General features: G+C 40.6%; 1 protein-coding gene across 1 annotated transcript; it reads right to left on the bottom strand.

The window, feature by feature from the left end:
- Nucleotides 1-17,586: 17,586 nt before the first annotated feature.
- Nucleotides 17,587-64,556, bottom strand: phgdh (phosphoglycerate dehydrogenase). The gene is made up of 12 exons (XM_020516949.2): nucleotides 64,304-64,556; nucleotides 58,538-58,689; nucleotides 57,651-57,716; nucleotides 53,310-53,364; nucleotides 49,103-49,201; nucleotides 45,452-45,584; nucleotides 35,740-35,888; nucleotides 28,622-28,774; nucleotides 28,157-28,295; nucleotides 27,356-27,483; nucleotides 24,214-24,439; nucleotides 17,587-18,070 (listed from the first exon to the last, which is right to left on the bottom strand). The coding sequence occupies exons 1-12, from the start codon at nucleotides 64,436-64,438 to the stop codon at nucleotides 17,916-17,918; spliced, it is 1,590 nt and encodes a 529-aa protein (XP_020372538.1). The 5' UTR covers nucleotides 64,439-64,556; the 3' UTR covers nucleotides 17,587-17,915.
- Between the last annotated feature and the right edge of the window lie 7,533 nt (nucleotides 64,557-72,089).

Here is a 72,089-nt window from a genome sequence, read left to right as displayed (position 1 = left end):
CTGGATGAACACAGCAGGCCAAGCAGCATCAGAGGAGCAGGAAGGCTGACGTTTCGGGCCTAGACCCTTCTTCTGATGCTGCTTGGCTTGCTGTGTTCATCCAGCTCTACACCTTGTTATCTCAGATTCTCCAGCATCTGCAGTTCCTGCTATCTTAGCAAGTGTTTATAGCAAAACAAGCAGTTACCACTAGTCATTTATTTACAGAGCCTTGTCTAAAAAATGATCTTCAATGCCTACAGTGGCCTTTCAATTTTCTGGCAGTTCATTCCACATATGAGCCACCCTCTATGTGAAAAAATTGCCCCTTTTAAATCTTTCTCCCCTCACCTTAAAAATATGAACACCCCTACCCTCAGGAAAAGACGTTTGCTATTCATCTTATGTATGCCCCTCATGATTTTATAAACCTCTATAAGGTTACCCCTCAACCTCCAACATTCCAGTGAAAAAAGTCTCAGCCTATCCAGCCTCTCCTTATAACTCAAAACCTCCAGTCCTGGCAACATTCTTCTAAATCTTTTCCAAACCCTAATATCTTTCCTAAAGCAGGGTACACAGTTCTCCAAAAGTGGCCTCACCAATATCCTGTACAACTGCAACATGACTTCCCAACTCCTATACTCAATGGTCTGAGCAATGCAGGCAAGTGTGCTAAATACCTTCTTAACCAGCTGTCTACCTATGATGCAACTTTCAAGAACTATGTACCTGAATCCCTACTTCGCTGTGTTTGATGGCACTACCCAGAGACCTACCATTAACTGTATAAGTCCTGCCATTGTTCACTTTACCAAAATGCAATACCTCTGCCACTCCTCAACCCATTGGTCTAATTGATCAAAATCCCTTTGTAATCTTACATAACCTTCTTCACTGTCCACTATACCACCAATTTTGGTGTCATCTGCAAAAGTTACTAACTATGCCTCCTAAATTTTCATCCAAATCGCTTATATAAATGACAGACAACAGTGGACCCAGCACCGATCCCTGAGCAACATGACTGGTCACAGGCCTATACTCTGAAAAACAACCCCCGGTTGTTACTGTTCGATGTTCTATGTTCTATGTAACCCTCCACCACCGTCCTCTGTCTCCTACCATCAAGCCAATTTGGTATTCAACTGGCGAGCTCACCCTGAGTCCCATGTGATCTAACTTTACTAACCAGTCTACCATGTGGAACCTTGTCAAAGGCTTTAGTAAAGTCCACTGCTTTTTGTCATTTAAATAAATGAATTGGATGTGAATATAGGAGGTATGGTTAGAAAGTTTGCAGATGATACCAAAATTGGTGGTGTAGTGGACAGCAAAGAAGGTTACCTCAGAGTACAATGGGATCTTAATCAGATGGGTCAACGGGCTAAGGATAAACATGAGGTGTCACAGGTAGAGGCAGGGTAGAGAAAGCATTTGGTATGCTTGCCTTTCCTGGTCAGTACATTGAGTTTCAGACTTGGAGGGGTGCCATATCGTGGCTGTACAAGACATTGGTTAGGCCACTTTTGAAATACTGCATTAAATTCTGGTCTCCCTACTATAGGAAAGATGTTGTGAAACTTGAAAAGGTTCAGAAAGATTTACAAGGATGTTGCCAGGATTGCAGGGCTTGATCTATAGGGAGAGACTGAATAGGCCGAGGATATTTTCCCTGGAGCGTCAGAGGCTGAGGAGTGACCTTATAGAAGTTTATAAAATCATGAGGGGCATGGTTAGGGTGAATAGTCAAGGTCTTTTTCCTGGGGTAGGGGTGTCCAAAACTAGAGGGCATAGGTTTAAGGTGAGAGGAGAACGATTTAAAAGGGACTTAAGGAGCAACATTTTCACGCAGGGCGTGATGCGTGCATGGAATAAACTGCCAGAGGAAGTGATGGAGGCTGTTACAATTACAACATTTAAAAGGCATCTGGATGCATGAACAGGAAGGGTTTAGAGGGCTATGGGTCAAATGCTGGCAAATGGGACTAGTTTAATTTAGGATATCTGGTCAGCATGGACAAGTTGGACTGAAGGGTCTGTTTCCATGCTGTACAGCTCTATGACATGAACACAGGAGAAAAAAGGAAATCTTTAAGATATAGTTGGTTACAAGTAATCAACTGATTTTTGAGCACAGAATTTAAAATGTATGTACGAAGAAATTTGGGGGTCCTAGAAAAAGGGTATCTCATAATGGAATGCTCTGTGCAGAATATGCACACTTTAATTTTAATTTGTCTTGAAATTTTGATTTTTACACATAATTTCTTACTTAGAGAGTGAGAAAGGGATCTACCAATTATATAAGAACTGTTTAATTGTACTCAGAAGATATGTATTAATTAAGGAGTCATTTGAGTTCTATACATAGACATATAATAAAAAAAATATACTATTAGACTAGAAGATGTACGTTTGAATATAAACATAAGTGTGTGCAAAGATTGGCTCCAGTTCTATCCTTCATTAACTGGTGTCCTAGAACAAAACCTTAAGTTCAAAAGTGAAAATGTTCACTATTGATTGCAGTTATATTCAGAATTCCTCAGATAATGAAGCATTGTATTGTGGTCAGGTGGCCAGCAGCAGAAATAGCGTTGAGAGTTTTTAAGACTTACGATCAAACATATTGGGAACTTCAATTAAGCTAGTCAGACTCTGACCTAGGTTAAAACTGCAGCCAGTACATGTCCTGTAAGCTGAGACCTGCAGTTTCTTGTGTTAATCAAATAAGGGAGGTGTTCATAGTGGTCCACTCGACATGCTGGCATCACTATTACTTTATATGGAGCATGATATGTGACTGTAGCTTGTATGAACATTTGAGAATTGTCTACCAGTAAACTCCATTGGCTGAACATTGCGATCAGGTTTTGGTCAATTCATTGGTTGAGAGTGCCAGAGAAGTCCTGGAAGAGTGAGCATGCTCTTTTTCTGGATTTTTCCTGAGTGAGCACTCGAGATCTACACTCGCAAAGTACATGCCCTGAAGTTATCTTCAGGGGGACCATGAGGCAAGATTTACACCAAGAGCGAAAGTTGGCTGCTTCACTCAAATTGGAGTGGTATTTGTTTCAAGCCAAACTTATAGAGTTAAAGTTAGAGTTAAATGTGAATCAGGTGAAAATAAGGTTAAACGAAATGAATTAAGTTGAAGTTAGATGAAGTAAGTAGTAAATGTTGCCACGAATATGTGTTTTATATTGATACATAAAGAGTTAAATAAAGAAGTGTTTGTTTAATCAAATTCTGAATTGACTCTCTGTCTTTTGTCTGTTACACAAAGGAAGAATACCAAGGAAAAGGTTGAAGTACCCTTTAAGGGTAACAGTGTGTAGCAAGACCTGGATGACATTCAGGCTTTGTTTGATAAATGGCAAGTAACAGTCACTCCACATATGTGCTAGACAATAACCAACTGTAACAAGATCGGAGTCTGACCACGTCCCATTGACATTCAATAACGTTGTCATTGCCCACACCATGAATAAGCTGTGCTCAACCCTGACCTGATACTTCACTAAACTGGCTTTATAAATACTGTGGCTACAAGCAAGAACAGGGATGGAAATCACAGACATGAGGTCTGTCCTCGATCTGAGTACAGTGGCCTCCTGCACCCAACCTCACCCAAGTGCAGCTGCCCTTTCCTGACCAGATTACAGTGGTTCCACCATTCCCCAACTTTTTTTTCTATTCATCTGTGGGACGTGGACATCGCTGGCTGGCCAGCATTTCTTGCCCATCCCTAGTTGCCATTGAGAAGATGGTTGTGAGCTGCCTTCTTGAACCGCTGCAGTCCTCCTGCTCTGGGTTGACACACAATGCTTTCGGGAGGGAATTCCAGGATTTCGACCCAGCCACGGTGAAGGAACAGCGATATATTTCCAAGTCAGGGTGGTGAGTGGCTTGGAGGAGAACTTGGAGGTGGTGGTGTTCCCATATGTCTGATGCCCTTGTCCTTCTACATGGAAGTGGTCGTGGGTTTGGAAAGTACTGTCTGAGGATCGCTGGTGAATTTCTGCAGTGCATCTTGTAGATAGTACACACTGCTGCTACTGAGCATCGGTGGTGGAGGGAGTGGATGCTTGTGGATGTAGTGCCAATCGAGCAGGCTGCTTTGTCCTGGATGGTGTCAAGCTTCTTGAGTGTTGTTGGGGCTGCACTCATCCAGGTAAATGGGAGATATTCCATCACACTCTTAACTTGTGCCTTGTAGATGGCGGACAGGCTTTGGGAAGTCAGGAGGTGAGTTACTCACCACAGTATTCCTAGCATTTGGCCTGCTCTTGTAGCGACTGTGTTTATGTGGTGAGTCCAGTTGAGTTTTTGGTCAATGATACCACCCAGGATATTGATAGTGCGGGATTCAGTGATGGTGACGCCATTGAATGTGAAGGGATGGTGGTTAGTTTGTTTCTTATTGGTGATGGTCATAGTTTGGCATTTGTGTGGTGCAAATGTCACTTGCCATTTGTTAGCCCAAGCCTGGATATTGTCCAGATCTTGTTGCATTTGAACATGGACTGCTTCAGTATCTGAGGAGTCATGAATGGTGCTGAGCATTGTGCAATCATCGGCAAACATCCCCACTTCTGACCTTATGATGGAGGGAAGGTCATTGATGAAGCAGCTGAAGATGGTTGGGCCTAGAACACTAACGTGAGGAACTCCTGCAGAGATGTCCTGGAGCTGAGATGATTGACCTCCAACAACCACGGCCATCTTCCTATGTGTCAGGTATGACTCCAACCACCAGAGTGTTTGCCCCCGATACCCATTGATTCCAGTTTTGCTAGGGCTCCTTGATGCCACACTCGGTCGAATGCAGCTTTGATGGTAAGGGCTGTCACTCTCACCTCACCTCCGGAATTCAGCTCTTTTGTCCATGTTTGAACCAAGGCTGTAATGAGGTCAGGAGCTGAGGGGCCCTGGCGGAACCCAAACTGGGCGTCACTGAGCAGGTTATTGCTGAGCAGGTGCTGCTTGATAGCACTGTTGATGACACCTTCCATCACCTGAACACAACAGGCCCCTTAGAGCCCTGGGCTCCAGTTATTGAGCTCTGATGATCACATGCCAAAGGATTGTGAGTAATTTGCCTGCCTAAAGTCTGTCCACCATTCACAAGGCACAAGTCAGGAGTATGATGGAATTGATCAGAACAAGTATTTGTATATTTTTAAAAATGAGTTGGATAAATTATTGAAAAGCAAAGGAGTGAAAGGTTAGGTAGGAATGCATATTTGAGGTTACAATTAGATCAACCATAATCTTATAAAATGGGAGAACAGCTGTGAGGGTCCGTATGACCTGCTCCTTAATGGTATGACCTTGGCACCACTGGTAAAGAATTACAGGGAAGTATATGTATACTAATATAATACTATATGCTTACTAATCTGTCACAGGGACCATAGCGGGAAGGCAATGCAGAATAGTAGTGATATTAACCCAACTGGAATGGAAGTTAACTCCTGCCTATCAGGTATTCCACCTTCTTCATCCGATGTCTGAAATGGTCACTATTGTCGGAAGTAACATCGTCTGGAACAGGTCAATATGTCCTTGTCCGCTTCTGAGGTTAAAAGCACCAGCGTCATCCCATATTAAAGGGAAAACCCATATTAGAAAACACACTGACGTTTCGAAGATATGGGAAGGACCAAACCCATATTCACCAGCGGAAAATATACCTTTGAGCGTTCAAAACGACAACTGTTCCGTTCTCCGATGATACCTCCCTTAACTCAGACCACACGAAAACGCAATCGTCAACTAAATGGATGTTGTGTAGTTGTATCTTGGAGTTATACTGTTCTTCATTTTCAATACAATAGTCAGTCTGAATTAGCAACCATGTATTAAACCTGACTTCAAACAACAGTTTTACATGCACAGCACGCGTGTTTCTTTTGGATGTTGTTTGAAACAATTTTGTTCAATTCTTATATATTTGGGTAATAAGATATTCTAAATAACAAGCACAAATGAAAGGTCCCAGTTACGCGAAATTTTCAGTTATCCGCTTTAAATAATGCTTTCTTCAGTAAGGAGCTTCGTTTCTGCCAACAACTAGTGAAGATACTTTGGTCCCTTGCATAACTGTCGGTGTTTGTTACTGAACATGCTCCTTAAATATCTAATTACACTGGTCATTTCTGGTTCAATCAATATTATAGTTACGGCTTGCTTCCTGAATGTCCTGATTAGAAAACTGACCATTATTTCATATTTTTAAAAATAATCATTTCAGTTCAGAGGCATGCTGTTGCCGTTGTTCGGTCAAAGAAGAAAACAAAATCAATTGTTTATAAATAACCACGAAGCTGGAAATGCAAATTATCCAAGACGTACAGAAATGGGTTGATCTTCAAAACAGCAACCACGCTCTAGAAATAATAAGAAAATATACCTTTCAAAGGATTATGGTCACCAGCACAGAGATAACAATTTCCAAAAGTTGTAGACACTGCACAGGCCGAATGGAATACATTAAATAGTTGTGGAGACGCTGGGTAACAGTTGGGGCCTGTTTAATCCAGTGAACTCGAGGGTTCCAATCCTATTTTGGAATAGGAGACAGTGACTTGATCAGCTGCTACAGTTCAGCGAGGACAAGCACCAGCTCCACTCAAGCTAAGAATATATATATATAAAATCTCTAGGAACAAATCTGCTTTTTTTTGGGAGATCTTGATGACATATAAGGCATATTTCACGAGAAAACAATGCACAACAACATGGGCTGGGAAGGTCCTATTTGTTACATAACGTTTTCTGCAAACTCTACGCTGATGAAATGGAGCTGGAGTTGGTTTCCTCAGAGTTTTGTGGAGTATCGTTTTCGCACATTCTTTAAGACTCATTCCTATCTATTCTTACATGCCTGGTTCTTCGACCCCCAAATTCAAAAAAGGCATGCCATTTTGTAACTATGCATCAATCCGGCTTGATAAATTCAAAATAATTTTATTTTAGTAAAGGCTGGATAATCTTCAAAAATTAATTCCGTTGAAGTAAACATTTTTGTATATATGTATGAAAGTTTGGGGCAAAATTAATGGCAGCAACGTTCACTACTATGGCAATTCCACAGCAAGGTTAAATGGATTTAATCGGGAAGCAACATCTGCTTATTTTTATTTGTTTCTTGTTCCTTGTTCATTTTGACAATGTGATTCAAACGTGAGTTCTTCAAGCTGTAGAGTTTATAATGTGAACAGGTTCGTTGCCTTTCATGGTTGGTGTGTTCAAGACTCCCAGATATAAAGTCCGCTATGTGCTCTGAGGTAAACATCACAGAATAATTATTAAACACGCCCTTAATTTGTGATGTGTTTGGGGGGTAGCGGTGGCGGAGTAGGTGGGGTGGGGGGACCGGAGCTGTAAGTGGAGATTACTGCAGGAAAAATGAATACCAAATTTCCTTTGAATTAGTTGTTGTGCTCGATAATTTGCATGTTTACGTTCAAAACTTGTGCGGTACTGTTACTTATTCTACAGAAATCGCCCCTTTGATTCAATTCGTCTATGAATGTCTTCCTTCCTATCAAGGTGTCCTTTAATTCCTTTCTCCCTCAACGTTTCTGCCTTCCTGTAATGAAGCAATATTAGTTGCCTGAACAATTCCTTACAACTGGCGCCTGTTTCTATTAATGACCTAGACTTGGTTGTATAGGGCACAGTTTCAAAATTTGTAGAAGACATAATAAAACATGGAAATGTTGTAAACTGTGATGAGGATGGAGATAGACTGCAAGTGGACAGAGGCTGGTGGAATGAGCAGACATGAGGCAGATGAAATGTAATGCAAACAAGTATAACATGATATGTTTTGGCCAGAAAAATGTGGAAAGGTAATATACTGGATAAAATTCTAAAGGGGTGCAGAAATAGAGAGAATGTAATGGCATAATTGCATACTGTAGAAAGTCTGATCAGTAAATTTGCAAATGGCACGAAAATTGGTAGTTGCTAAATAGCAAGGAGGAAAGCCTTCACTACAGGATGATATAGATGGGCTTGTCAAATGAGCAGTGGCAAATGGAACTTCATCCTGAAAAGTGAGAGATGATGCATTTTGGGGAAACTAAGGCAAAGGAAATACACATTGAATGGAAGGACTCCAGGAACTACAGAGAATCAGATGGACTTAGGTGTACATACTCATAGATGGTTGAAGACAGGAGAACAGGTAAGGTAGTTAAGAAAGCATTTTGGATACTTGCCTTTACTAGTCACTGAAGACAAGAACAGAAAGGTTAAGATAGAGCTATATAAAATACTTGTTAGGCAACAGATGCAGTTTATATGTAGTTCTGGTTCACACAACATAAAATGATTGCAGTCGAGATGGAGAGAAGGTTAACCAGGATTTACTTAGGCGGGAGGATATCAATTATGAGGAGAAACTAGATAGGCTGGCATTGTTTTCCAGAGAGCAGAGAAGGCTGAGGGGGTGTTCAAATTATGGAGTGCTCAGGAAGTAGAAAGGAAGAAGCTTTTCCCTTAGTAGAAAGGTCAATAACCAAAGGCATATATTTGAGATTAAGGGATAGGAGGTTTAGAGGAGATTTGAGGGAAAATGTTTTCACCCAGAGCCTGGAGGATATCTGGAACTCTGTGTCTGAAAGTATTATAGAGGCAGGAACCCTAAGCATTTAATGCAAATATATGGGCCGAATGCTGTAAAGTAGGGTTAGAGTATTTAGGTTCTTGATGACCAGGGAGGATATGATGAACCAAAGGGCCTTCTTCCATTTTCTGGCTGTCACAATTGACGCATCCAGCTGCAATACCAGTAAATGTAACTACAGTTCCTCATTCAGCAGCAGTCTGATCATTTCTAGCCATTTGGATACAGACTGGCTCGAACAAAGAAGATATAGGGTAGTGGTGAAGGGTTGCTTTTCAGAATGGTGGAGGCCTGTGACCAGTGGTGTGTCACAAGGATTGGTGCTGGGTCCACTGCTTTTTGTCATTTCTATAAATGATTTGGATGTGAATATGGAGGTATGATTATTAAGTTTGCAGATGACACTAAAATTGGAGGTGTGATGGACGGCAAAGGAGGTTACCTCTTGATCAGATGGGCCAATGGGCCGAGGAGTGGCAGATGGAGTTTAATTTAGATAAATGTGACATGCTGCACTTTGGAAAGGCAAATCAAGGCAGGACTTATACACTTAATGGTAAGGTCCTGGAAGCATTGCTGAACAAAGAGACCTTGGAGTGCAGGTTCATAGTTCCTTGAAAGTGGATTCATAGGTAGACAGGGTATTGAAGAAGGCATTTGGTATGCTTGTCTTTATTGGTCAGTGCATTGAGTATAGGAGTTGGGAGGTCATGTTGTAGCTGTACAGGACATTGGTTAGGCTGCTGTTGGAATACTACATGCAATTTTGGTCTCCCTGCTGAAGGAAGGATATTGTGAAACTTGAAAGGATTCAGTAAAGATCTACAAGGATGTTGCCAGGATTGGAGGATTTGAGCTATAGGGAGAAGCTGAATAGGCTGGGGCTATTTTCTCTGGAGCATCAGAGGCTGAGGGACCTTATAGAGATTTATAAAATCTTGACAGGCATAGATAAGGTAAATAGACAAGGTCTTTTCCCAGGGGTGTGGGAATCATAAACTAGAGGGCATGGGTTTAAGGTAAGAGGGGCAACTTTTTCACGCAGAGGGTGGTGCACGTATAGAATGCGCTGCCGGAAGAAGTGGTTGATGCTGGTACAATTATAACATTTAAAAGGCATTTGGATGGGTATTAGGATAAGGAAAGTTTAGATGGATATGGGTGAAATGCTGGCAAATGGAACTAGATTATCTAGGAGTACTGGTCAGCATGAACAAGTTGGTCCAAAGAGTCTGTTTCCACGCTGTACATCTCTATGACTCTATTTAGAGCTGAATGGTTTGATGGTGGAAGTGGACCAGAATATTTAATTTACATGTTTCAATTCAGTTGAATCTTATCATTATTGGGGCATCTCACAAGCTGGCAATGAGTTCCACAACATATTGCTCTTGCCATTCTTCTTCATCCACGTCTTTGTTTTTATTATTCTTTAGCAGGTTTGAATGTCACTGAATACAGCACCATTTAGTGTATATTCTAATTGCCCTTCAGAAGTAGAAGATAAGGCACATTCCTCCTAAGATAAACAATGAGCTCTTTGACTTTCTTTCTTCTGCAGTTCTCTCTTCCACCTAATGTTGTGCATGATGTGTGAAGTGGGACCTCCACAGCAATAGCCTGAATATCTGATGCTTAGCTTAAATTTTCCCAGGGCTGCTTGGCTTTGACCTCTTTACACCCTTGGTCCAGCCAGAGAACACAAGAAATGTGAGTGACTGCTCTTGTACCATAGGTACCATTTGACTGAGCATGGCATCGTGGAATCCAAACAAATTTGAAGTCAATGGGAATCAGAGGGAAAACTTTTCCTTAGGTGGAGCCATACCTAGCACCAAGGAAAATGGTTGTGGTTATTGGAAGTCAATCATCTCAGCCCCATGTCATACTGCAGGGTAATGTCCCAGGATTAATCATCTTCAATACCTTTATCAAAAACATACCCTCCATCATAAGGTCATAAGTGGGGGAAGTTTGCTGATGATCTACTGTGGGACTATCCACAACTCCACAGATATGGAAATAATCCACGTTCAAACACATCAAAACCTGGTACAAAATTGAGACATGGGTAGTTAAGTGGCAAGTAAAATAAGTGCCAGGCAATGACCATCTCCAGCAAGACACAATTTAACCATTTAACCTTGATGCTCAATAGCATTGCCATTGCCGTTATCAACCCTGAACACACAAAACATTTGATCAATCACCTGGGAGGTTACAATTGACCAGAAACTAAACAGGATTAACCATATAAATATTGTGGCTATTAGAACAAGACAGAGGCCTCCCCAAACCATTTACAAGGCACAAATCATAAGTGTGAAGGAATTTTCTTTTCTTTCCTGGATGAGTGCAGCTCCAATAACACTCAAGAAAATTTTCACCATCCAGGTCAAAGCACCCTGCTCCTGGTTGCTCATCAGCTGTGCATTGACGTAAGAACAGCCCTTATGATTTATAAAACTCCTGGTTGATCTGGTGTTTAGATTGGCATATGTGAAGTCATGGCACTTCCTCAGTTATCTCCAAACACACCTGCTTGGTGACAGCAGGAACTTTCCTCTTCCCATTGCAAGGAAAAAAAGTATATTGCTCCTCCCCACTCTGCACCCAGAAGTAATTCCAGTTAGAAGCATCATTAATATATGTGCTGCTGTTATTTCACATTCACTATTCATCTGGAACTTTTCCAATTTCCATTTTTGGGCTGTCCTTATAAATTTAACTAAAATCTCATTGCATAAGGCATGCATAGCCACTGTGCAGCTTGAAGATAAAGCTTTGAAGTGGAAATCAATTGATACAAGAGAATTTCAATCACAGAGTCTGCTCATGTAAGAATCCACAGAATGTGGAAACAGGTCATTCAGCCAAACAAGTCCATATCAGCCCCCTGACCCTATTCCTGTATTTCCCATGGCTAATGCACCTAATCTACACATCCCTAAACACTGGGCAATTTAGCATGGCCAATCCACCTAATTTGTACATCTTCTGGACTGTGGGAGGAAACCAGAGACCTAGCAGAAACCCACACAGACACAAGGAGAATGTGCAAACTCCACACAGACAATTGCCCAATGGTAGAATTGAGCCTGGGTCCCTAGCACTATCAGGCAGCAGTGCTAACCACTTGGCCACCCTCCACCTCATTCACTGCTGTCCTTTAGGGAATGAAACTTGCCACCCTTACCTGGGGCTTGAACCAACAACCTTCAGCCTCTTGACCTGAGGGTGTTACACACTGAACCACAGCTAGGTGGTGCAACTAAGGACGTCTTTTGTCCCTGGGTGGTTTCTAACCACCAACTTTCCAGCTAACAGCCAAACATGCTAATCAATTGAGCCACAGAGACAGAAAGCAAAGAACTGCCGTTGTTGAAGATCTGAAACAATAACAAATTGCTGGAGAAACTCAGCAGGTCCATCAGCATCTGTGGAAAGTAAAGTCAGCATTTCAAGTTCAGTGATCATTCATCTTCAGAACTGATAGCAACTAGGAATAAGTGGTATTTATGCTGATGACAGCGTGGAGGAAAAGAATAAGCAGATAGGTGGAGATGGAGCCGAACAAAGTAAGTTAGGCAGACAAACGGATTGTTGATAGGAAGCCAGGGAAGGAAAATAAGGGATAATGGGGATTATTAGTAGGTGAAATTGGGTTGGCTGTGCAGAAAGCAGCCTGTGTCATGACAAGGTCTGGGATTGGATAAAGGACATGGAAGGTATTGTTCTGGCTCTAATATTAATTAACTCAAAATTGACTCCTGACAGCTGCAGGGTTCCCAAGTGGAAGGTGAAATGCTGTTCCTCTGGCTTGCACTGAACCTCGTTGGAGTGCTGCAGCAGGCTGAGATAAATATTGACCAGGGAACACAGTGTGTTGACATGGCAAGCAACTGGAAGTTTGGGGTCATTTTTATGAACAGAACGTTGGTATTCTGCTATACAGCTACTACCAGTTCTGAAGAAGGGTCATTGGATTCAATACATTAACTCTACTTTCTCTCCACAGATGCTGCCAGAGCTGCTGATTTTTACCAGCAATGTCTGTTTTTGTTTCTGACCTGCTCAGTTGGCTTCTGGGTTTCCAAATGCAATTCAACCAGGAATTCCACTGTACCCCCCATTCTCTAACACAAAAGCCACCTTCAGATTAACGTTGGAATCAACAACCCCAGTACATTGACCCAGCATTTGTGTTCTCCTTTTCTGGCCATGCCATACCATCTCCAGTGCAAACCTGGTCAATATGGACTCATTTTCAACTTGCACCTCAGATCAGGAGATCTTGGGTTTTCATTAATTTCTTCTAATAACTTCTCCCTGTCTTCCTTAGAAACACCAATGTCATCATCAGCACGAATTGCCTTGCATAAGCAATCACCTTCCTTTTATTACGCAGCATTAACCTGTTGGAGGCAGAAGACCCCTTTCTCCTACTCCAACATGAGTGCAATGGCCAGTTGCTACTGATGCTGTCTTAGGCTCCACAAACCACAGACTCCATCTGACAGAATAATTTTCAGGGCCATAAAGAGCTTAATACATGTCTTGTCTAAGTTCTCTGTGCCAAAGGCATTTAAGTAGCATATTTATCGGAAAGAAGACCAAAAGACATAGGAGCAGAAATTAGGTAATTTAGCCCATCAAGTCTGCTCCACCATTCAATCATAGCTGATAGGTTTCTCAACCCCATTCTCCTGCTTTCTCCACGTAACGTTTGATCCCCTTGACAATCAAGAAACTACGTCTGTCTTAAATATACTCCATGACCTGGCCTCCACAATCTTCTGTGGCAATGAATTCCATTGATTCACCACTCTCTGGCTGAAGAGGTTTCTTCTCATCTCTATTCTAAAGGGTCTTCCCTCTACTCTAAAGCCCTTGGGTCCTGGTGTCTCCTGCTAATGGAAACATCTTCCCAACGTCCACTCTATCCAGGCCGTTCAGTATTCTGTAAGTTTCCATTAGATGCCCCCTCATCCTTCTAAATTCCATCGAGTAAAAACCTAGAGTCCTCAAACATTCCTCAAATGTTAAGCCATTCATTCCTGGGATCATTCTTGTGAACCTCCTCTAGACCCACTCCAGGACCAGTACATCTTTCCTGAGGTATGAGGCCCAAAATTGCTCACAATACTCTAAATGTGGTCCGACTAGAACCTTATAAAGCCTCAGAAGTATGTCCCTGCTTTTATATTCTAGTCCTCTCAAAATAAATGCCAACATTGTATTTGACTACCTAACTACCGACTCAACCTGCAAGTTTACCTTAAGAGAATCCTGGACTAGGTCACTTCAGATTTCTTAATTTTCTCCACATTTTGAAAATAGTCTACACCTCCATTCTTCCTACCAAAGTGTATGACTTCACACTTTCCTACGTTGTATTCCATCTGTCACTTTTTTGCCCAATCTCCTAACCAAAACCTTCTGCAGCCCTCCCGCCTCCTCAAAACTACCTGTCCCTCTACCTATCTTTGTATCACATGCAAACTTAGCCAGAATGCCCTCCATTCCTTCATCTTGATCATTAATGTAGAAAATGAAAAGTTGTGGTCCCAACACCAACCCTTGCGGAACACTACTTGTCACAGGCTGCCATCCTGAGAAGGACCCTTTTATCTCCAGGTTCTGCTTTCTGCCAGACAGCCAATATTCTATTGATGCTAGTACCTTGCCTCTAACACCATGGGCCCTTATCTTACTCAGCAGGCTCCTGTGCTGCACCTTGTCAAAGACCACCTGGAAGTTCAAGTAGATAACATCCATTGGCTCTCCTTGGTCTACCCTGCTCATTACCTCCTCAAAGACTTTGAACAGATTTGTCAGGCATGGCCTCACTTTGATGACACCATGCGGACTTTGCCCTATTTTACCATGCACTTTCAAGTATTCAGAAATCTCATCCATCACAATGGACTCCATAACCTTACCAACGATTAAGGTTAGGCTAATCAGTCTGTAATTTCTTGACTTTTGCCTTACTCCTTTTTTAAATTGGGGGGGTGGGGGAAGGTTACATTAGCCATTTTCCAATCCTTTGGGACTGTCCCTGACTGCAGTGATTCCTGGAAGATCACCACTACCGCCTCCACTATCTCTTCAGCCATTTCGTTCAGATCTCTGGGGTGTAGTCCATCTGGTCCAAGTAATTTATCCACCTTCAGACCTTTCAGTTTTTCTAGCACCTTTTCCCTTGGTGATGGCCAGCATACTCACCCCTTTCCCCCTCCCAGCTCTCTTGAATTTTTGGGATGTCACTTGTGTCTTCCACAGTGAAGACTGACACAAAGTACTTGTTCAGTTCCTCTGCCATTTCTTTTATCCTCATTATTACTTCTCCAGTGTCATTTTTCAGTGGCCCAAGGTTCACTTTTGCCTCTCTTTTGCCCTTTATATAGCTAAAGAAACTCTTGCAATCTTCTTTTGCATTACTGGCTAGCTTATGCTCATATTTAATTTTCTCCCTTTTTTGTTGTCCTCTGTTGGTACTCATAGGTCTCCCACTGCCCTTCAACCACATTATATACTTTCTCTTTTGTTTTCATGCTATCCCTGACTTCCCTGGTCAGCCATGGTTGCCTCATCCTCCGTTTAGTATGCTTCTTTCTCCTAGGGATGAATTTTTGCTGTTTGTTTTGCCTCCCCAATTACTCCCAGAAACTCCTGCCATTGCTGTTACACTGTCTTTCCTGCTCAGCTCCCCTCCCAGTCAATTCTGGTCCGCTCCTCCCTCATGCCTCTGTAGTTGCCTTTATTCAACTGCAAAACTGTTACATCTGATTCCACCTTCTCCCTCTCAAACTGCAGAGTAAATTCTATCATGCTATGGTCACTGCCTCCTAAGGTTTCCTTCACCTTAAGCTTCCTTGTCAGGTCTGCCTCATTGCACAATCACTAAATCCAAAATTGCCTGTTCCCTAGTGGGCTCCAGCTCAAGCTGCTCCAAAAAGCCATCTTGTAGGCATTCCACAAATTCCTTTTCTTGCGGTCCACTACCAACCTGATTTTCCCAGTTCACTTGCATATTGAAATCCCCCATGATTACTGTAACCATGCCTTCCGTACACACCTTTTCTATCTCCTGGTGTATCTTGTGTCCCACATGCTGACTACTGTTTGGAAGCCTATGTATAACTTCCATTACGGTTTATTTTTAACCTCTGTGGTTCCTCAATTCTACTCCCACAAATTCTAAATCATCTGACCCTATATTGTTTCTTGCTATTGATTTAATTTTATTTCTTACTAATAAAGCAACCCCACCTTCTCTGCCCATCTTTTCAATAGGATGCATATCCTTGGATATTTAGCTCCTAGTCTTGATCCCCTTGCAGCCACATCTGAGATACCCACCACATCAACCTTACAATTTTGAACTGCGCCACAAAGCTCATTTACCTTAATTTCGTATACTGCATGCATTCAAATACACCTTCAGTCCTGTATTTACCATCCCTCTTCTCATGGTCATCCCTTTATCCAGTGTGCTTGAAGTTTGATTCCTAATCCTTACCAAACACTGTCCTATTGTGTGTTCTGGAGACTTTAACTGCTCCCAAAGCCTCCTTTCTTTTCATTTTATTTTCCATACTTCTCCATGCAGTTGAATCCATCCCCACAAATGTTAACCCACTGCTATGTTTCCCATTGGCCGTTATACTTCTTGGAGTTTTATCCTTCCCTCCTCCACCTCCCACCTTCCCCCAATCCCCACTTTCCAGTTTAAAGTCTTGTTGACCACCCAATTTACCCTATTTGCTAGAATATTGGTCCCGCTCAGTTCAGGTGGCGATCGCCCCAATGGTACAGAGCCTTCCTGTTCCAATATTGCTGTCAGTGCCCCATGAAAAGGAACCCCTCTTTCCTGCACCACTCTTTTAACCATGTGTTTAACTTCCCGTTTTCTTGCGATAGGGTTAGGTGGCTCAGGTCGTAATCCAGAGACGACAACCCTTGAGGACCCATTCTTTAATTTAATTCCTAGTTCCTGATAATCCCTAAACAGGTCCTCTTTCCTAGTCTTGCCCATATTGTTTGTTCTGACATGAACCACAACAACTGGATCCTCTCCAATATCCTTTCAGGCCAGTCAGATGTCCCTCATCCTGGCACTGGGCACAGACAGACAGACAGACAGACAGACAGACAATCACTTCACAGCTTTAGGATTTTCCAGAATACTTAATTTATTAATAAAAGTCATTTAAGTGTAATCATTGTAGGGAAATGTAACAGCCAGCCAATTTGCACGTCACGCCCTCACAAATAGAAATTAAGAAAATGACCAAATAGGACATTTACTGGTAGACAAGTGTTGGCTTATACAGCAGAACCTCCCTCTTCTTGTACCCTGGGATATGATACAACACATCTAACAGATCGCAACTCTCATTCAGTACTAGAATGATAACCGAGAATTAGCGCTCAAATTCAGAGCAAGGCTTTAATCCATAACCTTCTGATTAGGATGTGGAAGTGCTATCGCTCAGCCAAAAACCTTAAAAAAAAAACGAAGCTTTTAGTATTTGATACTAAAAGCCTCCTTCACATTGTCTCCAACAATATTGAATGATACGAGTTGCCATAGTCATGATGTGTTGTGAAAAAGCATGAAATGTAACACCAAATTTACCAGCAATTCGTTACGTTAACCAAATTTATCTAAAAAGAATTCAGAAGATTAGAATTGATAAAATGCAAACTGATGGAATGCACTGCCTGCAGGTGTGATGGAGGCAGGCTTAATCGAGGCATTCAGGAAGGCATTAGATGCTTATTTGAATAAAAATAATGAACAAGGGTATGGGGAAGCATCAGGAGATTAGCACTCAGCAATGATGCTCATTTGAAGAGCCTGTACAGGGCATGTTAGGCCGAATGGCCACCTTTTGCACCACAAAACCTGTGATTGGATGTTGAAGCTATTCATTCCTAATAATACTACTACACAAACATGCTTAGAAGTAATATTTATTACTGCAATGACAGACTTTGCAACAAAAACTAAGTTTATGCTGTTGCTGACAATAGACAAAGTTGGTGAATAAACAGTGTACAGTCTATACAATGATTGTTAGTTTTTTGATATCATGAGTTGATAACTTTATTACTAATACTCAAATTATTACTATTTGATAACAAGGTAATTCTTTTAAAAGATTTGAAGAAAAGGCAACTTTGTTGAAGTGCAAGTTCAGTAATGTAAAATTATTGGCTACTTTTTGATCAAACCTGTTTCTAAACCGTGCTGCAGGTTTTTAGAATATAACATTAATTTGATCACTCATATTGCCAGCTGTATCACCTCTTTCATATATGGCTGAAGAGGATTCAGATCCACCAATAATGCAGCAATGTTCATAATATTCCACTGTTCTCCATCCAAAACAGCTGAAACACAGTATGACTCAATCTGAATTCCAGCTGAAGCAAGCACACCTGAAGAAAAAGAAAGAAACAGGCAGAAAATTTATTTTCACCTGAAGCCATTATCAACTCCATGACAAATGATAAAATTAGTCCAAGATGGTATTATGAAGTGGATCATTAAACTTTTAAAAAACTATTCGTGAATAAAAGTGAGATCATACAAAAGAGCAATTCAATGGAAATGCAGCAGGCACACGATATTTTTAAGAAAGGATTTTAAAAGAAGGAAAATATACAAAAAATTTTGAAAAAAGGAAACAGACTTTTCAGATAGCAATACTTTTTTTTTGAGACAGAATAGCATTTACAAATATACATCAGGAAAATGTTTCAGGACTATGATATGTGACAAGAGGAGGGTTCAAGAACAGTCAGATAGCAAGAACTGCAGATGCTGGAATTCAGAGATAACAAAGTGTGGAGCTGGAGGAACACAGCAGGCCAGGCAGCATCAGAGGAGCAGGAAAGCTGACGTTTCGGGTCGGGACCCTTCTTCAGATTCTCCAGCTTCACACTTTGTTATTATAGAGAACAGTTAGCTTGTTTATAAATACCAAATCATTCCCTACCAACTTAATGGAACTCTGAGAAGGCACCTTAGCAACTAAAATGAAGGTAATCCAGTTTATGTAGCTTTCTCTAACTTTTAAAGTGCTCAACAAAGTTTCTCATGTGAGACAATTAAAAAAAAAGGCTTGTGGGTACACAGAACAAAATTGTCTACATTGTCTGAACACATTAACAACAGAAAACAGTGTAATGGATAACTGGAAAGTATTCTGAAAATAACTAAAAAATTTCCATTCACATAACATCTTTCATTTCCTCAGGATGTTCCCAGGAACTTTACAGCCATGGTTACTACTGGCTGTCCTTTTATTCGAAGGATGTCTGAGGGTTGCATGTTTCTATAATGGCTCATGATGCATGGCATACCAGAGATAGTGGTATCCAGAATGCAGGACTGACTTCATTTGCCTTCTCTATGGTATTACTAAGGCATTTGGAGTCAAAGCATGCAGCTTGTGGACAAGTTTTAGCCATTTTGTTTTAGCAACATTCAAGGGTGGGCTGAATTTCAAGTATGCAAGATTGAAGACTGAAGACTGAGATTGTCATGCAAAATGCAGAGTGAGTAATGACATTGCAGTCAGCAGCAAACTGCTGCTTATACATCAATAAAGTGGTTAATTTAGGTATGGCATAGAGATGATGGAGGTTAAAGAGTTTCCTATCTGGTTAAAATTTAACACTCACACCACAAGGCAGTTGATAGTTCATGAGGTGAATAGCCACTGTCTGTTAGTTGCTAGTAGTATGGGGGTTAGCACACAACCTTACCTGAAACAAGTTTTAAAATCTCCTCTTCTCGGTAGTTGCAGTCATGAAGCAATTGCAGGATTCTGATTATTATAGTGCATTACCACTGTACTTTTAAAATGTGGTCTACTATTCTAATGTAGTGGAATGTAACTGCCAGTCTGTGCACAACAACGTCTCACAAACACCAATAAACAAAATGTTCAATTAAACTGTTTAATGATGTTGATTGATGGAAAAGGTAATAACCAGGAAATCAAGAACTTTTCTGCGTTTTTTACAAATAGTGTCATGCAATCTTTTATGTCTAACCTGCACTTTAACATCTCCTCCAGTAGAGCACTGACTACCAAGATGCTATAATCAGACTTGCACTAGATATCAGACAAGATACAGTAGATAAACTATTTCCATTGGTTGGGGATTCTAGAACTAGGGGGCATACCCTTCAGAGACAGGTTAGGAAGCACTTTTACAAACAAAGGGGGGTAGACGCTTGGAACTCTCTTCCACAAATAGCAGTGGATGCAGGCTCAGTTGTTAATTTTAAATATAAGATAGATACAAGTTAATTAAGCAGTGGTATTAAGGGATAAGGGCCAAATGCAGGTATATGGAATTAGGCCACAGATCAGCCATGATCTCTTTGAATGGTGGAACAGGATCAAGGGGCTGAACAACCTTTTCCTTTTCTTGTGTTCTCATAAAATTATAATTTTGAACTCATGACTTTTTGCCCTGTGGTATGTTAAAATTTAGCCAATGTGTTCATATGGATGTGGGCCAATTATACACTGGTGTTATGTATTGCATTACAGGTGGAGAAAACTGTAGCATGTACGGAAGTATCGTATTCACACAGTGCCTTACATATGCTCAAGATCTCCTGAAGTATTGTACAGCCAAATGATTTACTTTTATATTTAATTTTAAGTATAAGATAGATACAATTTAATTAAGCAGTGGTATTAAGGGATAAGGGCCAAGATTTCCTGAAGTATTGTACAGCCAAATGATATACTTTTTGATCTATGCTGTTGTCTGGAAATGCCACAGTCACATAGTGGACAAGTTCCAACAAAACAGTATGCGAAAGGAATGATCTGTTGATCTATTTTAGTGGGGTCAGTTGAAAGATCGTGTTGGCTAGGTCAGAGAACTCTGCTCATCAAAACTTGGCTATGGTATCTTTTAAATTCCCCTGAAGATAGCTACAGGCTCAAATTAACATCCCCCAAGATATGGCATTTCCAAAAATACAGTACTACATTGAACTTCTGGCTTCGATCATGTGCTCAAGGACTGGAGCAAACGTCAAGTCCACGACTTTTTTTTTTTTTTTTTTTTTTTTTTTTAAAAAAGAAGCACAGGTCCTATTTAACCATGCATAGATCAATTATAAATAAATGATTTTTTTTTAAGTGGGGAGTGGATAAAAAGAGGGGAAAAAATGACAGGCCATAATAGGCACCTCTCTTTTGGGGAAGTTTAGTCAAATATTTTGACCAAATTTGATTTTTACCAAAGTAAAATTATGAAATCCATGGAATAGGGAATAGTAATATAATATCAAATACATAATACTGAAACCCCAAGGAAGCTAAATGAGACTCACTACCTGAGAAAGCAGAAATTGAACCTCATCAAGTCTAAACAGTTCCAATTGGAACTGCTGGAAATGTGCAAGATGTGTATTTTTTGACTGGACTGGTTAAAAGACACCATGTCCAGTTCAGACAGTAAAATGACTTTCAAAGGGGATAACTGCCTAAATCTTCCCTAATTCTGTACAGATATCCCCAAACTGCTCCAGACCTGGCTTTACCGGATCTACACTCCAAAATGTCCTAGACCGGACACCTGCTACCTCCCCTCACTGCTCTTGACTGACCTGCTCAGTTTGGGTCCAGATAGGCTCCTGAATACCTCCATCACTGACCCAACAACTCCCTAGCATCACCTCTCAACCACTCACTCATTCATCCTGCTACCCTAACTACCCTGCTGCCATATCTAATTTGCTATCTACGAACTGTGTCGCCCCCCCCCAACACTTTATTTACTTACCTCATCAGCCATTCCTCTATCCACTTAACTGACTCTCTTTCAGAGATGAATACACTGCAAAGCTGATTAAATGTCCTACTGTTGTTCTGCACCATTTATGTTAATAAATGTTTTAACTTATCGCTTATGGCAGTTACTGCTCTAAAAAAAAAAGGGCATGGCTTGCCTTCACCTGACTGTCCTACACTGAGGATTCAGTTGCATTATAGATATGTTGCGCATCTCTTTTTGCTATGCTTCCTAACCATTGATTTCATACCCCTGCCTTAAGCTAAACCAGACTGTTTGCATCTTGGAGTTTTCTTTGATGCGGTCTTGATCTACTGAACCCATAATTATCTCCACAAAGAATCGCTCCTTCTGCTTTTGTAACATCACTTGTTTTGAGTTTCCATTTGCTCCTGAAAGACTTTCCAAGTGTTCATCACCTCAAGGCTCAAACATTGCAATGCAATCCTGGTTAGCTGTCCATCGTTCACATCCCATGGCCTGCTCCTCATCCAAAACACTGTTGCATCATGTCTTACTGTTTCATCACACAGATAGTTGCTGGCTCCCAGTTTACCAAAACACCCATTTTAAAATTCTCATTCTTGTCTTCTAATCCCTTCATTGCCTTTCCCCTCCCTATCTTTATAGGAAGGACATTTGTGAGGAATACTGCATTCAATTCTGGTCTCCCTGCTATGGGAAGGATGTACTGAAACTTGAAAGGGTTTAGAAAAGATTTACAAGGATGTTGCCAGGATTGGAGGGTTTGAGCTATAGGAAGAGGCTGAATATGCTGGGGATATTTTCCCTGGAGCTTCAGAGATTGAGGGGTGACCTTAAAGTTTATAAAATCATGAGAGGCATGGATAGGATGAATCGTCAAGGTCTTTTCCCAGGGTAGGGAAATCCAAAACTAGAGGGCATTGGTTTAAGGTGAGAGGGGAAAGATTTAAAAAGGGACCTAAGGGGCAACTTCTTCACATAGAGGGTAGTGCACATTTGCAATGAGCTGCCAGAGGTGGTGGGAGAAGCTGGTACAAACAACATTTAAAAAGGCATCTAGATGAATTTTTGGATAGAAAGGGTTGGGAGGTATTTGGGCCAGATGCTGGCTAATGGGACTAGATTAATTTAAGGTACGTAGTTGGTATGGACGACTTGGACCGCAGGGTCCGTTTCCATGCTGAATATCTCTATGACTATTTCTGAAGGCCCCAGCTTCAGATGTGGGCCCAGAAATGCAAAGAATAGACATTTAAAAAACACAAGTGTAAAAATTGATTATGTCCCAAATCTTCGAAGAACAGCAATGTAGCAGCATATTAAGCAGGTCAACTGTGAACCTGAAAACAGCCCTGAATGAACGTGCTGAAAACACTGAACATTGTTCATGCCGGAGAATATCATAACCAACTCAACATTGCTAGTCTGTCCCAAATCGCCAAGCATCCAGCATTTTAACGTAATGCTGATTCAACCCCCAACATACTCCACTTGCGACTCCAATGAGGATAAAAGCAAATTTCTAGCACCTGCAAGTTTCAGAATTAAACACTACTAATACCAGGCTCAGGCAACACCTATGAGAGAGAAACAAGGTATATGTTTCAGATCAATGGTCATTAGTGAGCAAGTGAAAAACTTTCACTTAAGTCAGTCACGTAAAATGCTGCCTGAGCTGCTGAATACTTTCAGTACTTTGTTTCTACTTAGGCAGGATAGTTGAAATTGAACTCTAATGGAGCAAATGTTTTTATTATAATGCCATACATTAACACTGAAGTGTAGAAAATAAGGGCAGGAATAGGCCATTCAGCCTATTGAGTCTGCAGCACCATCTCAATGCCATTTCCATGCTCTCCTCAAACCCCTTGACACCTTTTGTGTCTAGAATTTTTGCTTTCTTCTTAAAAATGTATTCAGTCACATGGTCTCCACAGCCTAATGTGATAGAGAATTCCACAGGTTTACCATCCTGTGACTGAAGAAATTTCTCCTCATTTCATTCCTAAATGGGCTTACCCTCTACATTCTGAGAATGTGGCCTCTTGTTCTAAAGCACCCAAGTCAAGGGGAACATCATACCTGCATCCAGTCTGTAATTCTGACAGATTTGGACATACATTTCAGTGACATCTCCTCTCAATCTTCTAAACTCCAACGAATACAGGCCTCGTCAAAGCAATCTCTCTTCATACGACAATGCCGTCATCCCAGGAATCAGCCTGGTGAACCATCACTGCACTCTCTACTGTAAAGGAGGCCAAAATACTGCACACAATATTCCAGGTTTGATCTCATCAAGGTCCTGTACACCTACAAAGACTTCTTTGCTCTCCAGTCCTCTTGCAATAAAAAGGCCCAAAATATCATTTCTCTTTCTAACTGCTTGCTACATCTGCATGTTTGTTTTCAGTGACTTCAGTACAAGAACTTCCAGATCCCTTTATGTATCAACGTTTCCCAATCTATCCCAATTTAAATAATTTTCTGCCATGATTTCTTCTTACTGAAGTAGGAAACTTCACAATTACTCAGGTTATATTGCATCTGCCAAACATTTACTCATTCACTCAACTAGTCTAAATCGTCTTGAAGCCTCTTTGCATCATCCCCACTACTCAATCTAACCTAATCTTGCATCATAAGAAAACTTGTGAGTTAATCAATCATGTTAAGAGGAATGAATGAAAACAAGTGTGGATAAATGTAGATGCTGAAATGTCAAAAGGCAATAAGGGAAATTCTGTATAATTAGTAGCTGCATTACTTACCCACAACAGATGCCAAATTGTGAGGATTTTGTGCAGATTTGTAAATCAATAGGTTTCCCTTGAGGGGAACTACTTTTCCGAACACTGCTCCATCAATTTCCAGTAGCACAGGAACACCTGCTTGTACAGAGCCCACAAGTTTATGGGAGACACCAGAAGTTGAAATTTCCAGTGCACATTCGTCAGTTGAAAATTCTGGAGTTGAATCGCTGTGCTTAGCAGTTATCTGCAAGAAAGATTATTTACATAACATGTTGATTAGGACATCATGAAATTCTTTATGATCAATTATGATCCCTGTTTTGTAGGCAAACAAAAAGAAGCCAATTTGCAAAGATCGCCCAAGCAGCAAAATATACAAGTCAAAGATAAACTCATTTTGGTAGTGATACATAATTGGGAAGGTTGGCAAGGGGCACCAGAAAAGCACTGTTCTTACTCAAATTCTTTCACAAAATCTTCTGTCCAGCAGATGAACAGAACCCGTGTTTCAGTACTGCATTCAAAAGATGACATCTCCAACAATGCAGCAGTACTTTAATGTCACCCTAGAATTGGCATAAGGTCCACAGTGGGATTTCATCCCAATTCAAGCAAGTTTTCTATTTAGTAAGATGACCAGAAACTTCAAATACAAATTACATGAAGGACTAAATAACTTCAAGTTATTTGCTCTTCTGAATATTTCAGGTTTGATGGATTTCAAAACAAAAAGCAGAATTTTAAACATCTCCATGTGTACAGCAGGCAGTTTTATGTAATGAAACACAACACATTTCTTTGTATTTAACACAGGTGATGAAATTTGATGCCAAAGTGCTACTAATGTTGCAGAGAAAGTGAAAATGCTGGTTTGTGAACTGACTTGAGCACTTATAATCCAACAAATCATCTGACCCACCTGCAGAGATAATGAGGTGTTATATACTACAACTTGCTTAGGCCTAAATGAAAGATGCAATGGCTCTTTCATAACTTATAATGAACTGCAACTGTATTATCTTGCAGGTTGTAGCTACTGTTGTGTAATTTAATGTTCTGTTCTTCCTTATCTTCTCTAATGACTCCCATGTCAGGAGCCCATCTACCCAGTCAGAAGAAACAGAATGAAACTTGTTAAAACGCCCAATATGATTTATTCTGTTATCACAGCCTTATTTTATCCTATAAGCAACATTGCCATGAAACAAGTAGAAGGCAGACAATTCAAATGAGAGACATAAGATGATTGTATAAAGGAATTAGTCACTTGTCTGCCTAATTGTCCTACCATTAATGGCTGTGCCTTCAGCTACCTCACTAAAGCCCTCGGCTTCTCGGTCTTTCTTTCCTTCTTTAAGATGCTCCTTAAACCTATCTTTCTGACTAAGATTTTTGGCCTCCAGTCCTGATATCAAAGGTGCTACATAAATACAAAATGGTTTTACTCATGTTAATCATCAGCCAGCATTGTAAGACAAACTAACCATTATTTGCAGATGCACTCAATACCTTCACTGGTAATACACATCGTTCTGGAGAGGAAATAAACAATGGGCTGCAAAGTGGATAGGAAAAAATACAATAATGCACACTTGTGGCCTTCTACAGTTATCCCAAAACTCTGCATATTGCAAACAGACTGCAAAACAGCAGTGTTGTGCTGATGCTATACCACAGAACATCTGTAACCTAGCCCTCTAAAATCTAATTTTGGGCTTATGAGTTTCTGGAAGCTTCAAGCTGACCCTTTAGCCAATGGACTGCATATTTTCCAGTTCACCATCACTTGTTTCTTCTCAGTTATGTTCTCTGCTTCACTAATTGAGATTGCAGTAGAAGCCTGGATGTTTGAATGTACTTTCTACTGTATGAACGGATGACGCAGAGTCTAGATATTGGTCTTGGCCGCTGACCTCTCTGCGAACCTAAGGCAATAGGAGAACAAGAGAGGAAATAACAAAGTTATACTTTGAAAACAATAGCTTGCGTGGAAAGATGCTTTAAATTTTAGGCAACCTACCTATTCCCTGATCTGCAAATATTGCTGTTTCTGCAAGCTCAGAAAAAGGACACACTGGAAAGAGGAATTCATCCAAACAAATATCCAAGGTTCTCCAAGTTTCCATTCAGTGAGGTTAAATGGTTAGATTGTGAACATAGAATTTGTCAACACCTGTGCTTGCAGTGCATAAAATGTTTATTGCCACACGTAGCAACTACGATAGTAGCAATACATCATGCTTTAGCAAAAGGCGTGGAGCCCGCGCATTTGGCTAGTTGTCAAAGTGCTGTGTATTTTTTGATGATTCTATTCAGAATACAAACTGAACTACTGGTAAAATGCCTCCTACACCAACTTGTTAGAAAATTAAGCTAAAACGTATACATAATCTACCTTAGCAGCAACAAGAAAAGTTCCTCTTCAATTTGTCAAGTTTGATGCATAGGAGAAATAGCATTTGCTCTTCCAACCACCTCCATTCAAATTGCTTGGTCGCTTTTCATTATTGAAGAAAAACATCAGCTCTAAAAAGAGCCACAAACTTCCACCTTTAAGCTGTTTCATTAGATGGAGGTTTTGAGTGCTTATTGTAGCCATTTCACTCTCAGCGACAGAAGCAGACAATCTTAAAGTCAACCAGTGTTAAGAAGTTGCTGGCACAGGAGAGCCTGCTCTTTTAATCTGCATAAAAATCAAAACCAGCAAGTGCTGGAGAAACTCAGCAGGTCTGGCAGCATCAGTGGAGAGAAAAACACAGCTAAACATTGAGTCCAGTGACCAATCAGTTGTATTCTCCAGCACTCTGTTTCAAATCTCCAGCATCTAAGTTATTTGTTTTCTCTTAATCTGCATCATGGGCTAGATCATGGCAAATCCAAGCAAATAGTACAAATCATGAAAGGTCAGTGTATCTAAGTTTTCAGGTAGCAGCTAGTACTTCAGTAAACTGGTATATGAAGATGCACTCCAAAAACCTACAAAAATTCTACTAATCCAGTATGATGTTTAGAAAATAGCTTTTCTGACCACGAACACACAATTCATTGCCAAATGGACAGTAAATGCAAAAGGTTCTTATTATGAACTTCTAACAACTTGAATTAAAAACAGGTAAAAATAGGCATTATTTTCATGAGAAGGATGAAATATCCAACTTACATCCAGTCCTGCTTCTTTTGCGAACAGGGATGCATTGATGAGATTGACATGGTTTTCCAAGTCTCCTTTAAGCAATCCTACTACCACAGCTGTGGCAACACAGTTCCCAGCATTTTTCAAGAATGTGCCTTAAAGGTTACAGGAAAAAAACTTCATAATAGTAATCATATTCTTTTAAAAATCATTGTTTTGTTTTTATGCCTTCTGCTGTGACTCTCAATGTGGGTAGAGCCAATTATCCTTCTGCTCCAATGTCAACAATGTTAGTATTCAACTTAAATTTGCAAGTCAAACAGCCAAAGGCATTATATTTGTGTTCTTTCGCCAAGCCATGGAAGTGGAGTCAAGATAGCAAAAAAAAAACGAAAATCAGTTAGGGAAAATATATTGGATTATTCCGCACAATACAAATTAGAAAACCAATCATCCAGGAATCTGCACAGTTTTTTAACTGAAAACTTGTTGTTACTGGGCAAATTTAACAGTAGGTGATTACTTCAGATACAGTAAAATTTAGGGTCAGCTATGACCAGTATTTTTTAGGGGAACAACACGTTTGGCATCCTGGATCCCAAAATAAGTGACAGTGTGCTTACATTCTGGATTCAGGTTAGGAGCCAGAAAGTACAAGTGAGACTTAAAGGACTACTTATAACTAGGTCGTTTCATAGATCAACTCCCTTTTAACACTAATGTCATTACACCAACATCAACCATGACCACACAGCCCAGCTAAAAGGGTGCAAAGTTCTTATAGAAAAAGGGGTTGCTGACAATATCTTTCCAAATCATGTCTCTTACCTAGTGTTGTAACTTGTGCTTTGATTTTACCATTTCCTTGTCCAGTACATGCTTTTGCCACCAAACCTAGTGCTTCCCCAAGCTGGATCCAGGGTTTGGTTTCAGGGGTCATAGCATGGCTAAGAGCCTGGGCATTAATCTAACAAAGGACACAGAAAAATGTCAATTCTAACATTAAAAATAAAGTAATACCAACTTACAATATAAAATAAAAGGCTAAAACATTAAGTTTCACAATCAAGTTCTCAAATATTTTAAAACACTTCCAACTGTTTGAAATAACTTTCTCTATGTAGTTGCTTTGCTTACAGATAAAATAAACCTGTAAACCTTTATGCTGCTCTTGATGTAAATACTTTTATTGAATGACATTTATTGCAAGACATTTTCATGTTTTCCATTCAGTTTTACAAGATAATTTTCCTGTTTAAAGTGCTTAAATAACATAGCAGCAATGCTACATACCACTCCAACTAATGACTTGCCCGTGACCATGTCCACAATTTGAGTTGCAATGTCCTTTCCACAGCGTCTCTGGGCTTCATGGGTGCTGGCACCTAGATGTGGACAACTGACTACATTTGGATGTTTCACTAGAGAAAGATTCTTGGGTGGTTCCTGACAGCAAGAACATAAAATACCAAACTTTAAAATGAGACTGCAGGATTCTTTATTTGCATTTTTGATGGTTAAAAACCAATGGAAATTGTCATCTGTACTACAGAAAGCAAAGCAGTATTCACTGCAATTGAAAACATCAAACATTTACAACCTTAATTCAGATAACAATGGGAATGCGTAATTTAGAACAAAATAACATTGAATGTTGCCAGCAATTCTCAGTTTTAGCATATTGTAAACATTTTTCTTGGACGCCATTTAAGTCATGCAATATCCATAGAATTTTTTTAAAGCTGTTTATATACAACTTTGCCTTTTCTTTTCATTCAGTTCTATGGCAAATATGCACCAAGTTAATGTTTACAAAATGCCTTTTGTTGGTTTCAAGCAGCATATAGGAAACTTCTTGCCTATTTTATCAAGATGTGAGCCTCTACACAGGCTAACTGCTAAAGATATGCAGTAGTTTGGAGCAGAGAAAAAAAAAAGTGCAGCTTTCCCCAGAACTAAGCAACTATTGGTGACAACCTATGTTCCAGCCAATTGTATTTTCGTCTGCTTGGATCTCAGATCCATGTGCAGAAGCAACATCTGGAAGTCAATGCTGTGAATGGCACTGACACTCTCAACAGCTGCACAGCCACACAATTCGAGAGAACATTGACATCACCACTAATACTAAGGTACCAAGACAAATGAAGAAGTAATTTGCTGTGAGATGCAGGTGAGACAAGACTTGATAAAATTTTTATGCAGCAAAGATAACCAATTGTATCTTCATCCACAGCATTTAAGCCAATGTTGCACTCTCGAATTGAGAAACAGCACCTAGCTATTGTCTTCAATTTGAGCACTTTAATCAATGCTTGGTTGGGACAAAGTGACAGTGCAAATGTGATCAAGAGCTTCTGTAAAGCATCTTCCTGAAACTTGTTTCTATCTCTTAAAAAGGATGTTAGTTTGCTTACAAACACATCATCCTGACATGACACAATGATCTTCAATTTACAAATGAAGAATTTAGACATTTTATCAATAATTGGGAAAATCAACACCATATATTCTCTCCACACTAGCCCTAGTCAAGCAGAATTACTGAGGCAATCCTCTCCCCTAAAAACAGTTCAGTCCTCACTCCTCATGGGCCGGTGATCCCATAATGAACCTGGACCTATAGTGGGTGCACGACCACCAGCTGTCACCACTTCAATGTGAATTGATGGCAATGATGAGCCACTAGCCTTTGATTAGTGTGCAGCATTCCACAGGAAGGACTAACACCTTTGGTGAATTCAATCATGAAAAGCCTTACAGTGGCCACCTAAATTCCTGAAAGGCACTTAGTTCCTTCAGATCTCCACCACACAGAGGAGGCTTCCCCAGAAGTTTGTTGTCTGATGGATGTGATTCTATTGGCCTGATAAGATCCTGGTTCTTGACTTCCTCTTCCACAGGTGCTGCCAGACCTGCTGGGCTTCTCTAGCATTTTGTTTATTTCAGATTTCCAGAATCTGCAGTATTTTGCTTTTATTATTACAAGAGAATGTTGAGAAATTAATAATTATATCTAGGTTATTCTTTATAGAGTGTATAGTATTGGTAAGTTAATGTGGTGAATTAATGTAATTATCAATATTTTAATTCTTTGATTAGTATTATAACCTATAAACCCATCCTATACAGAAAATTCAAAAGTGATCATGTGAGAAAATGAGGAGGAAAGAATACAGAAGTGAAGGATTGTTGTAAAAAAGCATTTTGTCAAGGATTTTGTCTTACATTCACCAAGACAATTCACAAGACGAACTACAGTAAAAGGGAAAAACAACATTTATACTGTGGGAGAGGAGTGTGGTGACAGGTTGGCAAGCGAACTCTGATTAGTAAAGGCCAAAAGAGGGCATTTCATACATGTATTTAAAATACAAAAAGCTCCAATATTCACTATTTTGTGTTTGAAAACAGTACTCTGATTACCTTCCTTAAAAATAAGACAATCCCCTACCCTGCAAAGACTGCATACGATAAAAGTTCTGCTCAATAGAAGAGGCACCACTAACAGGATATTCCTTCAAGCAATATAGTCACAAATAAATAATGTGGTAGATGAACTTCGTTGCTAGATATGTAAGCCGTACATCCCAAAGACTGGCAGATTGTATCAAACAGTATATTGTCCTGTCTCTTTGCAAGTAAGGTGCTGACAGTACCCAACCAGCCCAAGCTTGCAAAACTCAGATTAGATCAGATTCTGCAAACAAGATAACATCATGGGCTACATAATTCTGACTGTGTGAAGAATTATGCCAACAACTAACTTAGGATTGTCAGTCAGCCTCTGAGTTTAGAGCACTTGTATATGCTGGCGGCTACATATTAACACAGGTATCTATTCCTTACAGACAAAAAGATCATATGCACACTGTGCCTGTTTCAACTTACCAAAATAGGTGACAGCCATTCTCTGGTTCATTTCTCAGGGCAATGCCACGACTAATCAAAGCTAATCTCTCGATTAAAATTTAAACAAAGTTTGGCATCAATAACTGGTGCATTCCCTATTGAAACACTACCAATCAGAGCCCACTTGCCAATAAATCAGAACTTAGCTATTGCGCAGGATAAATGTTGTTTTCCTTTTACTTTGATATTTCTTGTAAATTGTCTTGACGACTGGAAGGCAAAAATACATTCTGTCAAAGTATTTATCAGCACTGAAGTTCAGTACTACCAGATGAATGGTTGAAGTCTATACGTGAAATGTGAGAAAAATTGATTATATAAGATACTATGGGTGACTTGACAAGATGTGTTATGATCCCAACTGAGGTAATACAAGACAAGTCAGATCCCAGGGTTTGACCTGGCCTTAATTTTACCTATTGTTTACCACGGAGATCAGTCAGAGTATATTCACAAAAAACTGTCGATGTACTTTAAACAAAAGAATATAAAGGTTTATTCTGTAAAATGAAAACACAAACTATTCAAAACGATCTTGTTACAAAAATATCAGAAAGATTTGATCCTTTTATCAAAGCAACATTACTCAAACCTCATTGAAGGGTCATCTCCACACTAAATCTCCTTGTTCAGCTGGCAGGGCTGTCAGCAATTTCTGCATTCAGTCGATGATATTTTCTGCCCAGACTCTTAAATTAGCTGGTAACTCAGCTCACTTGCTACATAACGTAGGTTCCTTAACCTTATCTTCCATAGCTTTGGAGGTTGTCTTCCTCTGTCGCCTCGTGTTTCTGGTTTCTTTTAAGCAACTCTGTAACGCTTGGACTGATAATAATGAAGAATGGTGAGAAATACCACTTGTCTCTAAATGTAACCATATCTGGGCTTCTGCTCTCTCTTTAGCTTGCGGTTTCTTTAGCTTGCGGTTTCTTTATCTAGTCACATGACTTCTTGAAGTTACCTTTTTGTTTGAAATTCACCATGATTTTCTGGCTGCCTGAAACCAAACAAGTCAAATCTAAAAGAAACACAGAAGAAGTTGCTGGAAAAGCTCAGCAGGTCTGGCAGCAGTAAAGAGAAATCAGTTAATGTTTCAGGTCTGGTGACCCTTCCTCAGAACTAAGTGAGACCTAATATCAATTTTCCTCCACTTTAGAACCAATTTCCCAAGCAACAATAATAATGTATGTGAACCTTCATCACAGGTGATAGCCCTGTGGCAATTTGTTCAGAGCTTGAACACATTCATAAGCTCACCAGTGATTGGAAAGGTGTTGACAGTTGTCTCTGACAAAACTTGCATGGGTGGTGTTTCAGCACATGCCTTCCTCTTTAGCATGTTAATTCCTGAACTGCATTGAGACCTCGTTCAACAATTCCTGTCCATGGAATGCAAAGAATCCCACCACATCAGCTTCATTCACTTCATCAAAGCCAGCTTCCCTTGCCAAGGTCAAGGTTTTATGTTGAACTTCAGGGACGACAAAGGCTTTTTGTGGCCACTGACAAACTTGGACCACAATTTCTGCCACACACTGTTCAGGCATATTGATGTGATTTTACTCCAATCGTCAGCAATACTGTCCATGCTGTCGAGGATGTTGTGGCCACGTCAAAATTCCCTCAGTGATGGCACACTATTTTTTGCCTTGCTGAGTTTAAACAAAGTACAGTGAAGTTACTAGGCCTTGAAGGCTGCTGCTACTCTGACTCATGAGCAATGATGAAATTGTTAACACAGCGTGGAGCTGGAGGAGCACAGCAGGCTTCTGTTTTCATCAGAATTTCTGAAGGGTCCCGACCCGAAACGTCAACTTTCCTGCTCCTCTGATGCTGCCTGGCCTGCTGTGTTCCTCCAGCTCCGTACTGTATTATCTGACTCCAGCATCGGCAGTTCTTACTATATCTCAATGATGAAATTGTGTTGTGTGGCAGGAAAAGCATCTTCACATTTTCATAGACTTCATTAAGGCTGATGAGATGACCCAGGCAATTATTCAACCAAAGCAATATCTTGAAGGCACGTTTAGCTTTCTCACAATATGCCCTTCTTGCAGGGATGACAAAAATGCAGAATGCCCAAGAAACTCAGAGCAGGAGTCCGGCAGCATCAGTGGAGAGAGAAGCGAGTTAACATCGAGTGTCTGATATGGCTCTTCTTCAGGAGGTGGGGATGATATATGGACAGAACCATTCCTGAAACAGTGGGCCTGTAATCCAAGCTTTCTTATTAGATTGCTATATGTCATGCAGATGCTCCTTTGTGTAATGCCTCAACATCCTTGTTCTTGGACCTGTATGCCATTAAGTGTTTAAAAACTGAATCTCCTGCAGCGTTCCCAAAAAACCAAACTGTAAGGCCATTTTTCGTAGCTTTAAATCCTGACATCATCATCTCCTGCGAAAAGCACTCTCTCTAGAATACAAGTTTTCTAAAAAAGCCCCATTTCAGCAACTTTAAAAACTTGTTTTTCTGATTGCATTGTTACCTTCTTCAATGACTCTCTTCAAATGGGCAGAGCATTCATCCCCTGCTTGTGTCAACACTAGCTGCCTCCCCAGACATTCCAGTGCCATCCAAATAGGCACATGTTAATGCTGAACCATCCAGACTTGCACTGAAACTTTCTGACTGTGAACTTTCACTCTGCTCATTCCATAAGGTTTCATACATTCTGACTTTTTCTAATGTCACCAGCAAACGAAGTAGTACCCTGGCACTGATTCTGATCTGAGCACTGAACTTCAAGAAGCAGCACAGGTATCAAATCAGCATCACATGCTATTAGCATTATAATCTGAAGTTCTATATGCTTTCAGGAGATGCTGACTGAACATTCACTAAAGCCGTCATCGTAATGGCATCTGGAGCAGTTCACACCAGAATCATGTGCACATGCTGCAGAGACTATTTTGGAAGCAAAACAACACTCGGTGCCAAACAAAGTATCAATGAACTATCTAGCTGTGGCTTCACTTTTGTAGCCTTAGCTTTTCAAAAACAGTCCTGAAAACATACCAGATTCCAACATAACAATTAATTCTCTCTTTTCTTAATTTGATACAGTACATAAATTTCAAATTTTACCAGGGGATAAATATCCTGACCCCAAGAATAAGTATATTATGGGACAGTTGTATCCCAAAACAGCTGCTACAAGGGCTTAGAAATTATCTGGGACAAAGTATAGTTGTCATGGACATATTTACATAACCTTTTATACTGGACCTCAACACATCAGATCTGTTTGGATACATTCCAGGTTCCCACAGTTATCATAACCGTGCTTATATCATCCATTTTAATCAAGTTTTGACAAAGGCTAAAAAGACACTTTTACATTTTAAGTTTGGAACGTGCGAGATAAAGCAAATAGTCGATGGTAGTTATGTAGCAAGATTTCACTAACTTTGATATCTATAGCAAATTGCTTGTTATTATATTCAAATTGCTGCTTCTGTGCATTTTTTTGTTGAATTTTTTTTTTTTTTTTTTTTTTAAACTAGTAGTTTCTGGCACATTTGCCTAGTCGATAGCTGAACCACACAATTCAGAAAGAACCCAGATATAATTATTGATCAGTGTGGTACAGGTTGCTTTCACTGAAGTTGGGGAAAAAAAGAACTGCGAATGCTGGAAATCAAACAAAAACAGAATTTGCTGAAGAAGGGTCACTAGACCAGAAACACTAACGCTGCTTTCTCCCCATAGATGCTGCCAGATCTGCTGAGGTTTTGCAGCAATTTCTGTTTTTGTTTCAATGTAATTAACACTGGTGCCCTAATTGTAGAGAAACGGCCCCGAAGGAGAACAATTCTCCTTAAGCCATAAATACTGACATTTTATGTCTCAGTTTGAAATTGGCCCAACATTAAAGCTCCTATCAGATCTTAAGGCACTTAATAGACTCCGAGTTCACTTTTCTCATTTTCTGAATGCTGCACTAATGCTCTTCTTGAGGCACCTTCTTCATCTTCCAACCCCAACAGGATTCTCTACATGTGTGAACAGCAGTTGCTCAGGCAAATTAGTCAAGCTCATGGAGTACAAGCAGAAAGGCTGATGTTCTAGCCTGACATTCCTCCAGTAAGAGAAGGAAATGGTAAAGTGGTATGTAAGGCTACAAAGAGATAAAAGTTGGAGTAGGTCATTTGCTCCTCCAAAAGCTGTTTTGATGTTCAATGAGATTATAGCAGATCATCTACCTTAATTTCACCTTTTTGCATTATCTCTATTTCACTCAATATCCAAAAACATCTTTGCACAAGATAAACACTACAAAGTTGACCAGAACTACGTGACAAGAGTCAGTGCACTTCAAAAGGAAATTCACCGAAGCATTAAGTTGATGTAAAGCAATATAAACACAATTACAATAAATAAATTCAAAGTTTGAAAATTGTTATACATTACTGATTGTAGGAGAGAAACAAAATTCCAGCAATATACACTTCAACAATTCTAATGAAAGGCAATTCAATATATAATTTCTTCGTACCTCTTCGAATACATCCAGTCCTGCACCACCACACTGTCCAGATTCCAATGCCCGAAGTAACGCTTTCTCATCAATAATACCTCCTCGAGCACAATTAATAACTTTGACTCCCTTTTTACATTTGGCAAAGTTCTCATCATTCAACAAACCTAAATATTATAATATAAATAATATGAAAGTATATTGCAAAATAATTAGGTATTTTTGTCATAGAACAAAGAACAAAGAAAATTACAGCACAGGAACAGGCCTTTTGGCCCTCTAAGCCCGCACCGATCCAGATCCTCTTTCTAAACCTGTCGTCTATTTTCCAAGGATGTATATCCCTCTGCTCCCTCATACTTGCAGTGTCTGCTTCCAAACTGTTGATTTATATCAAATTATTAGATCATTCAGATTATTTGAAAAGCTTTCTCAAAACAATACAACTTAATTCACAAAAATTTATCCAGTTAGTCACAGTACCAGATATACCATGATCATCTTGGAGATTAGCTGAATAAATCGATATCAGCTGAAGGGGAAGTAGGGACACCAATTGGCCTGAAGTCACATGGGTTAAGGGGGGAAAATTCAGCTCCGATGGCTGATCTGGATCACTATCCCATGACCAATGCTGAAAGTATAAGAATGGATGAGGAAAGGACAGAATCTGGCTGCCCACAATCTACTGACACTCACTGCTGCAGCTGTTCAATAAATTAAGCATTTGGAGGTGCCCACGGAACAATACTCAAAACAAGGTTTTAATGCCAAGGGAAGAACTTGACTAGGAAGAGCTGAAAAACAATGCAACTTATGTCACGTCATTTAAACATTGCCAAAATTTGATGGAAAATGCTCGTTGCATCAGCTAAACAGACATTATATTTACATCATTTAGCAATGTACAAAATCCAGATAAATTGACAATCACCCCAAGATATTACTAGGCCCTACAGTCAAATTGACTAAGAGGAGAATTGCAGGAAACAACGAAAAGCTCTAAATTTGAAGTCTTTTGGCTAGCGTTTTCAGTTTCATAAACAAGTTAGCAATTACTTAAATGTTTTGGTATACACTGTTTTTATTTGCCAGCATATTTGCAAAGTATGACAAATTCTGGCGACATGGAATTAAAAAAAAAAGTGCTGATGAAACTTAGCAGGTTTGACAGCTTGTGGACTGAGAAGCAGTTAACATGTTGAGTCCCATACAGCACTTCTGAATCGAAGGCAACTGGGAATTGACGATTTCATGCTATTGACAAAGGGAGAGGAGAGAGGAGAAGCAAGTGGAACAGATGGTGAGGCTGCCCAAAGCTCATGCTAATGGTAGTAGAGACATAGATGCAGAATAGCTGTTAAGGTATTAACAGTGGAAAATAGGTAGCCCTACAAATCTAATCTACTGTATTCAGTGCTCACAATGTCTACATTGGCATGATCATACACAGCTGGGTTACATTTTGCAGGAACACCTGCATTCTGGTCCATAACAATGACCTTCTGGTTGCTTGCTATTTCAGTACACCATGTTGCTCTGACATTAATGTTTCTGTCCTAGGCAGTGCTCTAGTGAAACCTAATGCAAGCTGAAGGAACAGCAGCTCATCTTATGCTGAGGCATTATATAGCTTTCAGGACTCAACATTTGAATTTAACAACTTAAGGCATTAACACTTTCCCCCATTTTGATTACAACTCTTCTTCATTCCACTTCTCCCAAACACCCAATATCCCCACCCAGTGAGTTATTTGCACAGCTTTGCTCTCAGCAGAGCTGGCACAGCTATTTTCTACAATTGCACGACAACGGGAAGATTTGATCTCAAGATGAGAATTTTAAAAGAGAGTCATCCTTTAACTGACAGCCAATGTTATGTCGGTGAGCACAAGGGTGATGCATGAAAAGGATTTGAGAGAGTTCTAACCTTCCTATTCAGCCAAAGAAAATTTAAATTATTTCAGTTTCTCAGAGGAACATTTACATCCAGTTAATTGTTAAGTTTATCAGCATTGATATTTTTGAATGAACAGGTGGGGGCTGGTTTAATGTCTACCTTGCTTTTTTTTTTATAAAAACTGACCCAACACTAAACATCTACAGTTTGTGCCCCTATACTCTGTGCTTACTTGTTGCCCACCTGATATCAAATCCTCATCCATACCTACATAACCCTAAACATGAGGACTTCAATATTCTTCCATAATCCATAAACTTCACTTCTTGCAACACCTTCCTGCTTATATTCTATGTCACACCAAGTTCTGCTCAGCCATCACTCGTATACTTGTGACAATAAGTCGGAGCTGTACAGCACAGAAACAGACCCTTCTGGTCAGCACAGACAAGTTGGACCGATATCCAAAATTATTCTAGTCCCATTTGCCAGCATTTGGCCCATATCCCTTTAAACTCTCCCTGTTCATGTACCCAGCCAGATGCCTTTAAATGTTATGATTGTACCAGCCTCCATCACTTCTTCTGGCAACTTATTTCACAGAGGATGGTGTGTGTTTGGAAAAGTTGCCCCTTATGTCTCTTTTAAATCTTTCCCTTCTCACCTTAAACATATGGCCTCTAGTTTTGGACTCTCCTGCCCAAGGGAAAAGGCTGTGTCTATTTACCCTGTCCACGCCCCTCAATTTTATAAACCTCTATAAGGTCACCCCTCAGTCTACAACGTTCCAGGGAGAATAGCCCCAGTCTATTCAGCCTCTGAGAGCTCAAACCCTCCAACCTTGCCAACACGCTTGTAAATCTTTTCAGAACCCTTTCAAGTTTCACAACATCCTTCCTATAGGAGGGAGACCAGAATTGCACGCAATACTCCAAAAAGTGGCCAAACCGATGTCCTGTATAGCTGCAACATGATCTCCCAGCTCCTATACTCAATGCACTGACCAATAAAGGCAAGCATATCAAATGCCTTCTTCACTATCCTACCTACTTATGGCTCAACTTTCAAGAAAGTGTGGAGCTGCACTCCAAGGTATCTTTGTTCAGCAACACTTCCCAGGACCTTACCATTAAATGTATAAGTCCTGCCCTGATTTGCCTTTCCAAAATGCAGTACCTCATATCCAAATTAAACTATCTGCCACTCCTTGTCCTACTGGCTCATCTGATCAAGGCCCCATTGTACTCTGAGGTAACCTTCACTCTCTGCTTCACCTCCAATTTTGGTATCATCTGCAAACTTACTAACCATACTTCGTATGTTCACATCCAAATCATTTATATAAATGACAAAAAGCAGTGGTCCCTGCACTGATCCTTGTGGCACATGCCTAATCAAAGGTCCCCAGACTGAGAAGCAACCCTTCACCATCACCTGTCTTCTACCTTCGAGCCAGTTCTGTATCCAAATAGCTAGTTCTCCTGTATTCCATGTGATCTAACCTTGCTAGCAAGTCTACCATGAGGAACTTTGTCGAACACCTTACTAAAGTCTATATAGATCATGTCCATCACCCTGCTCTCATCAATCCTCTGTTATTTCTTCAAAAAATTCAATCAAGTTAGTGATACATGATTTCCCAAGCACAAAGCCATGTTGACTATCCCTAATCCATCCTGGCCTCTTGGTTTTTTTCAGTCCCTCAAATTTAAAAGTCTAATATATGTTTAAATCCTGTCTTTAAATTTTTAATCTTTTCCAGATCTACAAGATCTCATAGCTTTCTTTCATTTTCTCCACCAAATCTAACCACTACCATAATCAACTTGCTCTACAACCTTTCCATTTCTAAACCCTTCTGGTGTTTTCTCCTTCAAAATCACCTCTTTCAACAGAATATCAGTCATACCACTTGTATCTCTTTGGTTCTAGATGTATTTTTCTTCCTGCTTTTGAAGTGCTTAAGAACACTATTCAATGTTAAAATGCTATACAAAGGCAATTTATTGCTATTAGCATTCCTGACCTCACTATTCCCTCTATTCACAAAAATATCTCCATTGCTGAACTTCCTTCTAGAATGCTTAACTTTGCACAAATTTCTTTGTCAACAATTCAACTTTCTACAAAATTGAAGTATTTATCAGATTTAAATATTGCCTTCATATCTGTAGAACCTCTTGTAAATGGTTCACCAGCAATCGTGACCAAGATACAAGATTAGCTTCTAGTCTGATAAATGAGTGTTGGAAGGGATACTGAACATTCCATCAAAAACACCTGCTTATCAAAACCTGTGCACTGACACTCAGTTAGCACTCCTCAAAGACTTAAGTCCAGACTTCATTACAATCTTGGTCAAAACATGGACAAAAGTCCTCTAGCCTTCAACATCATTTGACTAAGTATAGCATCAAGGAACCACAGAAAAAAACTGGAGTCAGTGGAAATTGTGGGGAAAATTCTCTACGCAAGATGGAAAAGTGGTAGAAAACAGAAAAACAAATAGGCCAGTTAGCTTGACATCTGTCATTGGCAAAGCTGTTGGAATTGATCATTAAAGAGATTATAGCTCTGCCTGACAAAACTCTCGATAACTGGAAACAGTCGCCATTGTTTTGGCAAAGAGACGTCATTCTAAACCAATTTATTCAAGGTCTTTGAAGAGTAGCATGTACTGTGGATAAAGAAAATCCTGTAGACGTAATACAATTGGATTTCCAGAAGGTATTTGATCAGATGCCACAAAGGATATTGTGGAAAATAGAAGCTCATGATTTAGGGCATAAATTATTAGCATGAATAGAAGATTGGCTGGCTGACGCACAGAGTACACATAAGGGGTCTTTGTCTGATTGGCAGGTGATGGGTGGAATACACAGGAATCTGTGCTGGGGCCTATGCTGAGCCTCAACATTTACAATTTATATTCATGACTTAGATGAGGGGAGTGAAGGCATGGCAGCTAAATTCACAGACACTACCAAGATAATTAAGAAAGTACGTTGTGAAGAAGTTGTAGATGGATATAGACTGGTTGAGTGTGGACAAATATTTGGCAGATGGAATATCATGTTAGAAAGTATGAAGTTGTTTACTTTGGCAGGAAAAATAGAAATGCAGAGAATTACTTCAAATGAAATTCTAAGATGCGGATGCGAAGAAATTTAGGTGTTCTGCTGCATGAGTCATAAAATTAACATGCAAGTACGTGCACAATCAAGGCAGTTAATAGGATGTTATCCCTTATCAAAAGAGGAATTGAACATAAAGAAAGAATGTTTTGCTTCAGTTCTACAAAGTATTTGTGAAATTACATCTGATGGTACATACCTTCTTTCGAGGCAGGGGAATCAATAATTACAAATACACTGGAGGCCAGTCAGCCCAATGTATCTATACCGGCTATTAGAGCATTTTGACACTGAAAAGTGATTATCTCACATTGCAATTTTTTTTTTGCAAAACACAAACCGTGCCCAATGGCTCCTGATCCTTTTATGTGCAGGAGATTTCTCCCTGTCTGCTCTGTGTAGACCCCACATGACTCTTAAAAAAAAAAGTATCAAATCTTCCCTGTTCTTTCCTCTAGAAGAGCACAGTCCCAACATCCCTGTACTATCTTCACATGTTATACAAGAAAATCAATATATTTATTATATGTAGTTATCATATCCTCAGGACTATTGCAGAAGCAAACCAAAAGTTGTCCAATTCATGCCATGGAATCCCTAACATCCATCCAAGGGGTTTTATTAATTTATGAGATGTGAGTGTTCCTATCTGAGCCAGCATTTATTTCCCACTCTAGCTTGCCTTTGAGAAGGTGATAGTGAGTTCCCTTCTTGAACTTTTACAGTTCATTCAGTGTAAGCAGGCACACAATACTGTAGGGAGGGAGTTCCAGGAGATTTTGACCCAGTGATACTGAATTAACAGCAATACATTTCCAAGTCCAGATTGTGTGGGGCTTGGAGAGGAACGAGCATGTGATAACATTCAGGTGTTTCTACTATCCTTGTCCTTTTAATAGAGTGGCTGTGGGTTTGGAAAATGCTGTCGAAAGAGCTTTGGTGAATTTCTGCAGTCCATCTTAAAAACTAGGAGCAACAGTGGGCCATTTTGCCATTCGACAGAATCATGGTTGATCTTCTCTCTCAATGCCATATTCCCACCTTCTCCTCGCAACCCCGATGCTGTTGAAATTTAAAAGTTTATCTATATCCTGCTTGAATACAGTGACTTGGCCTCCACAGCTTTTTGGCATAAAGAATTCCACAGGTACACTCTGCTTTGAGTGTGCCCTATATCTTGAGACTGTGTTCCTGGTGAAAAAACCAAATACATCACATCCACAGGTTCTCCCTTGTCTATTCTACTATTTACATTCTCGAAAATCTCCAATAAATTTATTAAGCATGATTTTCCTTTCTTAAACCCAGGATGACTTTGTCCTATTCCCATTAATGCTTTCCAAATGTTCTGTTACCATGTCTTTTATTATACTATTTATACTATTATACTAGTATATATTATTTCAGCATTTTCTGCACTCTTGTAGATGCCATATACTGCCGCTGAGTTTTGATTGTCAACCAAATCAACACTAGAAGTGTTTCCAATCAAGCAGGCTGCTGTGTGTTGGATCGAGCCTTGTTGGTGCTGCATTCATCCAGACAAGGGGGTTATCTTGTAGATGGTGGACAGGCTTTGGGGAATCAGTGAGTCACTCATTACAGGATACCAAGCCTCTGACCTGCACGTGGCCAGTATTCACATGGTTAGTCCAGTTCAGTTTTTAGTCAATGATAACACTGAGGACATTGATTTGAGTTGGAGATTTAGTGGGGTGGGAATACCATTGAATGTCAAGGGGCAACGGTTAGATTCTACTTTGTTGAAGATGGTCATTTCTGGGCACTTGTTTGGTGTGAATGGTACTCTCCACTTGTCAGCCCAAAACTGCATATTGTCCAGGACTTATTGCATTTGGCCATGGCCTGCTTCATGTCAGGAATCACAATTAGTGCTGAACAGTGTGCACTCAGCATAGGAAGGTGATTGATGAAGCACTCAAGATGGTTGGGCCTAGGACATTACCTTGAAGAACTCAGGGCTCTTGTGGTGCAGTGGTAGCGTCATTAACTCTGAGCCAGGAGGCCTAGGTTCAAGTTCCACCTGCTCCAGAGGGGTCACATAACATCACTGAACACGTTGGTCAGAAAATATCTACCCTGAGGAACTCTTTCAGAGAAGTGCTGGAGCCAAGGTGATTAATAACAACGACAACCACCTTCCTTTGCGTTAGGTACGACTCTAACTAGAGACTTGCCCATGTCCCTATTTTCACACCCCCCAGGTCAAACATGGCCTTGATGGCCAGGGCATTACTCAACTCCCACAGCAGTCTACTTGAGGGATAGCCTAGATTACAAACCTACATCCATAGGGGAATAAACATGAATTTTCAGAGGTGAAGACTACTAGCTGAGCCACAATGACTCTTACAATACTATTAATTCTGTACGAACACTGAAAATAAACAAAATTGATTGGAGAGGAAACCTTAAACCCAGGATCTTGTCACACAAATAGATTTCTCAGAGATGTAGATGGAAATGTGAAATTTGAAACACAAGTCGATCAGTCATGATTTTATTGAATGAACAGGGTTGAATGAACAATTCAATGAATTGATTGAATTATTGAACAGGCTCTACGGGCCAAATGAGATTACTTCCGCTCCTTGGTTGATTGAAGTCATACCAAACACAAAAGGAAGACAGTTGTGGTTGACTCAATATATTTACAGCATTGGAGGAGGCCATATGGCCTACTGTATCCATGCCAGTCAACAAAGACCTTAATCTTACTTTCCAGCTCTTGGCCCATAGGTTGTGACAACACAAATGAATAACTATACACTGCTTAAATGCTTTGAATGTTTCTGACTAATACATTCTTTCAGGCAGTGAGTTCCAGACTTCAACCCCTCTGGGTGAGAATTTTTTTTCAACTCTTCTCTTAATGCTACACCACTTACTTTAAATCCATTCCCCCCACTGGTTACTGATTGTCTTACTCTTTCAGGTCCCCTCTCAAACTTCACTGCTCCAAGAACAACACCACCAACTACTCAATCTTTCCTCATAGCTCAGATCCTCTAGCACAGCCAGAATCAGGGTAGTGTTTTGGGTTCAACTATCTTCAAATCTTTCATCAATTCCATCATAGAGTCAGAAGTGAGGATGTTCACAATTGACTGCACAAATGCTCAGAACTTCCCTGGATATTGAAGCTGATGAGACACTGGTCACTGACCACCTCTAACAAGAGGCAATTTAACCATTGCTCCTTCTTCAATAGCATGCCCACTCTCAACACCAAGGACATTACCATCAACTAGAAATTGTACTGGACCAGACATAAATACTGCAGCTACAAGAACAGATCAGAAGCTTGGAATTCTGTGGCAACTTGATTCCTAGTTCCCCACTGCTTGTGCACCATTTACAAGGAATAAGTCAGCAGTGTGACGGAATACAACACTAGAAGCTTGACATGATCCAGGCCAAAACAGCATACTTTACTGGTACCCTATATATCCTGGTCTACATTTACACCCTTCATTACCACTGCAGTGGTAATAACGTGCACCATCTTCAAATTGCACTGCAGTAACGCAACAAGGCTTCTCTGACAGCACCTTCCAATATTGCAACCTCAACCATCTGGAAGGACAAAGTTAGCAGATGCATGGAAATACCACCACCTGCATGTCCCTTCCAAGCTATACACCAACCTGACTTCTAGCCATACTGCCATTTCTTCATTATCACTGAGTCAAAAACCTGGAAACCCATTCCCAACAGCATTGAGAGTGTACTTACACCAAATGGATTGCAGCAGTTCAAGGCGGCAACTCACCATCACTTTCTCCAGGCCCAAAAAATCCAGGCTTAGCTATTGATGACCATATCCCGTGGATGAAACAAAAAAATAAAGTGACCAATATCTTCCTGGTCTTTGACTTCTTGTTGTCACAATTATTATACCTCATTTGTATTTATAGATGTTAATATGATCAGAGCAGTTTTGAATTTATTAATTTTCTAAATTCCAGGTACACAACTATGACTGAACTTCTCTCATTCTATAGCTTTACTATAGAAGAACAGCAGTCCTTCCTTCATTACAGGCTTTTAACTCTTAATAGACTAGGTTTTAGTCAAGTTTTATCATCACTGCTCAGGATCGGTTTTCTCCTTGTTCTTTATTGATTTCAAATGTGACATATCTGCACAATGGGCTCTGGTCTTTAAACTTGGCTTGCCCATATGTAAAGAAAACTAGGTTTAGCAGGCTACAAGCAGGATATTTAGAATAAAAAAGCAACACATATCATGGTCTAAAATCTATAAAAGATTATTAATACTTTGGCAATAAAGCCTTTGCAGAACCATTAATCTGCCTTATACCCATTGCAGATGTCGACCGACTTACTATGCACATCACCTTAAAAATTTACTCGACTTATTTCTTTTCAGTTTTTCCTTTTTCACTTTAAATCTTGTGATGTTTAAAGGGGTTGGAAAAATTCAACCAGATCACTTTTTGTTCAAAACCTAATCGATTAAAATAATTATTCAGAGACCTCCCTTGTACTTGTGTTGCTGCTGCGGCTGATAAGATAGGTCTCCACGAAGGTGGGTAGTTCATCATTTAAAGTAAGTTATTTGCCACCTGAATTAATCATTAAATTTCATAACCACACAAGAATGCCTTGAAAAATCAACGCACAGCAGTTTGAGAGACCGAACATTTATTTACCCTTGGTAGATGGCGTTAAAGGGGTGTGGACAGTGATGAAGTCACATTGTGGCCACAGGTGTTCCAGAGCCAGGAATTCTACTCCAAATGTAGCAGCCACTTCAGCAGGAATTATTGGATCATAGCCTATGGTCTGAAATAATAATTACAAAATTTCCATTGATTTTGATTTAATTCACAATTTCAATGTATGTCAGAATTGAAATTCATGTGGGTTCCACAGAGATTAGGCAGCTATACATCTCTGAATGACAAGATGATTCCCATTCACTATACAACATTTGTATGGCAGAGAAAGTTTAAGGCTTTATGACCAAGATAGGACAGAAGGGGAGAGGATGATGATGGGAGTCATACCCAAGTAGAGTGAGGCACTGAAAGTCAGTAATAATTGAGCTAAGATAGTTATGTGGTGAGAAGAACAAGGACCGAGGAGATTGGCTTCAGGCAGGAACTCAGCTTATTAAAGGCTCAATACAGTAAAATGAGAGAGTCAGTGCATGAGCACGTGGCAGAGGGAGCACAATACATTCATGAGCTATTCGCACTGGAACTAAGTATAATGAATAAACTTCACAAATTCCCCAAGTACGAAATTCTTGATAAACTAATGGCTCCAAATGGTAACCCTTGAATGCAGAAATACAAAGAAAGTACAGAGTCTGGTTATGTGCTATTTACTGTAGGGATGCAAAAATGCTTCACAGAAAACTGAAGTTTAATGGCATGGAAGGGAAAAGGAATGGGGAGGGAAGGGAAAGGTGGTAGGGGTGTGTGTGCGTGCCAGTGGCAGTGGGGAGCGAGGAAGAGAAGTGCAGCAGTCAGTACTGCTCTGGGGTGTGGAAGGCAGCATCCTAATGCAAGCCTGTTTTGTGTCTGTCTTTTATTATTTTTTGAATTACTGAGACAGTAATCCATCTGCACTTGGTAGTACAAACAGAACTTTCTTTTTGGTTGCAAGTTCAACTGCTGGGAATGTGTATCAACAGGAAAAGATAGGCTTGTCAATATAAAATTAATGACATATCATTGTTTTGGAGAACCCTTCGTTCACAGCAATATTTATTCAAAATAACAGAATTAATGTTTTTATATTAATCAATTCTATATTTTATTTTATCAGACCACAGATTAAAAGCATTACTGAATGCCCATTATCAACATTTCAATGGTAGCATTGTTCACATTCTACTGAGAAAAACAAAGACCAACAACGGCATTTTAGAAATCAGTATAATTTCAGCTGCAGAGTGGATAATAGCGCAAAGTTCTAAAACCTACATACATAAAATTTGTACATGTAGAAGTTTAGTACTAGTCTATTCAAACTACACACACACACTCAATGATCTCTTTATATTATGGTTGGTTGGCTCACCGAGCTGGTTCATTGTTCCGCTGACGTTTCATTGCCCTGCTGGGTAACATCATCAGTGCAGCCTCCAATGAAGCGCTGTTGTGTTTTCCCGCCTGTCGTTTAAACTCTAGTGTCTGTTGAGCTGGATTACCTCACTTCCGGTTTTCCTTCACAATGGGAGTGTATATGGGGTCTAGCTCTAAGTGTTTACTGATGGCTTTCTTAGTGGAGAACCAGGCCTCTAGGAATTCCCGTGCTTGTCTCTGTTTCACCTGTCTCAGGCAGTGCTGCCAATGTTTCTCAGAGAAACACAGGCAACACTACTGAAACAAGAATAAGACCCTAGTGACACCATCTCCACAGACAACATGCTGAAGATACTGGACCTTTGCCTCACCAACCACTTCACCTTTAACAGCCAAATATATGAACAGATCAAGGGGACACCCGCGGGATCACCCATCTCTGGACCAATATCTGAAGTGGTGATGCAGAGAATTGAAAGCATGGCCCTTCCACTAATCCAACCAAAACTACGGATATGCTACGTGGATGACACCTTCGTCATTACTAAACAGACCAAACTAGAGGAGACACACGAGCTAACAAACAACACCCTCACCAGGATCAGATTCACCAAGGAAGAGGAAAAGAACAAACAGCTCCCATTCCTGGACGTCATGGTAGAATGCAGGACCAATGGGGAATTCTTAACAAAGGTACATAGGAAAGCCACACACACTGATCAAGTACTGAATTTCAACAGCAACTACCCGAACACACACAAATGAAGTTGCTAGGGAACATTATTTAAATGGACAACAACACACTGCAGCAGCACAGAACTACACCAAAAAGAAGAGTACCTCTTCCAAGTATTCAAATACAACGGATACCCGAGAAACTGGGTCAGAAGATGCCTATTACACGAACGACACCAGGAAGATACTACATGCCCCGATGCACTCACCACACTACCTTACATCACGAACACATCTGAACTGACCACAAGACTCCTACAACCACTGGGCATCAGAGTAGCACACAAACCCACATCAACCCCACGCCAACTGCTCACCCGAACCAAAGACCCACTACCCACAATGGACAGGGCCAATGTCATATACAAGATTACCTGCAGAGACTGTGGCAAACATTACACTGAACAAACAGGAAGAAAATTAACCACAAGAGTACATGAACATCAACTAGCAACAAAAAGACACGACCAATACTCACTCATCTCCATCCACATGGATAAGGAAAACCACCAATTCGATTGGGACAACACCAGGATCCTGGGACAGGCGAAGCAGAGACAAGTTCAGGAATTCCTAGAAGTCTGGTTCTACTAAGAAAGCCATCAATAAACACAGAGCTAGACCCCTTATACACTCCATTGCGAAGGAAAACCGGACGTGAGGTAATCCAGCTCAATGGACACCAGAGTTTAAAACACAGGCGGGAAAACACAACAGCGCTTCATCGGAGGCTGCACTGATGATGTTACCCAGCAGGGTAATGAAACATCTGCGGAACAATGAACCAGCTTGGCGAGCCAACCAACCACAACATCCACAACCCGAGGTACAAATCTACTCTAAAACCTTGGATCTCTTTATTAATTCAATTTGGGCTCAACTTGGAGGAAATCTGAGGATCTATGGTAAGCCAATGCTTCAGTTACAGCTCAGAGTTCAACTCTATTCTAAAAGCCACATTCTTCCAAGGGTCATGCCTTTATCCAGATATCTTGCAAGTATTTCAGAAGCTTATTGTAAAGCAATGAGCAAAGGCTATACACAAGTGGAAATTAATAGTTATTATCAATACAGGCAAAACAGATCACTAAGTTTTCATATGATCGATCAGGATGTTAATTTAGCAATCAATCTAGCATTGCTCCCTAGGTTACACCCCACTTAGGTGTGACTGAAAAGAAATATTTTTATTTTCAGAGCACGAATAAAAACTAGATACATGTCTTACTTAAAATCAGTTTTAATGGATGACAATGTTTGATATTCTATCTTATGACAAAATGGCTTACTTTTAAATAAATTTGAATGTTTAACATTCTCTTATTTCATGATAGGGTGTAAGCATGCAAAACGATCAATTCGATCATTACAATTTGACTATGCAAATTTCCATCACAAAACCTTTCACTGCAATCTATCGAGGCACAGGAAAGCAAGTTCATAGCAAATGTTCTAGCATTTTTTCATCGCTATGTTTTATCGATTTAGAAATGTGGATAGTTAGACTTGCACCTTATCATACAGCAGCATTACCTTCATTCCAAATGATTGCATTCTGATTGCTACTTCTTTGCCAATTCTTCCAAGTCCTACAATTCCAAGGACTTTCCCAAACAACTCCATGCCCATGAACTGTAAAATCAAAACCAAGATAAATGTAATTGAGTCAAACTTTAAAACAGGAGAAATGTCGAGTACAACTCCTGCTGTATTTATTTTTCCCATCTTCTACTTGTTCTTCTGAAGAAGATGACTTGTATACAGATACTTCATATCAGCCATCCATCAGGATCTCTACATGTTGAGCCACAGCATGCTATTAGACTGTGCAGCACAGAGGACATTACAGCTGAGCCATTTCTTAACTGACTTCAGCAAAATGCTCACATTTCGGCAAGGCTACTGAATTGTCAGTGATTTTATTCCTACCTCCACCTTAAACCACTGTTGCAAAATGTGATGTACAATAAGGTTGAGTACTATGGACTTAGAACTTTCTAGTCCATATTACAGAGTATCAAAATGAGCTTGTCGACCACTCATCTTTTCACTCTATATGCCCTCACCGAATGCAGGTAATAAAGGTTGGATGCATTCCCAGAGGCTTTATCACATGAACCCTGACTTCTAACTGCCCCACCAGTGTACCCCAACCACTGGTTGCCCAACAGGTCCATTCCTGCAGTGAATTACCTTTCAATATCAGATATGCCGTGGGTATTTGATCGATTATCTTTGACCTTATAAAGATTTACAAAATCATGAGGGGCACAGATAAGGTGAATAACTGAGGTCTTTTCCCCAGGAAAGGTGAGTCCAAAACTAGAGGGCATAAGAGGAAGAATTTAAAAGGGACCTGAGGGGCACGTTTTTACATGGAGGATGGTGCATATATGGAACGAGCTGCCAGAGGAAGTGGTAGAGGTAAGTACAATTATAGCATTTAAAAGACATTTGGAAAGGTTTAGAAAGATAGGGGCCAAACACAGGCAAATGGGACGAGTTCAGTTTAGGAAATGTTGTTGGCATGGACGAGTTGGGCTGAAGGGTCTGCTTCTGTGCTGTATGATTCCATGGCTCTATGACTGCCAATTACATACCATTTTCATATTGTCAATATTTTTACAATTAACAGATGAAAGTGCTAACAGAACAGAAGGAAAAGTTACTTTTTAACCTCCTAATGATTTTTCCCCCCCCGAGTTTCTCAAACAGTACTTCAGAAATTAATCACTAATTCATACAGACCCCAGGCCAACCATAAGATATAGAATCAGAATTAGGCCTATTGATTTTGCTGTGACATTTGATCATGGCTGGTATGTTTCTCAACCCTATTCTTCTGCCTTCTCCTTCGTAATCTTTACTAATCAAAAACTTGTCACTATCTTAAATACATTCAATGACTTCACCTCCAAAGCCCTCTGCAGCAATGAGTTCCACAGATTAACCACCCTCTGAAGAAATTCCTCCACATTTCAGTTCTGAAAGGTTGTCCTTTCACTCAGCCTGTATCCTTGGGTCCTGGTCTCTCCTACCGATGGAAACATCTTCCCTACGTCCACTCTATCCAGGCCTCTCAGTATTCAGAGTTTCAATCAGATTTCCCCTCTTGAAAGGTTTGTAACCCAAGGATTTACGGGCTGAGAGTTCCGATGGGGAGAGGTCGGAGTGAGTGAGGGGGGTGGAGAGATTAAGGCGATTGACGTCGCATTCACAATTGGAGATGAAGAGGTCGAGGAAGGGTAGGAGGAGGATGGGGTGGGTTGGAGGTGGGAGAAGGGTGGGTTAGACTCCCGGTCAAAGAAATAGACATGGAGGCGGCAGCGGCGGAAAAAGAGTTCAATATCCAGACGTGAACAGAATTCATTGATGTGTGGGTGCAGTGGAACGAAGGGGAGTCCTTTGCTGTGGGCTGACTGTTCAGCCTCTTTGAGGGGGAGGCCTGGGGGGGGGGGGGGAGGCGGTGCGGGGTGGGTGGGTGGGGAGGCGGGGGGGGGGGGAGGGGGTGGGGGGGGGGGGGGGGGGGGGCGGGGTTGGGGGGTGTGGCCAGGGGTGGGGGTGGAGACTGTCTCGGGAGTGGGTGTGTGTATGGGGATGGTCAGGAGGAAGCAAAAAACTAACATCATCGGCGTCAGTGGTAGTGAAATCACCAGAGGAAGTGACATGGTCGACGGCATCAGTGGGTGAGGCCAAGGTGACCACATGGTTAGTGGTGCCAGACAAACTGAGAACGAGGTTCTGGATAGAGTTGGGGTCTGGTGTGGTGGAGGAGGTCTGTGTTTGGTGGTAAGCACAAGCAAGTTTGGTGTACTCATGGTCCTTGATGTCTCATAGGGCGGAGAAAAAGTGTTGGCTGAGAGTGTGGATCCTGTGCAGAATGAAAAACAGAAGAGGTCCCTTGCAGGCCTGAGAGACAGAGGCTCTGAGCCGGGGTAAGGTGGACTGTAGAGCGAGGAGATGCCCGTACGTGGCTGCGAGTGTGGAGATGAGGATCAGTAGAGAAAACCATTTTTGGAGGCTCTGAATGTACTGTAGGCAGCAGTTGTCAGTTTGGACCAAAATGGGGTGGTCTGAACATCATTTGGAGTCCGTTGGGGATGTTCCAGCTGCATAGACAGGTACTGAGAAAGGAGCTGTGGCTGTAGTACCGGGTCTGTTTCAGTATGTGGTCAAGGACCTTCAGGGTGGAGGAGATCACCAGTGGGTTGCAGTGGGAGACAGATCCATTAAAGTCTTTCCAGAGGGAGGAGGACAACTTCTTCAAGGTGGGCTTCCTTGGAAGAGGCTTCACTGTGGGGTTATAGGTCACTCAGAGATAGCAAGAACTGCAGATGCTGGAGTCAGAGTCAATACAGTGTGGAGCTGGAGGAACGCAGCAGGTTCAGGCAGCAGAGGAGAGTCGACATTTCGGGCCTAGAACCTTCAACAAGACGGTCGACTCTCCTGCTCCTCTGATGCTGCCTGACCGGCTGTGTTCCTCCAGCTCCACACTGTATTAACTATTCCAGCCATATATCACTGTGCCATTGCCTCTGGTGGTCTGTTCTGCCAGTGGGACAGGACATATCCAGGGAAGGTGATGGTGATTTTTGGGACAATGTAAGGTATGAATCCATGACAATGACTACACTAAGCTGTGGCAGAGTTCTCCCAGTTTTGGCACAAGCTTCCAGATGCTATGTAGGAGAACCTTGCAGAGCCAACAGGGTTGCATTTATCATTGTTGCCAGTGTGTAGGGTGTTGCTGGGAATTTTGTTACTTTCTTCAGGCTTTGATACAAATGAGTGGCTCAATAGGCTTGCAGCTAAGAGTCAACCATATTGCTATGGGTCTGTAGGCACATGCAGACCAGACCAGGATGACAGATTTACTTTCCTCAAAAGGACATTAGTGAAGTATATTTTGTTTTATTAAACAACAACCAACAGTGGTTACATGGTCACCATTAGACTAGCTTTTAACTTCAGATTTTACTGTATTCAAATTTCACCATCTGCTATCGTGGGATTTGAACCCATGACTCCAGCACATTAGATAAGGCTCTGCATTACCAAATGCCACTCACTACTGTCTCTCCTGTAAAAGGTGCCTGGAAGGGGATTGAACCCATAACCTTCCTTAGGACTTTTTGAAATCAATGCAAATTTTCTATTCCAGCAAAGAACTTCAACTTAGGAAAGTAAAGAATTGAATAGAATTTTATCGTCATTTGTATGCACGAACTTACTCAGGCCAAATTAAATTTATCCATTATGCCTGTACTCAGTTACCTTCTGGTGAAATGAGTGAATTATAAAACTCTCATCCTTGCTTTCAAGTTCCTCAATTGCCTCATCCCTCCTACCTCTCTCTTCTCTCTTCTCCAGCCCTAGAATCTCCAAAATGGCTATGTTCCCCCAAGTCAGGCATCTTAAGTATCCCTGATTTTAATGGTTCCACAACAGCTGGCCACATTTTCAGATTCATGTGTACTAGTTCTGGAACTCCCTCCTTAAACTTCCCTGGCTTCCAGCTCTCTTTAATCCTTTAAGACACTCCATACAACCTATGTCCTTGATTATGATTTATGGCCATTTGCTCCAAAAATGTTCTTCGAGATAATGGTGTCAAATCTTGTTTAATAATACACCTGTGAAGCATCCAGGAATGTGTTATTATTTTGCTGTTGTTGTATACTGGACAAATTTTTTTACTTGATTTCCTTGTGAGTATTTGAATCATCCATTACTATCTTACCTTCTTTCTCTCCCAGTTTCCAGCTCTCATGGAAGCAACTCCCTGTGGAATTTGCCTGCAATAATAAACTAAATGGTAATTCATTTCATCACAGCTGAAAATAGAACATAGCACTTAACTTTTACTGAAATCAAACTGTGGTCAGCAGTAAACCAAGATATAACAGGAGAATTAGATCAGGATACATGAGGTTAATATCTACTGTTGAAAACAGGTTTAGAAACAAGACAAGCATACAAAAGTGACAGACAAGATCAACTCATCTATCAAATCTGTACAACTTGGCACACATGTTGCTGTGGATTCTCCTGAGAAAGTCAATGGATGGAAAATGCTTATGGAAAAATTCTAGGTAATTTCTCTCTCAGCACCCCAGGCAATCAAACGAGCCCCAAGTGATCATGGTAACCAGTACCACTATCACTTCAACAAACGTAACTGCTATAATTCATGATGATACCTCCCACTCAAGTGGAGTGCTCTCCACTCCAGTTACATAGTGTCATAGAGTCATACAGCATGGAAACAGACCCTTCAATCAAACCAATCCATGTTGGGACGTTAGTTGAGGTTCTACAGGATTTAGGTGAGGCTATTCTGGAATACTGTGTCCAGTTCTGGTCTCCTTGTTACAGGAATGATATTATTAAGCTGGAGTGGGTTCAGAAAAGATTTATCAGGATGTTGCCAGGAATGGAGGGTTTGAGATACAAGGAGAGGCTGGATAGGCTGGGACATTTCTCCACTGCAGCGGAGGAAGTTAGAGATTTCTAAAATAATGAGGGGTTATAAAGTGAATGGCAAGTGTCTTTTCCCTAGGGTACAGCAGAGACGAAGCGAAGTGTTTAAAGCGAGGGGGTACATACTTAAGCTGAGAGGAGAAAAAGTTTGAGGTTTTTTCTTTATAAAAACAGCGTGGTTCGTATGTGTAATGAACATCCAGACGAAGTGATGGATGCAGGTACAGTTACAGCATTTAAAAGACATTTAGATAAGTACATGAATGAGAAATGTTTGGAGGGATATGGCCCAAGCACAGGCAGGTGGGACTGCTTTAGCTTGGGATTACAATCGGTATGGACCAGTTGGACCAAAAGGTCTGTTTCCGCGCTGTTGTCTTTGGAACGTATGCGGTATATCCACGCTCAGCTCATGTACAGGCAACTTATTCCAGAGTTTGACAGCTCAAAATAATTACTTTCTCACATCTAATCCAACTCTTTTCAAAACTTGTACTGATGTTCCTACTTCCCTATTGCCTACAGACATAAAGCAGTATCCACGTGACTGGAATCAAATATAACTGAAGTTTTTGTTCCTCAGGATTAAAAGTTCCCAACTCTCTGAACTTGTACTGATGTTGAAGGGCCTTTCTATACATTTTTTCCAGGGCCTTTTTCTTGTCCCCAAAATGTAAGGGGAACAAAACTGGACACTTATCCAACAAGAAACAAAATCTAATAGGCTTTCGAGGCCAAGACAGAAGTGAAGTGAAATTTGGAAGATGCCTTCACTCAGTCAGCATGAAAAGTTTTTTTCAAAGTCATACAGCAAAGACACAGGCAAGCATACTCCATTTTCTTTGACTAAGTGATAGAAGTTTACACCTAGAAGGGCAGATACTTCCACAAAAATGAACTTGCTGGGAGGCCTTAATATTTTGTATAGATTGGGAATAGTACGGTAGCTCACCAGTAAATTTCAGTGCATTCAGAGGTTTTCTAAACCAGTGTGTTCAACAGCCAAGTAGTGGGCAAGTCATGTTGATTTAATAATTATTAATAAACCAAATTTAGTTAATAATCTAACAATGAGGAAAAAATGAATGATAACAAATTCAGATTTATTGTTGGGTATGAAAAAGAGAAATAGGGCGTGGCTCCCAAGTTTCCAGAATTTGGCAAGATTAACTTTGAACAGGACAAGACACCGACAATTACAGCAGAACAATGGAAAGTGTTCAAAGAATTTAGCTTAATACAGGTCCAGAAAACATCCGTTCGGGGGCAGGACGTTCACTTACCGAAACAATCATGCTTGACACGACTAGTGAGACGTAATACTAAACAGCAAACAAGTATGAAAAGTTGTACAGATACTGGGAATTGTGAGAAATATAAAGAACTAAGGAAGACAAAAAGTGCACCAAATTCAGTGAAACTTTGAGAGGCATATCAAGGTTAACACAGAAGGCTCGTCTAATTATATTAGAAGGAAAAGGGCAAGTATGGATTGCTTAAAAACCAATAAAAATCAATATTGTAAATAAAAATGAAGAAATGCCAAACTTGAAAGAGTTACAGCATCTTAGTCTTCACAAGAGGAAGAGAATATAACTGACATTCCAAGGAAACTAATTTGCCAAGGACATTAAAAGAGTAGAGTCAGGGTGGCTAAACGGAGCTAGGATAAAGATCAGCCATAATCTCGTTAAGTCACAAAACAGGCTTGAGGCCCAATAAATTCTTTGTTAGCCTGTTGAAAACTAGTGCTAAGAACACAAAATACAAGTTAATTTTAGCCTGTCTTTGAGTATGTGTGGATGACCACCAATTCATATATGTATCACATTCTAGCAGTTCCTGTCAGAACAATTCTCATTCCTGTCAAAGAGAAGAATATCCTTTACTGCAGCAAGTCAGTCATTGCACCCAATGAACATGGATAACACTTTTTTAAAAAATTCATTCATTTTGTGCGATGTGGACGTCACTGGCTGACCAGCGTTTATTGCCCGACCCTCGTTGCCCTTGAGAAGGTGGTGGTGAGCTGGCTTCTTGAACTGCAGCAGTTAACCTGCTGCGAGTTGACCCACAATGCCATTAGGGAGGAAATTCCAGGATTTTGACCCAGCAACAGTGCAGGAACGGTGATATCTTTCCAAGTCAGGGTGGCAAGTGGTTTGGAGGGGAACTTGAAGGTGGTAGTGTTCCCATATATCTGCTGCTCTTGTCCTTCTAGATGGAAGTGGTTGTGGGTTTAGAAAGTGCTGTCTGAGGAATAATGCTTGAGAAACTGTGAACTCAATTGTTACTGTGGAAGAATTGGGCCTTATCGTCAACCATTCATCTCCCCAAAATAACAGTGACCTTATCACACCCTATTCCTAATGTTACCAATAAAAACCACACAGTCTGTATAAACATTGTTCAACCCTAAATACTAATCATCTATCAAGTACATGGAACTCCAAAATCAATAATCTGAACTAAATCTAGACAAATATGACTGCAGTTCAATTAGACATGAATTTTAAATCTTTGAAATTAGCACTTGGGCGAGGTGGGGGCTGACAGTTATCTGGATAGCATCCCGCAAAAGACAAAACCTAATAGGCATTAGAGATCAAGACAGAAGTGAGATTTGTAAACCCTAGTAAATGCACTCATTGAGTTATTGATATAAAATTTGAGTACTAAGTTCTTAATTTCAATACGTCATTGCATAAGATATTGACCTCAAAACTCAGTGAAGGGTCATTCATCACAAGATAGAACTTGAAGTTTCACATCTTGCATTCATCAGGACGGATCCAAGAATTTCAAACCATTACAACAATTTATACCACAGGAGAAAGGAGGCAGTGACTGGTTGGGAAATTAATTCCAATTGTTGCTCCCTCCACGACAATGCCTCAGCCAAAGAACTATAGGTTCCTAAGCTACCGAGTAGTTCACTGATATCGAGTACAGAGGCTATATGTCTGAATGACTGGCTGATAGTGACACATGGTGTTTGATTCAATGATCAGACAGAGAAACAGTACAGGCCATGTTCGACCAGCCCCACATTTCCAAAACTTAGAACAAAACGATCACTTGATTTTGAGATTGGGTAACACTTGCTGAACAATTCTGGGTGTGCTAACAGCTACACTAAACCAACTTCAAGTAATTACTCAAACTGGTAATTGGACCATTTATATTTACTAGAAGCAAAGATTCTTACACAGGGAATTATGCTCTGCAAACAAAAATATGCTCAAGCCTTCTGCTTTTATGGATTACCAGAAAAGTGGGCAGCCTATTGTAGTTCTTCCCGTTGCTTTCTCCATTACAACTCCTCAGCCAGAATCAACTTACCAACCAACTGCACACACCTTTGCTCCTATGGTATAAATTGCCATCTTTGATTTAATCACTAATAACTTTGCTACAGTTACTATTCTAGATATCAAAACTCAGATGAATATCAATGATACTGGCATCAAGCCACACACATAATAAACTGTTTTGTAACCTATGGTTTTAGATGCACCTGTAAACAAGGATTATTTTTGTAACTTAACGATGCATAGGATCAATAATTTAGTCAGAATATACAACTGTCTGCAAACCTTACCTGGCCAGGCACATGATCATTGCACAAGTCATTTCAGCAGCACTAATTGTGTTTCCATTCGGTGTGCTTTGAAGAAAAAGAAATTAATTAAGTTGCTAATCTTTTAAGGATTGCAAAAGTAGCATTCCACCTAAGAACAGCATGGATTAACTTGTTCAGGGAATATAAATTACAAGTGAATTTATCTATTTCTACTTCATTTACTTTAATATTTTAGAATTGAGAAATATTGCTCCACATGGTGATTTTAATCCAAATAATCAACAACTTGCATTTACTTCATTTGCAAATACTACAAAATCAAAAGCTATGATGGAAAAATATTCCTTAAATTTGATCAGTTAATGTGAAAACATTGAATGCATTCTTGGACACCTGATCCAGAACTGACAGCCAAAAAAAAAAAGCTTTCTACAAATGTAGAAATTGATCTGCATGTGAAGACTAACATACATTTAGTAAATTGCCATGATTTACATTCATAGGATTTACACATGGAGCTCCAAAACTCTGCTCCCCCCTCCAAAATAAAAAAATCCCTTAATATACTCTCCTAATGAAGTTTTGGGAAGAAAAAAAATCAGATTGTGATACAAAAATAACACCGACGTGTGTATTATGCTTGTATAAGTTCTCGAGTGTGAAAATGCCTTTTTGTAGAATTGTAATTAAATGTTTCCAATTATGACATGGAAAGTAGTAAAATAAATATACAAGTGATTCTTAATACTCTTTCTAGTTTAAATAATAAGGATATCAGGAATAGATGCTATAAACGAAATGAATTTTTGCATACTATATCAAAGCTAGTTATCTTTTAGAGCAATGTTATGCAAATCGCTTGCTCAGTACATTTTAAATTTTAGACTTGCTCTAATCATTCCTACTTCATCACAATGATTCCATTCCTTGTTGATGTTTCCACATCCACATTATCTACTCCAGTTCCAGCTCTGCCAATTATCTTCAGATTCTTTGCAGCATTTATGACATCAGCAGTAACCTTTGTTCCAGAACGGATAATAAGACCATCATAGTCCTAATGACAATAGAAATTCATTAGAACTCTTATTTGAATCTGCCTTTTTCCTGCAAGTTTACAAAACAAAAAATTTTACATCATAATTATCACACATTTCTATAATATTTTAAGATATATACTTAGAATCCCTACAATGGGGAAGCAGGCCACTTGGCCCATCGAGTTCACACTGTCCCTCCAAACAGCATCCCACCCAGACCCACCCCCTAGCCTGTAAACCTGCATTTCCCACAGCTAATCTACCTACCCTGCACATCCCTGGACAATTTAGCATGGTTAATCCACCTAGCCCGCTCATCTTTAGATTGTGGGAAGAGCCCTGAGCTCCCAGATGAAACCCACACAGACAAAGAATCATGGAATCCCTACAGTGCAGCCCATTAAGTCAGCACCAAGCATCCGAACAGCATCCCATCCAGACTCTCACTTTCCCTGTAACCCCACATTTACTCAGGCTAATCCATTTAACCTGCACATCTTTGGACTGTGTGAGGAAACCAGAGTGCTCAGTAGAAACCCACGCAGACCCAAGAAAAACGTGCAAACTCCGCAGCAAGTGTGATGCCACTGTTTAGAAAAGCAGGTAGACAAAAGGTTATAGGCCGAATTATAGGCCAGTTAACTTAACTCCTGTAGTGGGGAAAATGCTTGAATCAATTAAGGAAGAAATAGCAAGAGATCTAGACATTGTGCCATTGGGCAGATGCTGCATGGGTTCATGAAGGGCAGGTCATGTTTAACTAATTTACTGGAATTCTGAAGACACTACAAGTGCAGTGGACAATGGGGACCCAGTGGAAGGGGCGTATCTAGATTTCCAAAAGGCATTCGACAAGGTGTCGAACAAAAGGCTGCTGCATAAGATAAAGGTGCAAGGCGTTACGGACAATATATTAGCATGGATAGGATTCGTTAACTAACAGGAAGCAAAGAGTAGGGATAAATGAGTGCTTTTCTGGTTGGTGATCAGTGACTAGTGGTGTGCCTCAGGGATCAGTGTTGGGACCACAATTGTTTACAATTTACATTGATGATTTGGAGTTGGTGACCACCTGTACAAAGAACATAGAATGGTATAGTACAGTACAGGCCCTTCAGCCCATGATGTTGTGCTGACCTATTATCCTACTCTAAGATCAAACTACCCTGTATACCCTACATTTTACTATCATCCGTGTGCCTATCAAAGAGTCGCTTAAATATCCCTATGTATCTGACTCCACTACCACTACTGGCAGTGCATGCCACGCACTCACCACTCTCTCTAAAGAACCTACCTCTGCCATCTCCCCTATACCTTCCTCCAATCACCTTAAAATTAAGCCCCCTCGTTATAGTCATTTACGCCCTGAGAAAAAAGTCTCTGGGCATCCACTCTATCTAATCACCTCTCATCCTTCTTCGCTCCAATGAAAACAGCCTTAGCTCCCTCAACCTTTCCTCATAAGACCTGTCTTCCAGTCCAGGCAGCATCCTGGTAAATCTCCTCTGCACCCTCTCTAAAGCTTCCACATCTTTCCTATAAGAAGGTGACCAGAAATGAACACAATATTCCAAGTGTGGTCTAACCAGGGTTTTATAGAGCTGCAGCATAACCTCGCGGCTCTTAAACTCAATTCCCCTGCCAATGAAAGCCAACACACCATATGCCTTCTTAACAACCCTATCAACTTGGGTAGCAACTTTGAGGGATCTATGGGCGTAGACCCCAAGATCCCTCTGTTCCTCCACACTGCCAAGAATCCTGCCATTAACCTGTATTCTGCATTCAAATTCGACCTTCCAAAATGAATTACTTCACACTTTTCCAGGTTGAATTCCACCTGCAACTGCTTTGCCCAGCTCTGCATCCTGTAGTGATCAAAGTTTGCGGATGGCACTAATTTGAGTGGTCGAGCAAAGCGTGCACAGGACTCAAAGTTTGCAGAGGGATATTACATAGTTTGAGTGGCAAAGGTCTGGCCGATGGAGTAACATGTTGTGAAGGCATCCATTTTGGTAGGAATAACAGTAAAAAGGATTATTTGAACGGTAAAAAATTGCAGCATGCTGCTGTACAGAGGGACCTGGGTGTCCTTGTGCATGAACTGCAAACGGTTGGTTTGCAGGGGCAACAGGCGATTAAGGCAGCAAATGGAATTTTGTTATTGCTTCATTGCTAGAGGGATTGAGTTTAAAAGCAGGGAGGTTATCTAACAGCTGCATAAGGCGCTGGTGAGGCCACACCTGGAGTACTACATGCAGTCTTGGTCTCCTTACTTGAGAAAGGATGTACTGGCACTGGAGGGGTTGCAGAGATTCACTAGGTTGATTCTGGAGTTGAGTGGGTTGGCTTATGAGGACAGACCGAGTAAACTGGGATTATACTCATTGGATCAGAGATAGTAGGAACTGCAGATGCTGGAGAATCCGAGACAAGGTGCAGGGCTGGATGAACACAGCAGGCCAAGCAGCATCACAGGAGCAGAAAGCCTGACGTTTCGGGCCTAGACCCTTCATCAGAAAAGTGGGAGGGGAACGGGGTTCTGAAATAAATAGGGAGAGAGTGGGAGGTGGATAGAAGATGGATAGAGGAGAGGATAGGTGGAGAGGAAACAAACAGGTCGAAGAGGCGGGGATGGAGCCAGTAAAGGTGAGTGTAGGTGGGGAGTTAGGGAGGGGATAGGTCAGTCCAGGGAGGACAGACAGGTCAAGGGGGCGGGATGAGGTTAGTTGGTAGGAGGTGGGGGTGCGGCTTGAGGTGGGAGGAAGAACAGGTTAGGGAGGCGGGGACAAGCTGGACTGGTTTTGGGATGCGGTAGGGGGAGGGGAGATTTTGAAGCTTGTGAAATCCACATTGATACCATTGGGCTGCAGGGTTCCCAAGCGGAATATGAGTTGCTGTTCACGCAATAAGAACCAAAAAAGAATCCTCCTCATCCTCACGTACCACCCCACCAACCTCCGGATCCAACGCATCATCCTCCGACACTTCCGCCATCTGCAATCCGACCCCACCACCAAAGACATTTTTCCCTCCCCACCCTTATCTGTGACTCTCTCGTGACTCCCTTGTCCGCTCCACACTCCCCTCCAGCCCCACCACACCCGGCACTTTTCCCTGCAACCGCAGGAAGTGATACACCTGCCCGCATACCTCCTCCCTCACCCCCATCCCAGGCCCCAAGAAGACTTTCCACATCAAGCAGATGTTCACCTGCACATCTGCCAATGTGGTATACTGCATCCGCTGTACCCGGTATGGCTTCCTCTACATCGGGGAAACCAAGCAGAGGCTCGGGGACCGCTTTGCAGAACACCTACGCTCGGTTTGCAATAAACAACTGCACCTCCCAGTCGCGAACCATTTCAACTCCCCCTCCCATTCCTCAGATGACATGTCCATCCTAGGCCTCCTGCAGTGCCACAACGATGCCACCCAAAGGTTGCAGGAACAGCAACTCATATTCTGCTTGGGAACCCTGCAGCCCAATGGTATCAATGTGGATTTCACAAGCTTCAAAATCTCCCCTCCCCCTACCGCATCCCAAAACCAGTCCAGCTCGTCCCCACCTCCCTAACCTGTTCTTCCTCCCACCTCAAGCCGCACCCCCACCTCCTACCGACTAACCTCATCCCGCCCCCTTGACCTGTCCGTCCTCCCTAACTCCCCACCAACACTCACCTTTACTGGCTCCATCCCCGCCTCTTCGACCTGTTTGTTTCCTCTCCACCTATCCTCTCCTCTATCCATCTTCTATCCGCCTCCCACTCTCTCCCTATTTATTTCAGAACCCCATTCCCCTCCCACTTTTCTGATGAAGGGTCTAGGCCCGAAACGTCAGGCTTTCTGCTCCTATGATGCTGCTTGGCCTGCTGTGTTCATCCAGCCCTGCACCTTGTTGTCTCTTATACTCATTGGAATTTAGAAGAATGAGGGGGGAATCTTATAGAAACATAAAATTATGAAGGGAATAGATACGATAGAAGCAGGGAGGATGTTTCCACTGGGGGGTGAAACTAGTACAAGAGGGCATAGCCTCAAAAATTAGGGGGAGTAGATTTAGGAGTGAATCGAGAGGAACTTCTTCACCTAAACGGTTGTGAATCTGTGGAATTCACTGCCTATTGAAGTTGTTAAGGCTTCCTCATTGAATGTTTTTATAGTTAAGGCAGATAATTTTTTGAAAAGTAAAGGAATTAAGGGTTATGGTGAGTGTGTGTAAGTGGAGCTGAGGCCACAAAATGATCAACCATGATTTTATTGAATGGCGGAGCAGGCTTGTAGGGCCAGATGGCCAACTCCCGCTCCAGGTTCTTATGTTCCACACAGGCAGCCATCCAAGGCTGGAATCAAGCCCAGGTCCCTGGTGCTGTGAGGCAGTAGTACTAACCACTACTAGCCAAAATACTGCTAGCCATCGGGCCACCCAGTATGTATTATAACCTATTTGAACAGATAACATTACAACGTATCTATTCATTGCTCGGTTAGCCAGAAGTGAAAGGAGTTTAAAAATAGAAGTGGAAAGAAAGAAGTGGAACAAAGCTAACAAGGAAGAACGTGAGAAACAGTAGGGTGACCCTTCAATAGCTATTGTGAAGGAGGTGGAGAACTTGTTTTCTTTCTGGAGGAGGATAAAAAATAATTTAACAGTTGTAAACATGAGCAATTTCTTTTCAGTATAATTCACCTGCTCACTTTACCAAGCCATAGTGCAAACAAAGGTAAAACAGCATTTTAAAAAAATGAGAATAAAGATTATAGACTGAAACATGAAAGGAAAGCAGGCATTGTTCCTTGTGGGATCGACAGTAAATTATACAGCATATGCAATTTATATTAGTACTCCATTTTTCGAAAATGGAATGAGAAATGCACATAGTCTTCAATGATATAACTTTTGTAATTGTGGACTGATATTTTTGCGAGAAAAATCTATTTATCAACTTGAAATTTCAAACATGGGCGTCAAGGTTTTGGTTCATTTTGCTTTGATTTGGATTCATGTAATGAATAATAATCAAATTAAGATAGAGGGAATAAGCTAAAAATCTCCCCTGTTCATAGTAAAACCTCGCTGAAGCCATTTCAAAATTCGAGGCAATGTTTGGGAGGGGATTCTGAAATTACTTTTGGAAAAATCTTGGCGATCTGTCGCTAACGCACATCGTATCGTTATGGTTCGACGCCAGTCCGAGTGACCGCTGTTGGTTTGGGCTCGGAAACCTTTCGGCAATGTTGCATCAGAAAAAGAGGGTGATGGTGGGTTGGTGATCCAGGAGACGGCGCCGCGATATCAGGTACAATACAACTACAGTTCACACATAACGACAAATAAAAAAAAAATCAACAAACAATGTTTGGGAGCAACTGTTCCGAGGATTCAACGTTGCTGGCTGCTCCCACAACCCAGCTCTGACGTTTTATTGTCCTAACTAGAGGATGAAAGAGGTAGTATTCTCCTGTACTATTAACTTTCGATCAATTGAGCCTTTTCAAGAGCCAAATCTATCGTCATATCCCACCCAATTGAAATCACACTGTTTACACACATCATCGTGACTGCAAATACCTGACAGACTTCACCATAAAGACTCGAACAATTTTTTTTAGAACTTTGAATCGTACCTTAATTTCAGCTAGGAGCTCATTCTTGGTCATTGTTTCCCTCTGGACCACTTTGATGCCATTTTCTTCTAGAATCTTCTTGCAGCTGGCATCTACGCGTTCACTGATGAGGCAATTACAGACGGATAAAGCCATCTTTCTTCCCGACTACTTCCTTTCAAACTTTTGAGTTCGCCGGAGCTGAACTGAGCACGTGCTTATCCTTCTGATTTTTTTAAAAGCTGCCTAACCCCACCCTCTGGCAATTGTATCAAATCTTCCTCCCCCTAAATAAAGAGCTCGTACACGTAAATTAGCAAATCGGATTGAATATGTTAATTTTAAACTCGACAACGCTATGCCTCGAAACTACAATCTGTGTTGATTGTAAAACGAGTGGGCAATATTTCGGAATGATTAGGGATAGTGAAAATGAAATATTTCCTCGGTTAGCGCATTTTCATCCACCAACGTTTTGTGAAAGTGATGCAAAAATAACTAGTTTTTATATCCTTAATTATTCGAGAAGAACTTGAGTGCGATGCATTTATACTGCAAGTTCAATAAAGCAGATCCTCTACGCAGTAATACCAAACGTGTAAAATGCTGAAGCGATTAACCTCATAGGGAGTCTCGTTCTACTTTATTTGAATGTTCGTGCAAGGACAGGCCTTACTTAATGCAACATTGCGACGCAGTTCTGCATAAAAAAAAAGTTGCGGCCGCGAATTTCTGCAGAAGTTCTGATGATTAAGCCATTTGCAAAAATTTTAGTAACATAAACATACCCTTATGGAGTAGAGTGGAATATCAAGCATATCATCTACAATGAGTACTTTTAAGTGTTTAAAAAAACCCAAAAGAACTAAAGTAGTAAGGGATTGTTCCTCCCAACGCAAGGATGTACATAATTTACGTAATCAAGGCTTTTCAAACAAAGTACAGACATACGCTTCACGATTGACCAGCAGCATTCGCTGTGTCGACTGTGGAACTACTTGCCTGCAAGTTGAATATTTACTGGTAGAAAACAGACAACAAAAGATCTATGTGTGTAATCCCCTACGTAATAACATTAGTGGCCAGTTTTCCAAATTCCTTCCCGATTTATTTAATGATGATTTGAGTAACAAAAAGCATGTGTTGCACTGTGGATGTAATAAATGATCTCCACTGTGCAGCATACTTTAAAACCAGTTCATAAAGTGAACTGCATCGTGGCGATAATCTTGCATAAATTAAAACTCTTCGAATTTGCGCAGCTTGGATCTGCGCTGATGGAAAACTTGTAATAGGTTTCTGAAGACAGGCCACTTCCTAATTCCATTGATCGTTAACTTGATGGACAATTTTTGGCTTGGTGCCTTCAATTCTGAAGAAAAATTACCACTTTCTCCAAGTTCTTTGCTGTCCATCAGGATAAAAGTTGAAAATTCCTTCATGATTAAAATAAATCTTATATCTAAATTTTATGTTATGGATGCTGATTCAGATTTATTATTGCTAAGAGTTCAGCATAAAGTCATATCTGGTACTGAAGGAGGCCATTCAATCTTTCGAAGAATACTATCAGACCATAAAACAGAGAGGCAGAAGTAGGCTATTCAGCGCCTCTGCCATTTCATGAAGTCCCGTTGATCCGTGATCTGTTCTGACAATCCTGAACTCCACTCTCCTGCTTTATCCACACAACATTTGATTCCCTTAATGATTAAAAATGTCTGTCCCAGCCTTGAGTGTACTTAATAACCCACCCAGGACAGCGCTCTGTGGCACAGAATTCCAAAGATTTATCATCCTCCCACAAAACAAAAATCCTCATCTCTATTTTAAATGGCCAACTCCTTATTCTGAGATTATGCCCTCTAGTCCAGACTCTCCCAAGAGAGGGAAACAACCTTTCTGCATTTACTCTGTCAAAACCCCAAAAAAATTTTATAGATTTCAATAAAGTCTCATCTCATTCTCCTAAACTCTGATGAGAACAAACCACACTACTCAACCTCTTCTAAGAAAATCCCTCTATACCAAGATCACAGAAGTACAAAACATTAGCAAACAAGTGCAAGAGATAATTAGGAAAATTAGTAGAATGTCGGCACTTATTTTGAGGGGGTTGGAGTATAAGAGTAGGGAAGTCTTACTGTAACTTTACAAAGTGCTGATGAGAACACATTTGGGTTACAATGTTTTCATTCCCTAAACGAAAGAAAGACATGATTTCATTGGAGGCAGTTCAAAGAAGGTGCACTAGGATGATCCTGGTATGGAGGGATTGTCTTATGGGCAAAGGCTAAACAGGTTGGAACTCATTGGAGTTTAGAGGAATGAGAGGTGAGTTCATTGAAACGTATAGGATTTTCAAGGGGCTTGACCAGGTAAATGCTGAGAAGATGTTTCCCCCCATGGGACAGTCTAGGGCCAGAGTGCAAAATCTCAAATAAAGAGATGCCAATTTAATACTGAGATGAGGAGGTTTTTTTTCTCTCAGAAGGTTGTGAATTTTTGGAACATAGAGAGTTGTGGGAACAGAGTCCTTGTGTATATTTAAGGCTGAGATAGATAGATTCTTAATAAAAACTGAAAGAAATGTGGATGCTGTGATTCAGGAACAAAAATAGAGGTTGATGGAAAAGCTCAAGTCTGGCAGCATCTGTGAAAAAAAAGAGTTAACGTTTTGGATCCAGTGACCCTCCCTCACAACTGGACCCAAAACATTAACTCTGATTTTACTTCACAGATGCTGCCAGACCATAGATAGATTCTTGTTCAGTAGGTCAAAAATCACACAACACCAGGTTATAGTCCAATAGGTTTATTTGAAGACACAAGCTTTCGGAGTCTTGCTCCTTCTTCTGGTGCCAATGAGAGACGTGGCATCAGACACAGAATTTGTAAGCAAAAGGTCAAAGGGTCATAGAATTGATGCAAATGTTTTGAACAAACCTAAGATGGCTACTAAATCTTTAATCAGTTAGAAAGGATTAATATGCAAATCCCAGAATTTCTTTCAAGTTACTGCCCCGAGATAACTAAAGGTTTCACCAGTATGCCAGACCTAACATCTCAGGTCAGACAATGCATTTTAGGTGTGAGGCCTTGTTTAGAATCTGGCTGTGTATCAATTTGGAGTCAGACTGGTTTTATTTCCAAAGTTCAGTAGGCCAATCAAGAGTTATAGGGAAACACAGGAAAGTGGATGTGAAAAATGTCGGATTAGCCATGATCCTATTGAATGACACAGCAGGTTTGAGGTGTCAAATAGCCTACTCATGTTCCTATTTCTTATGGTCTTGTGATCTTATGATCAATCTAGTGTACCTGGTCTGGACTACCTCCAATGTGAACATATCTTTCCTTAGATAAGGGGATTAAATACATTCACAGTATTCTAGGTGTGATCAATAAGTAAAAAGTATAAAGAAAATTGTCTTGCAGCCAAAGGATTCTTTTCAAATTTCTCTTCAGCCCCATATTGCCTTCAGACCCAGCTATTGCCATATCTTGCTCTGTTAATGGACTGTATGAGAAATTAAGGTAAGAAGTTGAATATTCATTGAATAGTGGAAGTTTGTTTTCAGTAACACATAATTTGTTGTAAAGGTAATACCAACAAGGTATATCAGTTGCTGAATGTGTACATTCAGGAAAAGTTGTTGAATTGTTACGTTTGATTGTCATTTGTAACTTCCAAAGCAAAATCTTCAGATGCAGGAGGATGCATGTTCCTTTTCGATTGTGTCGCTTTTGTTGGCTTGCAGAATCTTTTTATTTGAGACTAAGTGTGGAGATGAGCCTAAATGCAGGAGGCACTTCCATTCAGTCAGGTTGGGTTTTCTCACAGCATTCTGTTCTTCTTGACTCTGTGCATTTTCACGCGCAGGTGAAGCATCATATTTTATGGGCAGAAAATTCTGCCCCCATGCTGGGCCCTTACAGGCACCATATTTAAATGGTACCCATACAGTACTTCGCTTTCTACAACCAAGGAGCAATCTCATCCCCCTCTACCATGTCTGAAAATGCCAGAGATCCAGCAAAACACAGCACTGTGGTTCAGCAATGATTCCATGGAGGTTCTCCTGAAAGCTGTCCAGGATGGGAAATGCTTTCCACCTGGAATGACAAGAATATGCGATCCTGTCTGATGAAGGCATCCTGAATGGAAGCGGATGCAGAGGTCAGCAACCACGGACAGCCCAAGAGAACCTGTTCCAGTGTCACAAAACAGTAAATGATACAGGGAACTCTGTGAGGATTTATACCATTGTCTATTCAATTCTTCGTGCCCCTATGAATCTTGACACTGTACAGATTAGGTGCCAGGTATCTCCATCTGATACCTCGCGTGCAATTAATTAAGCTACAAATTTTAGCACTACTTGCAGCACCACGCTCCTGACTTTCACATATCTGATGGGGTTCAGACTTAAAACATGCAAGGGAACTACAATACTCAATAGTTCATACACCATCTTGTCCACTTCTAAACTGTCATTCTGTCATTGAGCCAGGTAGCGGAGGTCATAAAAAACACTATTCTGGAGACCCTAGAATGCAGTGGCAAACAGAAGGCAAATTGTCTTTTCAATGATGACACGAGTGAATACCTGGGATTGCTAGCCATGCCTTCTAGGATATCCTCTTGCCAACCACAAGCCAGCCTGAGGGTATTAAAGGAAGGCAAACATTTGTGGAACTTTGGACTTGTATAGAATGGAAGCCATAAGTTGAAGAAGATGCATGCCACGCAGTCCACTGAATTTGCTCCACCATTCAATAAGATCATGGCTGATCTGATCCTCAGCTCCACTTTCCTGTCCTTCTCCTTAAATTCCTTACTGATTAAATATCTATCTCTGCCTTGAATATACTTAATGACCCAGCCTCTAATGGTCTCCAAAATGAGCTTTCCACATCTGTCCTGTTCAAGTTCTCTCAGAATCTTGTGTGTTTCAGTAAGGTCACCTCTCAATCTTCTATATTATAATGAGTAACTACCCAATCTACTCAACCATTCCTCAGACGACAGTCCCTCCTTACTTGGTATCAGCCTAATGAACCTTCTCTGGACTGTCTCCAATGCTAGTATATCTTTCCTCAGATAAGGCGCCCAAACCTATTCACAGTATTCAAGCTGTGGTCTGAATAGTGTCTTATATAGTTTTAGCCAGACTTTCTGATTTTTACAGTTGCATTTCCCTTGAAATGAAGATGAACAATCTATTTGCCTTACTCATAACCTGCTACATGTGATGGTAGTATTTTGTATTTATGCATGAGAACTCCAAAATCCCTCAGTGCTATGGCTTTCTGCAGCCTTTCTCCATTTAAATAATATTTAGCTCCTCTGTTCCTTTTACCAAAGTACATAACCTTACATTTTACTACATTACATTCGATCTGTCAAGTTTTTCCCACTCACTTAACCTGCCTATTATCGTTCTGCAGGCTGTGTGATCCTCACCACTTGCCTTCCCAGCTATCTTTATGTCATTCACAAACCTGGCTATAGTACAATCACTTTCCTTATCCAAGTCATTGATGTGTATTGTAAACAAGTATGACCCAGCACTGATCCCTCCAATAGCTACAGGTTACCATCCCGAAAATGTTGCCTCATCCCAACTCTCTCTTTCATTAGTTAGCCAATCCTTTATCCATACTAATATACTGCCTCCAACTTCATGAGCTTATTAAGTAACCTAATGTGTGGTACCTTATCAATGCCTTTTGGACATCCAAATATCTCGATTTCACTGCTTCCTCATTATCTATCCTACTTGTTACCTTGTCAAAGAATTCTAATAAATTTATCAGGCATATCTTCCATTTTGTGAAGCCATGCTGACTATGCTTTATCATATTATGCATTTCTAAATGCTCTGGTATTACATCTTTTATAATAGACTCTGAAAATCTGTTACTGAGAAAATACTAAGCTAACTGTCCTATAGTAAGCTATTTTGTGTTGTCTTCCAATTTTAAATGAAGGTGACTTTTCCAGAATCTAAGAATTATTGGAATATCACAGCCAGTGCTTTTATTATCTCTGTAGCTAGTTTGTTTAATATACTAGCATGTATTGAGTCAGTGCATTGAGTATAGAAGTTGGGAGGTCATGCTGCAGCTGTACAGGACATTGGTTAGGCCACTTTTGGAATACAGTCCAACTCTGGTCTCCCTGCTATAGGAAAAATGTTGTGAAACTTGAAAGTGTTCAGAAAAGATTTACAAGGATGTTGCTGGGGTTGAAGGGCTTGAGCTTTAGGGAAAGGCTGAATAGGGCCGGGAATTTTTTTCCCTGGAGCGTCAGAGGCTGGGGTGGGGAGGGGGTGTGGTGGAGATTACAGTGGTTTATAAAATCATGAGGGGCATAGATAGGATGAATATCCAAGGTCTTTTCCCCAAGGTAGGGGAGTCCAAAACTACAGGGCATAGGTTTAAGGTGAGAGGGGAAAGATTTAAAAGTGACCTAAGGGGCAACTTTTTCATGAAGATGTGGTGCATGTGTGGAATGAGCTGCCAGAGGAAGTGGTGGAGGCTGAGACAATTACAACATGTAAAGGGCATCTGGATGGGTACATGAGTTGCAAGGTTATAGAGGCATATGGGCCAAATGCTGGCAAACAGGACTGGATTAATTTAGGATATCTAGTCAGCATGGACAAGTTGGACTGAAGGGTCTGTTTCCGTGCTTACATCTCTATGACCCTGTGGTCATACTGTAGTGTCTTGTATAGTTTTAGTAATACCGCCCTGTTTTTATTGCTCTGTTCCCTTAGAAATAAGGGTCAACATTCCATTTGCCTTCCTATTACCACTAAACATGGATACTAGGTTTTTGTAATTTATGCACTGGGCTCTGCAAATCCCTCTGAATAGTTTCTCCAGTCTTTCCCCATTTCAATAATATTCAGCTCTTCTATTCCTCGCACCAAGGAGCATAACTTCACATTATATTCCATCTGCCAAGTTTTTTGCTGCCTCACTTAACATGTCTATTTCCCTCTGTGGACTCTTTGTGCCATCCTCACTTCTTGCCTTCCCACCCTCCTTTCATGTCATCTCCAAACTTGGTGACACTACATTCACTTCTATTCCAAAATTATCCAGCCTGCCTCATTCTCTAATAGCTCCAATTGTTTTAGGGATAAATTAATACTGTGACTAGTCATTCTTAACTTAAAATTTCATTGTGCAAAATCAACTTGAGAATTTTCACCCATAAAAGCCTTGCAACTACAGAACAAATAACAGCAGACAACCAAGGAGCTGTGCGAGGTAAAGAGTTGCCAATTTTGGTGCTTTTACAGGTACAGGTACATGCAATCCTAAATTGCATGCAGTACATATGTCTGGCTATGTTTAGGCCAAAGAAAAGCACTGGTGCATACAGCCTCCTTGGCATGTCTTGATCTCATATTCCCAAGTACAAAATGATATGTACACTTAATGTGAGAATTCCTGGAAGATTTTTTAGAGATGGAATTCTAACATAAATCTCTTCTTTGTTATTGTAGGCCTGAAATTACAACTAGGTTAGCAAACTAGATCAAGACAACAGCAGCAACTTGCATTTATATTACATATTTAATTGAGAAAAACTCAAAATGCTTTACAATTAGGTATATAAAAAGTTGACATCAGGACAGAAAGGGAAAAATTATGATGTGTTGGCAAGCATGATCGAATGAGTGTTTTAAACAGGGTCATTTAAATACTTATAAGTTATTTGTGTTGGTGTTTAACAAGAAAGAGAATGCTGACAAAATATTAGTAGATAAGGAGATGGCAAGAATATAAA

Source organism: Rhincodon typus, chromosome 7 (assembly GCF_021869965.1).
Source record: "Rhincodon typus isolate 14 chromosome 7, sRhiTyp1.1, whole genome shotgun sequence".
Lineage (NCBI taxonomy): Eukaryota > Metazoa > Chordata > Chondrichthyes > Orectolobiformes > Rhincodontidae > Rhincodon > Rhincodon typus.
This window is presented reverse-complemented; position numbering and strand designations above follow the sequence as displayed.

Excerpts from the sequence above, each read along its gene's own strand:
- phgdh (XM_020516949.2), bottom strand. The coding sequence starts at position 64,438 with ATGGCTTTATCCGTCTGTAATTGCCTCATCAGTGAACGCGTAGATGCC. Across the intron at positions 49,202-53,309 it reads GAAACTGGGAGAGAAAGAAG|TTCATGGGCATGGAGTTGTT; the intron begins GTAAGATAGTAA and ends TTGATTTTACAG. Across the intron at positions 45,585-49,102 it reads TGCAATCATTTGGAATGAAG|ACCATAGGCTATGATCCAAT; the intron begins GTAATGCTGCTG and ends TTATTATTTCAG.